Below are 71,681 nucleotides of genomic sequence, written 5' to 3'. Positions count from 1 at the left end.
AGTGGGAAAACATTTCACATGGGCAACAGATGATTGTCTATTTGGGACCTCTACCATAAAGCCATTGGCTTACTGGCTTATTCAGCTGCAGCATGACTTTACCTATCAGAGGAAGGTGTAATTTACTTGCCAAGGCTCTTTTGAGAAATTCTGCTGGGCTGGCGCCCTCGTGTGCAGAAATGGCAGAGTACACCATATGGTTTTTACTGAACAACATGCCACTAGACTTAGAGCAGACCACTGATGCCTCTCTTCAAGGTGCTGAACTGTGCAAGGTGATCCGTGCTGTACAAGTGGATTGCATGGACCCCATCCTCAAGAGAACTTTGTCTGCACTCTACATTTGTTGTGAGCTCACGGTGAAGACGTGCTATGCAAAGTGGTCTGGGGGGTGATCATCTCGGGGGGATGAGCAGTGTGGCAAGAAGCAGTGGATGATGTGGCTCAGGAAGGACATTTGGGAGTTATGAAGATGAAGGAACTGCTGCGTAGTTATGCTTGGTGGTCAGGGCTGCACTCAGACACTGAGCATCATGTGAAGGCAGGCTCAGCCTGCACAGTGCATAGAACTACTGCTGTTCCAGCCCCTTTGAAACCGAAAGTCGTAGACAGACCATGGCAGGGAAGTGCAGTGGTATTGCTGGTCCCTCAGCTGCACTGCATGGCTACCTGCTGGTGACTGTTACAGATTATTACTCACATTACCCCTTTGCATTCAGTTTCACAAGGCACCTCGCAGGAGCTCATTTCGTGCCTAACCACTTTCTTTGCCATGTTTGGCCTACCAGGGAGGCTTGTTTCGGGAAACGGGACACCTTTTGTATCAAGAGAGTTTGAAGGCTTTCTGAGGCGTATCGGTGCAGCACATTATCAGTCTGCTATGTGCCATCCCCAAGGAAATGGGACAGTGGAGAGACTGTTTAGGACTCTGAAGAAGTGTGTAGCTCGCATACTGGAGGAACTTCGAGATGCACTCTTTCCTATTGTACTGAGTCATGCTTATATGATATTTGAGGTCACCTCATGAAAGTACTGGAGAAACCCCATTCTGTCAGCTCTTCAGCCAACCTTGGAGGATCAACTTGTCTATGCTGATGGCAAAGCTTCATCCCACCCCTTCGCCATCCTCAAAGCCAACTGATATGACGAGAAAATGTGAGTTACAACAAGCATATCCATGCGAGACTCCATGTGCCCTATCATGCACAAGCAGCGTCTATTAGGCCAGGGTCTGGGAGCGCTTTCGATACTCACGGCATGATCTTGGATATGTTGTTCACAGCAAGGTGCATCCACCCACTGAGCTGAATCAGAGGTATAACCTACGGCCCTGGGCTCACCTGGTGCCTCCAGCAAGGTACTACTGAACTTTGGGGGAAAAGAGAAGGAAATTGTGCTGACTGCTGTGTGTGTTGCCTTCCTGCTTATTGTTTCTGGCTCCATGTTCCTGTTGAAGCCCTGAGCCCCGGCAGACGCGCCTCACGGAACTGAAGCCCCAAGACCCCCTGCCCGCTGGGCAGAAGCCCCTATACCACCTTCCCACTGCAGGGCAGAAGCCCCAAGCTCCCCACACACACACACACACTCTGTCTGGTAGGTGGAGAATGGGGGGAAGGCATGGGTGGCTCCGCAAGTTGTACTTTAATTGTAAAAGAGCCGAATGCGCAGTTTGGCCACCCCTGGACTAGATCTTTGCCCTGCTGCTGTTGGCTTTAATCTCCCCTCCCCCATGAATGTACTCTTTTGGTTGCTTCATTGAGGGAGTGGCTACATTCAGTGATATGCATCAGACTGTAGCCTGGGAAGGGCTTTGGGATCCACTGGACTGCAGCAAGTACCCTAATAAAATCCATAGTCACCCAGACAACCACTGAATGTCACCCCTTAGCTTCTAGAACTTCATAACAACAATGGGAATATTACTCAGCTCTTCCTGTTCTAAAAGCACTGGCCTCAATTACCTAAGCTAAAGGAGAATCTTTGCTAACTACACCCAGAATAGGGCATGCTTGAGCAGCCTGCATTTGGTCCAGCAAAGGGCAGTAGCAACACATAGCCAGTAGCCTGCTAAGCACAATATCTACACAGAGGGTTAATACTGTGCATGTAACCCCATGCAACAGAGCTTTCGTTAATACGGGAGCCAGCTCTTCGTGCTGCTGATAACATGAACTTCAAGCGCTCACCGCTGTCATTCACACCAGCCGCAACTGATGAATCAGTCGGTCTCTTCTGCCAAATGTCCAGTCCAGTAATCTCCAATAAACCCACCCAGTGAGGACTTTGACTGGTGTCTGGGTCACAGACTGAGATGAAGACACAGCAGCAGAGCAGCCAAAGTTAACATTCATTATGAAATACACTCTACAAATAGCACTGCTGGCAAAGCCAGAGCCAGTGCCCCTCCGAAATTCTGAGTGAGAGTCACAAATGATGTCTGCTGTGGAAATGCTGAGGGGGCTCCCTGTCTTCGGACCCCTGACCTTCTGTCAAGCTGAACAAACAGCCCAAGGTGGCCATTTTTGTTTGAACAATAAGTGAGATTGGCCTAGGCCTGTTGTTGGGTAGCAGGTCTAGCGCTGCCTGATGCAGGTTTACCACAGATCAGGGTTAGGTCACGCCAGGGAAGGCCTTACTGAGGTGTAACACTCACAGAGGGGGTGTTTTTAGGGTTGCCAGGTGTCCGGTTTTCAACCGGAACACCCAGTCGAAAAGGGACCCTGGCGGCTCCGGTCAGCACTGCTGACCAGCCTGCTAAAAGTCCGGTCAGCAGTGCAGTGGAGCTAAGGCGGGCTCCCTGCCTACCATGGCTCCACGTGGCTCCCAGAAGCAGCAGCATAGGGGCAACCAGAGGGCTCCGTGCGCTGCCCCAGGCCCAAACACCAGCTCCACAGCTCCCATTGGCTGGGAACCTCAGCCAATGGGAGCTGTTGGGGCAGTGCCTGGGGACAGGGTGGAGTGCAGAGTTGCCTGGCCATGCCTCTGCATAGGAGCTGGAGCGGGGACATGCCACTGCTTCCAAGAGCTGCCTGAGGTAAGCACCGCCTGGAGCCTGCACCCCTGACCCTCTCCCACCCTCTAAACCCCTTGGCCCCAGCCCAGAGCACCCTCCTGCACCCCAAACCCAGCTGCACTGCAGAATCTGCACCCCTAGCCGCAGCCCTCACTCCCCCATGCCTCAACTCCCTCTGTCCCAGCCCTGATCCCCCTCCAAACCCCTCAGCCCCAGCCCGGAGCACCCTTCTGCACCCCAAACCCCTCATTCCCAGAGGGAGTCCCCCCCATGCCCCAACACCCTGCCCCAGCCCTGATCCCCCTCCTGCCCTCCGAACCCCTTGGTGCCACCCTGGAGCACCCTCCTGCACCCCAAATCCCTCATCCCCAACCCCACACCAGAGACTGCACCCCCAGCCAAAGCCCCCCCACACTCCATCCTCTACCCCCACCCGGAGCCCCTTCCTGAACCCCACATTTCTGGCCCCATCCCGGAACCTGCACCCCCAGCCCAGAGCCCTCATCCCTTCTCGCATCCCAACCCCTGCCTCAGCCCACACCGCCTCCCGCGTCCCAACCTCCTGAGACAGCCTGGTGAAAATGAACAAGTGAGTGAGGGTGGGGAGAGTGAGCGACATGGGGGGGGGGTGGAAATGGAGTGCATGGGGGCGGGGCCTCAGAGAAGGGGCAGGGCAGGGGCAGGGCAAGTGTGTTTGGTTTTGTGCAAGTAGAAAGTTGGTAACCCTAGGTGTTTTCCAGCCCAGAAGAAGCTGCCCCTACAGTCGATCAGTCACTCAGAAGTGAACAGGAAGCTCAGAGAGTGGGAACACTCTTATGGCCTGAGCCAAAAGCCACTCAGACCCTAATAGAGAGGCGCTCCCCACAGTGTATATACAAATAAACTTTCACTGCATGCATGTAATGAACCACACTTACAAAAGGAGAGAGGGCTTTGTCCAGGCTGGGATGCCGCTAAAAGAGTTCATGGATGACAACCTAGCTTACACAGTTAGGGTCATTAATAGTAAACACCACAATCAAGCTGGCTTCATGTCAACAGCAGCTTGACAAAGCTGTTTGTATCTAGCCATCACCACCACACCATCTCACTGTTACTGATGGATTTTATCCTTTCCACCCCCTCTGATGTAGGGAAATATTATCCCCACTTCGCAGTGAAATGCACAGTGTCACTCGGAGAGTCTGTGACTGGGACAGGCATTCAAGCCAGGCCTCCTGTATCCTAGTCTATGTAAGGGCCAGCAGGGCTTGAACCTGGGCTTGCAGTACTGTTAGATAGCAACACCGCCGCACTGACACCCAGAAGCAGCAGCAACCAGCTCGCCCTCTACTATCCATGACCCAATGTGGACACAGACCATGGGCCATCCCACCTCAAGAGGTCTGGCAGGCAGTAGCCTCATGGCTTTCTAGAACATAAGAACGGCCATACTGGGTCAGAGCAATGGTCCATCTAGCCCAGTATCCTGTCTACTGACAGTGGCCAGGTGATTCAGAGGGAATGAACAGAACAGGTAATCATCAAGTGGCCCACTCCCGATCGCCCATTCCCAGCATCTGGCAAACAGAGGCTGAGGATACCCAGAGCATGGGGTTGCATCCCTGCCCATCCGGCTAATAGCCATTGATGGACCTAGCCTCCATGAACTTATCTAGTTCTTTTTTGGACCCTGTTATAGGTTTGCTGTTCACAACATCCCCTGGCAATGAGTTCTACAGGTTGTCCATGTGTTGTGTGAAGAAATACTTCCTTTTGTTTTAAACCTGCTGCCTATTAATATATTGGGTGACCCCTAGTTCTTGTGTTAGGAGAAGGAGTAAATAACACTTCGTTATTCACTTTCTCCACACCAGTCAAGATTTTATAGACCTCTAATATATTCCCTCTTAGTCGTCTCTTTTCCAAGCTGAAAAGTCCTAGTCTTTTTAATCTCTCCTCATACGGAAGCCGTTCCATTCCTTAAGAATTTTTTATGCCCTTCTCTGTACCTTTTCCGATTCTGATATCTCTTTTTTGAGCTGGGACGACCAAATCTGCACGCAGACGCCTCTGCAGACATCAGACACAATTGCTAGGTAGGTTCCAGTCTTTCACGTGCAATTTTTCTCCTCCAGCTCCAAAACCACAGGCATTTCCTGACCTGAAGAAAATCTTTCTGCCACTAGAGGCCAGCATCTCTCCTACTCACAAAGTCAGTAGATTACACATTCATCTCAAAAAGAAAAGGAGTACTTGTGGCACCTTAGAGACTAACCAATTTATTAGAGCATAAGCTTTCGTGAGCTACAGCTCACTTAGTGAGCTGTAGCTCATGAAAGCTTATGCTCTAATAAATTGGTTAGTCTCTAAGGTGCCACAAGTACTCCTTTTCTTTTTGCGAATACAGACTAACACGGCTGTTACTCTGAAACATTCATCTCAGTCAGCAATAGCAAAACCAGGACACCCCTGACACTCGTGATGGGCATGTACCTCATTCAGAGAATAAAGTGCCCCAGAATTCTGATGGGGGAATTCCCAGGGGACTGTTCAGACATTCTTTGTGAGACTGTGCCTTCAGACACTACTTGCTGCTGAAATATACACCCTACCCATCTATTAGGAAGGAAAAGTTAATTTAAAATGTGGTTGCTATAACCGCTTCTCCCAGCCCCTTTGACTGTGTGTTCTTTCTTCCACAAAGCTCTGCAAGGGAGTGCTGGAGATAGGATTAAAGCAGAAGGACTGTCACCCCTTGAGCCATCAGAGGATGAAAAACCCTGTCCCATAAAGCTCCAGTGAAGATAAATAGCCTAAAGCTACAAAAAGGGCATGAGTTGGACAAGGTTTAGGGGTGATTGACCTGGGGGTGTAGGACTTCCACAATGCGGCAAGCTGCCCCATAGCTCTGATTGCAAGGTGAACTGCAAGGGATTTTTTAAACACTGGAGGGTGGGTTTTTTTAAGTGTATGATTTATAAGCTAACCCCATTGATATTGCTCCGACCACCTTTGCAAGGGTTACTGTGCCACCATGCAGAAGGGGAGCAGAAGCTCTATATGCCACTGAGGCCCTCAGAATAGGGGCATAAGCTTTGCATGCTCTCTGCAGAGAGGGAAATTCACCCAGGCTATTAAATTCCATTACTGTACAGTGACGCTCTGATGGCATTTCTTACAGCTGTGTGAAAGCGGTGTCACCTGTGAAGAGTCCTCATTTAATTCCAGGCCATTTTGCAGCCCAGAAATTGTCATTTGTGTGAAATGTTTGTGCCCTGTGGCCATTCTCCTGGTGAAAATGTTTGGGATGTTGAAAGTATGTACCTCTTTTTCCATGCAAGTTGATTTCCTCTACCACCACCCCTACAAAATATGGTAAGGATCAATTTTCAGTGAAAATGAAGTCATTTTCACTCCAAAGCCACCCTGTTGTTTGAACAAAGAGCTGTGACCTGGCTTGGGTTATATATGTGTTTTGATTTATTTGGGGGGGGGGGGCGGGGTGTTGTAGGAAATGCTGAGCATCCACCCTCTGGAAATTGGGCCCCTTTGTGCTGAGTTTGGGTGCGGGAGGGGGTTCCAAGCTGAGGCAGGGGCGTGGGAGGAAGTGCAGGGTGGGAGCTCCAGGTGGCTCTTACCTCAGGCAGCTCTTGAGAAGCAGTGTCAAATCCCTCCAGCTCCTAGGTGGAGGGGCCATGGGCCTTTGTGTGCTGCCCCCACACACAGGCACTGCCCCAGCAGCTCCCATTGGCCACGGTTCCTGGCCAATGGGAGCTGGCGCTCAGGGCGGGGTCAGATCACAGTGCCCCAGGGCCACCCCCAAGCTGGAGGGACATGCTGGCTGCTTCCTGGGAGCTGCGCGGAGCTGGGCAGGGAGTCTGCCAGCCCTGCTGTGTTGCCAACCAGACTTTTAATGGCCCGGTCAGCAGTGCAGACCGGTGCTGCCAGGATCCCTTTTCAACCAGGTGTTCTGGTCAAAAACTGGACACTCTTCAACCTCACCCTTGACAGCCAGCTAAGCACACTGCAAAGTTCCCTTCAGGCCTGGCTAGAGAATTGTCTTTTGTTTCCTTCTAGTCTTCATAGGGTTATGGCCCTGCTTGCATTGAAATCAATGAAAGCTTTGCCATTGACTTCAGTGGCCGGCTGTCACAGATGAACTGTTCCTTTAAGGGGAGTTGGGCTCAGTCCCACCTGTGCAGTCATCGGTGACCCAGGTGATGGATTTGGGCCAGTGTTTGGGTCAGGTGACCAAGTGTCAGATGATAGCAGCCTGGGCTTCCTATAAGAGGAGCCAGCTGTCTCAGGAAGAAGAAAGGGGGGGTGATTTTCTGACCCCTGCGTGAGGTCACTCTGGAAACTGAAGAAAAGTCTATTAGAGAGGGGAATGAATACAAAGCAATGGAGGAGAAAAAAGTAGAAGTAGAATCTGATGCTATTTGCAAAAAAGCAAGGAATAAACCCGGATGCTATAATTGTAAGCTCCCTAGGCAAAGAAATAAAAGTAGGTGATGTTAACATAGGCACTGACTCGGTGCGTGCTCTGGGGCGGGAGCACTCACAGGGGAAAAACGATGGGTGCTGAGCAAGCACTGGAAGCCCCCTGATCAGCTCCCTCCACTCTCCCTAGCACCTTCCGCCTGCTGGCGGGCCCCGCGAATCAATGCCTCCTAAGGCCTACCGCTCGCTGCAAACAGCTGTTTCCCAGCATGCAGGAGGGTGGGAGCATGGGGGGAGGAGCGAGGACAAGGCAGGCTCTAGGGAGGGGGTAGGAAGAGGTGGGGCGGGGTGGAGCAGGGGCAAGGTGGAGTCTTGGGAGACGGGGGGGCTGGGTCAGAGCCAGGGGTAAAGCATCCCCTAGCACTTTGGAAAGTCGGTGCCTGTGGATATTAACCCTGGGAAAGTAGCTGACTGGCTTTTAAAAAAAACATATTGTAAGAGTCAGGAAGCTGTGAAATGGTGGGGATCTTTTAGTTGATTGTAAAAATAAAGAGCAAGCTGACAACCTGCTAAAACCAAATTGCTAAGGAAAGATAAAAGAAGTCGCCAGCTACCAAAGTATTTGACTGAACTAAAGGGGGTAATAGATGGAGTGCCATCAGAACTGACTAATGACGAGATAACCAAAAGCACAGGAAAACATATGTGACTAATTAGAAAACAAGGAGAAAGTAAGCCATCAACAGCTGTACTGATTACATTTAAGGGAGGGACTCTACTTGCAAAAGTAACAGTAGGGTTTCAGAAATTCAGAACCAAGCTATCTATCCCCCGCTTCCCTACGGACATGTAGCAACTGTGTGTAAAGGGAAAACAAGATGTGGTAAATGTGGGGGAGGCATTCCTGTGAAAATTGTACAGAAGGGACAGAGGTGAAATGCAGTAACTGCAGTGGTAATGACAGTCCAGCCTACAGAGGGTGTATTGCAGCAAGGCAAGCTATAGAGATACAAAACACTAAAAACTGTTAACATAACTTAGCCCTGGTCTACACTAGGACTTTAGGTCGAATTTAGCAGCGTTAAATCGATGTAAACCTGCACCCGTCCACACAATGAAGCCTTTTATTTCGACTTAAAGGGCTCTTAAAATCGATTTCCTTACTCCACCCCTGACAAGTGGATTAGCGCTTAAATCGACCTTGCCGGCTCGAATTTGGGATACTGTGGACACAATTCGATGGTATTGGCCTCCGGGAGCTAACCCAGAGTGCTCCATTGTGACCGCTCTGGACAGCACTCTCAACTCAGATGCACTGGCTAGGTAGACAGGAAAAGAACAGCGAACTTTTGAATCTTATTTCCTGTTTGGCCAGCGTGGCAAGCTGCAGGTGACCATGCAGAGCTCATCAGCACAGGTGACCATGATGGAGTCCCAGAATCGCAAAAGAGCTCCAGCATGGACCGAACGGGAGGTACGGGATCTGATCGCTGTTTGGGGAGAGGAATCCGTGCTATCAGAACTCCGTTCCAGTTTTCGAAATGCCAAAACCTTTGTCAAAATCTCCCAGGGCATGAAGGACAGAGGCCATAACAGGGACCCGAAGCAGTGCCGCGTGAAACTGAAAGAGCTGAGGCAAGCCTACCAGAAAACCAGAGAGGCGAACGGCCGCTCCGGGTCAGAGCCCCAAACATGCCGCTTCTATGATGAGCTGCATGCCATTTTAGGGGGTTCAGCCACCACTACCCCAGCCGTATTGTTTGACTCCTTCAATGGAGATGGAGGCAATACGGAAGCAGGTTTTGGGGACGAAGAAGAAGAAGATGATGATGATGAGGTTGTAGATAGCTCACAGCAAGCAAGCGGAGAAACCGGTTTTCCCGACAGCCAGGAACTGTTTCTCACCCTGGACCTGGAGCCAGTACCCCCCGAACCCACCCAAGGCTGCCTCCTGGACCCAGCAGGCGGAGAAGGGACCTCTGGTGAGTATACCTTTTAAAATACTATACATGGTTTAAAAGCAAGCATGTGAAAGGATTACTTTGCCCTGGCATTCGCGGTTCTCCTAGATGTACTCCTAAAGCCTTTGCAAAAGGTTTCTGGGGAGGGCAGCCTTATTGTGTCCTTCATGGTAGGACACTTTACCACTCCAGGCCAGTAACACGTACTCGGGAATCATTGTAGAACAAAGCATTGCAGTGTATGTTTGCTGGCATTCAAACAACCATCCGTTCTTTATCTCTCTGTGTTATCCTCAGGAGAGTGAGATATAATTCATGGTCACCTGGTTGAAATAGAGTGCTTTTCTTCAGGGGACACTCAGAGGAGCCCATTCCTGCTGGGCTGTTTGCCTGTGGCTAAACAGAAATGTTCCTCGCTGTTAGCCACAGGGAGGGGGGAAGGTTGAGGGGGTAGCCACACGGTGGGGGGAGGCAAAATGCAACCTTGTAACGAAAGCACATGTGCTATGTATGTAATGTTAACAGCAAGGATTACCCTGAAAGAGTGTAGCCACTGTTTTATAAAATGTGTCTTTTTAAATACCGCTGTCCCTTTTTTTTTTCTCCACCAGCTGCATGTGTTTCAATGATCACAGGATCTTCTCCTTCCCAGAGGCTAGTGAAGCTTAGAAAGAAAAAAAAATGCACTCGCGATGAAATGTTCTCCGAGCTCATGCTGTCCTCCCACACTGACAGAGCACAGACGAATGCGTGGAGGCAAATAATGTCAGAGTGCAGGAAAGCACAAAATGACCGGGAGGAGAGGTGGCGGGCTGAAGAGAGTAAGCGGCGGGCTGAAGAGAGGGCTGAAGCTCAAATGTGGCGGCAGCGTGATGAGAGGAGGCAGGATTCAATGCTGAGGCTGCTGGAGGACCAAACCAGTATGCTCCAGTGTATGGTTGAGCTGCAGCAAAGGCAGCTGGAGCACAGACTGCCACTACAGCCCCAGTGTAACCAACCGCCCTCCTCCCCAAGTTCCATAGCCTCCACACCCAGACGCCCAAGAACGCGGTGGGGGGGCCTCCGGCCAACCAGCTACTCCACCACAGAGGATTGCCCAAAAAAAAAGAAGGCTGTCATTGAATAAATTTTAAAGTTGTAAACTTTTAAAGTGCTGTGTGGCATTTTCCTTCCCTCCTCCACCACCCCTCCTGGGCTACCTTGGTAGTCATCCCCCTATTTGTGTGATGAATGAATAAAGAATGCATGAATGTGAAGCAACAATGACTTTATTGCCTCTGCAAGCGGTGATTGAAGGGAGGAGGGGCGGGTGGTTAGCTTACAGGGAAGTAGAGTGAACCAAGGGGCGGGGGGTTTCATCAAGGAGAAACAAACAGAACTTTCACACTGTAGCCTGGCCAGTCATGAAACTGGTTTTCAAAGCTTCTCTGATGCGTACCACGCCCTCCTGTGCTCTTCTAACCGCCCTGGTGTCTGGCTGCACGTAACCAGCAGCCAGGCGATTTGCCTCAACCTCCCACCCCGCCATAAACGTCTCCCCCTTACTCTCACAGATATTGTGGAGCACACAGCAAGCAGTAATAACAGTGGGAATATTGGTTTCGCTGAGGTCTAAGCGAGTCAGTAAACTGCGCCAGCGCGCTTTTAAACGTCCAAATGCACATTCTACCACCATTCTGCACTTGCTCAGCCTGTAGTTGAACAGCTCCTGACCACTGTCCAGGCTGCCTGTGTACGGCTTCATGAGCCATGGCATTAAGGGGTAGGCTGGGTCCCCAAGGATACATATAGGCATTTCAACATCCCCAACAGTTATTTTCTGGTCTGGGAATAAAGTCCCTTCCTGCAGCTTTTGAAACAGACCAGAGTTCCTGAAGATGCGAGCGTCATGCACCTTTCCCGGCCATCCCACGTTGATGTTGGTGAAACGTCCCTTGTGAACCAGAGCTTGCAGCACTATCGAAAAGTACCCCTTGCGGTTTATGTACTCGGCGGCTTGGTGCTCCGGTGCCAAGATAGGGATATGGGTTCCGTCTATGGCCCCACCACAGTTAGGGAATCCCATTGCAGCAAAGCCATCCACTATGACCTGCACATTTCCCAGGGTCACTACCCTTGATATCAGCAGATCTTTGATTGCATGGGCTACTTGCATCACAGCAGCACCCACAGTAGATTTGCCCACTCCAAATTGATTCCCAACTGACCGGTAGCTGTCTGGCATTGCAAGCTTCCACAGGGCTATCGCCACTCGCTTCTCAACTGTGAGGGCTGCTCTCATCTTGGTATTCATGCACCTCAGGGCAGGGGAAAGCAAGTCACAAAGTTCCATGAAAGTGCCCTTACGCATGCGAAAGTTTCGCAGCCACTGGGAATCGTCCCAGACCTGCAACACTATGCGGTCCCATCAGTCTGTGCTTGTTTCCCGAGCCCAGAATCGGCATTCCACAGCTTGAATCTGCCCCATTAGCACCATGATGCATGCATTGGCAGGGCCCATGCTTTCAGAGAAATCTGTGTCCATGTCCTGATCACTCACGTGACCGCGCTGACGTCGCCTCCTCGCCCGGTATCGCTTTGCCAGGTTCCGGTGCTGCATATACTGCTGGATAATGCATGTGGTGTTTAATGTGCTCCTAATTGCCAAAGTGAGCTGAGCAGCCTCCATGCTTGCCTTGGTATGGCGTCCGCACAGAAAAAAGGCGCGGAACAATTGTCTGCCGTTGCTCTGACGGAGGGAGGGGCGACTGATGACACGGCTTACAGGGTTGGCTTCAGGGAGCTAAAATCAACAAAGGGGGTGTCTTTACGTCAAGGAGTATTTCAGGCAGGACTTCACGGAGGGTTCCAATAAGAAATGGTGCACCTAAGTTATTGTTCTTATTGGAACAAGGAGGTTAGCCTGGCCTCTGATTGATACATGGCTAGATTTACCTCTCTGCACCTTCTCTGTGAGTGACTGCAGTGTGACCTAGAGGAATGAGTCCCCTAGACAGGGGAGGGGGGAAGCAAATGAGTACAAAACAAATCTGGTCTATTTCTTGTTTTGATCCACTCCATCTATCTTTTACATCTTTGGCTGGCAGCAGATGGTGCAGAAGGACTGCATGCCATCCACATCTCATGGCTGCTCGGCAGAAGATGGTACAGTACGACTGCTAGCCATCCTCATCTCTTGCCTGCCTGGCAGAAGATGGTACAATACGACTGCTAGCCATCCTCATCTCTTGCCTGCCTGGCAGAAGATGGTACAATACGACTGCTAGCAATCCTCATCTCTTGCCTGCCTGGCAGAAGATGGTACAGTACGACTGCTAGCAATCCGTATCGCCTGCCTGCTCACCATAAGACGGTTCAATAGGACTGACTGCAGGACTAAAGAGAATGACCTGGTCAAGTCACTCTAAATTTAGTCCCTGCACCCATGTCTGCCCAGGCGCTCCCAGCCGACGTGGCCAGGAGCACCTCGGACATGACGATGACGGCTACCAGTCATACTGTACCGTCTGCTGCCACAAGGCAAGGGGTTGCTGCTACTGTGTAGCAAAGCTGTACCGCGTCTGCCAGCACCCAGGAGACAAAGGGTGACGGTTACCTGAGCGGGCTCCATGCTTGCCGTGGTATGGCGTCTGCACAGGTAACTCAGGAAAAAAGGCGCGAAACGATTGTCTGCCCTTGCTTTCACGGAGGGAGGGAGGGAACGGGGGCCTGACAATATGTACCCAGAACCACCCGCGACAATGTTTTAGCCCCATCAGGCATTGGGATCTCAACCCAGAATTCCAATGGGCAGAGGAGACTGCGGGAACTGTGGGATAGCTATCCACAGTGCAATGCTCCGGAAGTCGACTCTAGCCTCAGTACTGTGGAAGCACTCCGCCGAGTTAATGCACTTAATGCATTTTCTGTGGGGACACACACACTCGAATATATAAAACTGATTTCTAAAAAACCGACTTCTATAAATTCGATCTTATTCCGTAGTGTAGACATACCCTTAGGAGGAAGCTGTAAGGAGATTCTCAAAGCATCAGGAGGAGCAGGAACAGACAATCAGCACAGGAAAAGGGGAACTGCAGACACTCATTCTATAAAGAATACGACACACTGCAGAAGGAATAGACAATGTACTAGTACTGGGAAAAAAATATTTGTTGCATTTATGATCAAAGTGATAAGTTATCCATCAACCACTGGGGAAAAAACAGAAAAATTGAAAATTATAGCAAGGGCAGGAGAAAAATACTTGTGTTCACAATGATGGACTGTATTCATTCAATTCTGAATGAGGCTAATGGTGAAATATGACTAGTACAGGGATCTCAATCTTTTGTTGGAAGGTGCACAGTTTGATAGCACATGGTCAGGAACTAAAAGAAAATATCCTGGAAATGAAAACTAAACCAGATGTTATATGTAGCCAGGACACACAGCTGGCTGAAAAACTTGCTTTTAAAATTCCAGGGTATATTGCCTTTAGGCAAGACCAAAAACTAGGAAGAGGAGGAGGTGTTTGTACTTTCACAAGGGAAAGATTGTTCTCGACTACTATGTAGTCTAAAGAAGTAAGCCAAGAATATAATGCTGTTGAGATCTCAGTGCAGAAGAGAAATGTTCAAGGATTTATAATATCTAATACCCATGTGGGCAATTAGAAAGTTCAGAGTTACAAGAAATAGTGACAGTAGCAGTCCTGTTACTGGATACAATTAACTTAGGCTTGAATAGAGACTGGGAGTGGATGGGTCATTACACAAAGTAAAACTATTTCCCCATGTTTATTCCCCTCCCACCGCTGTTCCTCAGACGTTTGTCAACTGCTGGAAATGGCCCACCTTGATTATCACTACAAAAGGTCGTCCCCCGTCTCCCCCCTCCCCACCCCTCTGCACTCTCCTGCTGGTAATAGCTCACCTTACCTGATCACTCTCGTTACAGTGTGTATGGTAACACCCATTGTTTCATGTTCTCTGCGTATATAAAATCTCCCCACTGTATTTTCCACTGAATGCATCTGATGAAGTGAGCTGTAGCTCATGAAAGCTTATGCTCAAATAAATTTGTTAGTCTCTAAGGTGCCACAAGTCCTCCTTTTCTTTTTAAGAAATAGTGACGAATACTAAAAGACCATATATTATATGCAGTGACCAAAACACTCAAAATAAATTGTGGGGAAGACCACTGATAAAAATTCCCATGCTTTGAAAAGTTTATTGATGAAAACAATCTAGTGGTTTTAAATGATGGAACCCCAGCTAGATTTAATGCAGCACAGGGTAGGTTTTCCTGCTTGGACTGGGGAATTATAACAGCAGATATTGCTAGTAAATGCAGCTGGGAAATCTATAAGAAGAAGGAACAGGGAGTGATCATTTCCCCATACTTATTGCTTTTCAAGGGTAAGATAAGGTTGAGGGTAATGGAAAATTGCCCCCCTGGAATTTAAGAAAGCTAATCGGGAGCTATTTACTAGTAAATGCACTGAAATTGTAAATAATCATGTGTGAGTGATAACAGAGACCTTCAATGATGATGTAACAAAGGGGATAAGCAGCAGCTACTGTAGCCAGACCTAGAATACTGAAGTACCCCAAAGCTAAAAACTCACTTCCATGGTGGAATGAAGAGTGCAAAATGGCAGCTAAAGAAAGAAACAAAGTCTATAAAAATACAGTGAATAGTGATGATCTAATGAAGTATAGAAGTAAGGCAATAGCACAAAGAATTATTTAAAAAAAAATCAAAGAAAAAGAGTTGGAAGAAATAGTGTGGGTTGATAAAGATACCAAGGCATCAGAAATATCCAGGCAAATTGGAAGAATGAATGGTATTCAGACTAAAACTAGCCACATCTCAGGTCTTATTGGGACTGACAACATAGTTAGAAGCTCTGATAATGAGAAAGCAGAAGTTTTAGCAAAAACTTTCTGAAGGGTGAGTAATGATGAAAATCTAAGTGAAATTTTCCACCAGATTAAAAGACAATTCATTGAAGAAAGTCATGATATATTATGTAGTTGGGGTAAAGATGAAGATACTACACTGAATGAATGGTTTTGTATGTGGGAACTTGAGAAAGCTATAGATATCAGCAAGAGTACATCCCCAGATAAAGATAATAGATGTAAGATAATGTTGAAATTTCTCTCTGAAAGCAGTTTGAGGGTTCTCTTGCAATTATTTAACACTATATGGGGGAAAGGAGTTATACAGGTAGGGTGGAAACACAGTAGGAATTGCAATATGAAACCCAGGCAAATGATCCACAAACGTGGATGTCAATAGACCAATTACCCTTATGGCCTGTCTGGGTAAAATTATGGAGACAATGGTGAGTGAAAGATTGGTTGCCTATCTGGATAATAATGGCATTATAGACAAGGTGCAGAACGGTTTTAGGATCGTCACCTTGTTAAATTAGAAACTGAAATACAAAAGAGTATGAGACACAAAGGTTTCATGATAGCTGCTGTCCTAGATATTGAAAAGGTGTATGACCTGCTGTGGAGGGAGGGCTTATTGTACAAAGTAGGTGCACTAGGGATACAGGGAAGAATGTATGGGTGAAGTCAAGAATTTTTGAGTAAAAGGACCATGCCGGTCAGAGTTGAAAGTTATGATATAACTATATATATACACAGGCACTGACTTCCCCTCTGCCGTGTGGGTGCTTGACCTGCCCCTGGCCCTGCCCCTGCACCACCCTCGCCCTGCCCCAATTTCACCCCCTTCACCCAAGTCCTCACCTCTGCCCCACCTCTTTATCACCTCCTCCTCCGAGCGCACCGCGTCCCCACTTCTCCGCCTCCCTCCCGGAAAGTCCTAAGAGCTGCCAAACAGCTGTTAGGTGGTGGGCGGGATGCACTGGGAGGGGGCGGAGCGGGGATGCGGCGCACTTGGCGGGGAGCGCTTGGCTGATGGTGGGTGCAGAGCACCCGCTAATTTTTCCCATGGGTGCGCCAGTTGGCGCCTATGCACGTATCATAATATCAAATAAGGTTGGGCTGATACTTCCCTGTGGTGTACCATTTTTAATATTATACAGGGAAGTATCAGCCCAACCTTATTTGATATTATGATACGTGATCACCCAGAACAAATAAGTGCCCAGGTAGGTGTCAGTCTATTCGCAGATGATTGTGATCTGTGCTTTGATTGTGCTTTGTGGGTTAGCAGCAGGAATATTGAGATGGCACAAAAGATCATCAACAAAGCCTTATGAGAGACCTCTGAGGAAACGCCTGTGGGTTTCAGGGTCTCCTTTGCCAAAGTCAAAGTGTTGATCTTTAGAAAAAGGAAAGTGGCAAAGGAACATAAACTGTATCTGTATGGAAAACAGATTGAGTTAAGGTTCAAATCCTTAGGAATAATATTTGATTCTAAATTACTTTGGAAATATCATATAAACTGTGTTAAAGATAAATGTACAGGAATGATTAACCTGCTTAAAAGTCTTGCTGGAACTAACTGGGAGCAGATAAGAAAGCACTGCTGATGGTATATAGAGCCTTAATCAGACCAGTTATTGACTATGGCTGCCAAGCTTTTAGGTCAGCATCAAAATCAGAATTTACAAAATTAGATTTAATACAAGCCCAGGCACTACAAATTGCATGCAGTGCATTTATTATATGCACGCTACACAAAGTTTCTAGCAAAATGCCAGTTAGACTGCAAATGAAACTACTTGACCTTATCGTTCTGGGTCAAAGTTAACAGGAACCACAATGATGGAAGCACCAAACAAAGATGTGAAAATTGTCAGGTATTCGGTAGGTGAACAAAGCATGCAATATTAGAACTCCACATGCTATTCCAGTTAAAATATGGATGCAGAAGTTGAAAGACAAGGAAAACCTAATGAAGTCTAAACTTTTAATCATGGGAAAATTAGCTATGGATGGAAAGTCGCATGTTCAAATGTGGATTTAGATTTATTTTATAAACTTAAGGGTAAAAAAGAGACAGAAGTATACCGCTATACAGATGTAAAGTGCAGATGATTTTGTCAAATATATACAGGTGGGTCCAAAAAAGAAAAAACAGGAAAAGTAGAGATGGCATATTGTACACCAAAATTGGGAATGAGTACATCTAAAATAATATGACTATGTAGCTGTCATGACAGCCAAACTAGTAGCAATAATGCGAGCATTAAATTGGATCTGAGATGTGTGCCCAGCAGCAGCGGTCATTTTTTCTGATTCAGTCTCAGGTTTTATGGTATGTAGAAGTGATTTAATCAGTGAAGTTATATTTCAAATAACACAGTTAGTACAGATGGGGGTTAATGTAGCATTAGCCTGAATCCCAGCCCATACTGGGATAACAGGGAACAAAATGGCAGACAAAGCAGCTAAAAGCACTGTAAGAAGTGGAAGGAGTGACACAGGAATACCCTGGAGCAAACAGAAGTTCAAAAGCCTAGGACAGCAGAATTGAAAAGAGGAATGGGGAAAAAATTGGATTAATAAAGAGAGAGGAAAAAGATTTTTTGAATTGTGCCCTAGAGTTGAGGATAATGATATACTTCTGTGCCTGGACAGGGCTAATGGAGGGCTTTTGTTCAGAGTAGTAACTGGCCATTGTGGCTTAACCAAAACTCTTTTTCAAACAGACACAACGATGGACTATATGCACTCTGTAAGGGGGAAGAAACAATTGATCACCTTTGATGGGCATGTAAGGGCTTTGATAAAGAGAAGGAAAAGCTTGCTCAGGAATTGGAATGTCTTAAGGTAACAAACATTACATTGTTATTTAGTAAAAACCTCAGGGAAATGGAGTATTATTAAAAAGGCCGTGTAACATTACTGAAAGACACGAGGTAGAGCAAGAGAATATAAACTGAGTATTGAGGAATTAGAATTGGTGGCAGGTATGGACTATTCAGTCAACTCTGCTTCACCTTAAAAAAGAGAAAAAAGAAAGGCGGGGGCTAGGAAAGACTTAGGAGAAATCTTGTAGGAGCCCAGAGTGGGCCTGGCAAACAGGCGCCGACTTTCCAAAGTGCCGGAGGGTGCTCAAGCCCCAGCTCTGCCCCATGCCCTTCTCCCACTCCACCCCTTCCACTAAGGCCCCGCCCCGCCTCTTCCCGCCCCCACTCCACCCCCGCCCACCTCTTCCCACCCAGTTCCACCCCCTTCCTGAGCGCACCGCATCCTCAGCACCCACTACTTTTCCCCTGTGGGTGCTCCAGCCCCAGAGCACCCATGGAATCGGCACCTCTGGCCTGGCACCAGGGAGGCACCTGCCAGGGACCCAGATGGGCCCCTGGGTAAGCTGGAACAAGGGAAAAGTTCTCCCTACCAGCCAGAGGGAGAGGTCTAACTGGAGCCACCTGCAGTGAGGGGCAGGTGCAAAACCATTGAGGGACGGCTGAGCCTGGAGAAAAAGGGGTTGGAGCTTTGTCTTTAAGCTGGTGATGTTAGTAACTCAGGTCTTGGAAGGGCAGAGCAATGTGACCGTGGCAGTTCCCTTGGCAGAGAATGGGGAAAGTCAGGCAGCAGCAGGGTCTGACACCAGATATGGGGAGTCTCTGTTACAGGGGACTATTGTTGGGAGGAGGGGGCTGTTTGTTTTTATTTCATTCTGGGTTAGCCTGGGTATTTGGCCATGTTGTGCTATAATGATGGGGTAACAAGAGGGGCAGCATTCAGAGGCCTCTGGAGCCTATATTACACACTCCAAAGCCACCCTTCGACCTGGATCCTGCAGACGCTTAGCCAGGTGCTTACCTGCTTTGCTGGCTCAGGGCCCGAGTGGCTGTATTGTCAGGAGTGGCTAGTGCCAGCAAGCTCCCACTGACCTCCACTTGCTCAGTACTCTGGAAATCTGGGCCCTTCCAGGTGACCAAGAAGGGCGATAGTGGTCCCAGTCCATTTGGGGTAACAACACTGTTAGTGTCTGTAGGCTGCTGGGACCACCTCACCGGCTGATGCAGCAAACAGAGCTCCCAACAGCAGCCTGTCCCTTTGTGCACAGAGAGAGGGGTTTATTTCTCAAAACCCAAACCAGTCCAACACTGAGCAGGCAAAGCAGGTCCATTCCCCTGGGCAAGAGGGAGGAGGGGAATCTGACCCCTACCTGATTCCTGCAGGGAGCTGTGGAAACAAGGTGGTCGGGCCTCGATATACATGGTATATTTTTGCACAGTTTCAGTTATGCACGCTCAATAAATTGTGACCCTTTATTTTTGTACACAGTATGGATTCACTTTTAAACGGTGCAGTGCAGTCACCAAGATGTACAGATTAATGGCATAGTCAGGATGGGACACTTTGGGCCCTGACTTCAGATGGGTTGGAATGGTGGGGAAGGGGAGGCAGAAGGGATTGGGGCTGTCTCCTCTCACCTGCTCCAGTCGGCCTTCCAGGGGACAATGGACACTCGGCCCGGGGCCCCCGCGGCCCCAGGCACGCACCTGGGGATCGGGGTCGGTGTGCTGGGGCTCACCTGCCTCCGACCACCCGGCACTCTAGCTGGGGAGTGAGATCAGGGGCTCCACTCTGCCCACTCACCTGGTGCTCCAGCTGGGGAGTGAGACCAGGGGCTTGCCCCTCTGTGCCCGCCTGGCGCTCCAGCCGGGCAGCAGGGTCGGAGTGTGGGGGCTCGGCTGGCTCTGCCCACCTGGCACTCCAGCTGGGGAGTGGGGTTGGGGCTTGCCTGCTCCCTGGCTGGAATGTCGGGTGGGCAGAGCTGGGTAAGCCCCCGACCCCGCTTCCAGGCTGGAGTGCCGGGCAGGCAGGCGGAGCGGGTAAAGCGGGGCGAGCCCCCACGCCCCAACCCCGCTTCCGAGGTGGAGCACTGGTTGGGTGGAGTGGGGCAAGCCCCCATAGCCTGACTCCACTCCCCACGTGCATGCCTGGGACCTGAGGGCCCCTAGCCAGATTGTCCATCGCCCCCTGCAAGGCCAGCTGGATGGGGTGAGGAGAAGCAGCCCCAATTCCTCTGGCCTCCATGCTCCTCAACCTCCCCAGATGAACCCTCGGAGTTCTGACTTCAACAACATCAGCATTATCATCATGTCCAGTTCATCCTCAACACCAGTAAAGGTTAGTAGCAAGTTTAAATTTCATTAATTTTTTAAAATAAAACCTGAGTTGGATAAATTAGGGAGGTCATCTTGTGAGCCTGGAAGCTAAACCCTTATTTCCTATAGACCCTTGGTATCTTTATACGTGATTTCTATTTGCACGGTGTTTTTTCAAGAATGTAACCACCGTGTAAGTCGAGGTTCGACTGTACTTGTGGTCTTTTAGCCTGCAGATCAGCTGGGCCTCAGATAAGAGGCCACCGCTGAATGCCAGAGATTTCCATGCCCTCCCTTTCCAGAGCCTTCTCCACTTTGTGCCTATGTATTATAGATGCCCCCATGACTTAGCCTGCCTCGCAGGAACTGCATCCTGTTCTCCCTCCCCCGCCCCCCACCCCCCACTCTATGTATTAGACACTTAGACTGGACAACACAGTTGGTTAGACAGCACCCTGGGCTGCAAGTCAGGAGATCTGGATTCTAATCCTGGCTCTCCTGTGTGACTTAGCACAAATCACTTTACCTCTGTTTCTCAGGCCAAGGCCTGTCTCTTAATCACTGTGTGTGTACAGCACCTTGCACAACGGGACCCTGAACTTGGTTTGGGGACCAAGGTGCTCCTACCATACAATTCATAATATACTGGGGGGTACCCACCTGGGGTGCCAGCAGTTTGGGGGCCCGTTGTGCCCAGAAACACTGGAGGGTCGATGTAGAATGGCCCGACTGCTGAGATCGCAGGGCAGAGCAGGGGAAGATGAGATGAGGGATCCTTTGACTGAGGCAGCAAGTTTGTTTTTGCCCAGCCTGGGTGGCTGACTTGTTTCAGGGAGAGGCGAGAGTGGGGGAAGGGAGAGGAGGGTCCTCACTGTCTAGTTTGCAGCAACTACAATGATGCAGGACTCCTGAGTTCCCTTCCCCTAGGATACCTGCAGCCCTTGGGCTAGTGAGGGAGGTGTCTGGTGTTGGCAAGGACGAGTTAGAAATCCTGCATTTGCTGTTGTGGCTCCGATCACTGTTTGCTGATCAAACCCCTCGCCACCAACGCACTTGGGTTGACAACGTAGCAACGCTGGGTTGACAACGTAGCTGGTGCTGACAACGTAGCAGAGGCTCTGTCTGTCTGGTCATGTGGGTGCCAAGGGCAGGAAGTTGCTGAACTGTAGCCTGCCTTGGAAACAGATGTTCACTGAACTTTATGGGCAATAGGATTTCTGCCAAGTGGTGGGAGGACTGCCCTGCTGGAGCCACCCATGATCTCGTGGGCTGCAAGCACCGGCCTGCGGCGTGTACTCAGGTTCACGGGGGAGGAGGTCACTGTCCCAAGGGGGTTATTAAAGTTAATGAAATTATTTGCAAGGCACTGGAAGTGAATGTGGCCTCTTCCCTCCTTTCCCCACCTCGCCCCCTGGCCTGTCTCCCAAGATTTGTGAGAGTGTTGGGTCATCCTTCAGGATAGGTTGTAGATCCTTAATAATGCGTTGGAGGGGTTTTAGTTGGGGGCTGAAGGTGACGGCTAGTGGCGTTCTGTTATTTTCTTTGTTAGGCCTGTCCTGTAGTAGGTGACATCTGGGAACTCTTCTGGCTCTATCAATCTGTTTCTTCACTTCCGCAGGTGGGTATTGTAGTTGTAAGAATGCTTGATAGAGATCTTGTAGGTGTTTGTCTCTGTCTGAGGGGTTGGAGCAAATGCGGTTGTATTGCAGAGCTTGGCTGTAGACAATGGATCATGTGGTGTGGTCAGGGTGAAAGCTGGAGGCATGTAGGTAGGAATAGCGGTCAGTAGGTTTCCGGTATAGGGTGGTGTTTATGTGACCATTGTTTATTAGCACTGTAGTGTCCAAGAAGTGGATCTCTTGTGTGGACTGGACCAGGCTGAGGTTGATGGTGGGATGGAAATTGTTGAAATCATGGTGGAATTCCTCAAGTGCTTCTTTTCCATGGGTCCAGATGATGAAGATGTCATCAATATAGCGCATGTAGAGTAGGGGTGTTAGGGGACGAGAGCTGAGGAAGCGTTGTTCTAAGTCAGTCATAAAAATGGTGGCATACTGTGGGGCCATGCGGGTACCCATAGCAATGCTCAAAATGGCTATAGCCATATGCAGTCACCTGGAAGGGGCCAGACTTTCGAAAGAGCATCTAACAGTTCCCCTGGAGGTCAGCGGGAGCTGCTTGCCATTGGTCACTCCTGACAATAGAACCACGTGGGCTCTGAGCTGCCAAAGCACGTGCGTACATGCGGAGGATGGGTGTGGCTTTTAGTTACCGGATTCAAACTCGTTTTTATCTTTATTCTGTTTACACTGCATTTAATTTAATCTCCACTACAGTGGGCTTTACCTTCCAGTTGCCGCTGGCTGCTGTTGGGCAAGTGCAGTGATATGGCCAGAGACAATTTTCTAACTAAACCTTTGTGGCTTCTTAGACATCACCAGGCCAGATCGGACCGTTAGTCCATCCACTCCATTATTTCTTCTCTTGGAGTGGCCAACACCTGATGTTTCACAGGACTGTAAATCAGCCTCCTCAAGCACCTACTCACTTATGCAATGCTGGGGTGGGAAGGAAATTATCTCCTGATTCAGGAGGTGATTAGCTTTTGCCCTGAAGCATGAGGACTGGTTAACACGGGCGTTACAGTAGAACATTATAAAGGGATCAGTCAGCTTAAGCCCGTTGGCATCTAAATGTCCCTGGTTGCCTTTAAGTTTTAGTAAAACTGAACTAGTTGAAAGTAAATAATGTTTTCAGAAATGTTTGTCCTGTCTTCATCAGACTTTCTAATCCCATGAAAAAGCATTTCACATGTCTGGGTAATGCAAGTTGGAAGAAGATAAGTAGCTAACCCTTATAACTTTTGCAGGCGTAAGGGCACTTTCATGGAACTTTGTGACTTGCTTTCCCCTGCCCTGAAGCACAAGAATACCAAGATGCTTTGCTGTAACATCTAGTAAAAGAACATTAAATAGGATCAAACACAGTTGGGGCTAACTTTTCTCTCCAGGCTCCAGTCTAGAGCCAACATGTGGGTTTATAAACTCTTAGGGTGGGGATCCAAACACTGCACCCATACTTATTGGTGTGGCACAAATGCTTGCACTTTAATATCTGCCTGAATTGCAGGGAAATCAGTCAGCTGTCTGTCTAAAGGCTAACATTTGCACCCAGCAGTTCATTTATGCAGGTACAAGCGAAGCTGACACTCAACAGAGGGTGCTTTCAAATTGGGGATTATGCTGTGAGGACAATGGTGGGGAAAAGCTCCTAGAAATCTACATTATACAGTACATTATAGCACCTCTTCACTGTAGTCATAAGAGCTCCAGCATATGACAACAGAGGAAAAACTTCATTGGGTGCAGGTAAAGCTGAGAGTATAGATCAGTAACTGAAGGCACAAAATCCTCACAAGAAGAATGTATATATATTTATATAATCTTCAATGAATAGGGAAAAAAACCCAAAATTGAGAGTTAAGGTTCAACTGTCAGCACTTTTTGTCTGGGAATATCCTTCATTTTTAAAAACATTTGAAGTGGTTCTGACTGCTCTGGAGGGATGGCCTTGTAATTACAGCCCTGTTGAGGGGACTCAGGAGATCTGTGCTGAATTCCCAGCTTTGTCATAGATGCCCTGTGAGGCCTCTTGCAAATCATGTGATCTTTCTGTGCCTCAGTTTCCCTGTGTAGACAAGGGGGTTAGTAATACTTCCTTTGCCTATTGCAACTATAAACTGCTTGAGGCAGGGGCTGTCTTATTATGTGCAGGTCCCTGTGTTTTTTACTTAAGGTGGCATTCAGTACTGATATTACATCTTTCATCCAAAGACCTCAGTGTGCTTTTCAAAGGCGGGTTAGTTGTTATCCCTCTTATTACACAATTGATGCACTTGGATGCTGTGGTGACGTGTGCCCTAGAAAGATGGGCAGGTAGGCAGAACAACCTGAGGCAGAGAAAGGTAGAGGCCTCCATATTAAAATGTGCTTCTTAATTTTGGGCTGTTCACTGTGAGACACCTGGCACCTGATCTTTCTTAGAGGTGCTGAGTCCCTGCAGCTGCTTTAGGAGTCAGGTGGAGCCTGAGGCATCTCAGGATGAGACACCCCAAAATGAGTGGGCACTTTTAATAACAATACTGACCTGCGGCTTCATAAGGCGCTTTGGAGACCCACCAATGAAAAGTGCTAGACCAGAGCTGGACATTATTATGGTTGTCCTATTTTGAAAATGTGGGCCCAAGTGACTGGCTGAAGGTCATGGAGTCAGTGGCAGAGTTGGGGAAGGATCACAGGTCTCCTGTCTCCCAGCCCCCTGCTGTACCTGTTAAAAGTTGCTACAAGGAGAAGGGAGAAAAATTGTTCTTAACCTCTGCGGATAGGACAAGAAACAATGGGTTTAAATTGCAGAAAGGGCGGTTTAGGTTGGACATTAGGAAAAACTTCTTAACTGTCAGAGTGGTTAAGCTCTGGAATAAATTGCCTAGGGAGGTTGTGGAATCTTCATCATTGGAGATTTTTAAGAACAAGTTAGACAACCACCTGTCAAGGATAGTCTAGGTCAGGAGTGGGCAAACTACGGCCCGCAGGCCAGATCTGGGCCGCAAGCCGTACCACGCAGCTTGTCCCTGCTCTGACACTCTGGCTGGGGCGCTGGGTCAGGGTCGCACCACGTGGTTCGGCTCTGCTCCAGCACTCTGGTGGGGGCGTAGGGTCAGGGGCCCAGTACACGGCTCCCAGAAGCCACGGCATGGCCCTGCTCCAACTCCTACGCACTCCAATGGGAGCTGCAGGGGTGGTGCCTGCAGATGGGGCAGCGTGCAGAGCCATCTGGCCACGCCTCAACATAGGAGCCAGAGAAGGGACATGCCACTGCTTTTGGGAGCTGCTTGATGTAAGCACCGCTCGGAGCCTGCACCCCGTGAGCCTCTCCCCATGCCCCAACCCTCTGCCCCAGCCCTGACCCCCCTCCCGCCCTCTGAACCCCTCAGTCCCAGTCCAGAGCACCCTCCTACACCCCAAACTCCTCATCCCCATCCCACCGCAGAGCCTGCATGCCCTCCCACACTCCAACCCCAATTCTGTGAGCATTCATGGCCTGCCATACAATTTCTATTCCCCAATGTGGCCCTCAGGTCAAAAAGTTTGCCCACCCCTGGTCTAGGTAGTACTTAGTCCTGCCATGAGTGCAGGGGACTGGACTAGATGAGCTCTCAAGGTCTCAAGGCTCTTCCGGTCATACAATTCTATGATTTCTGGGGGCTTCCAAGCTGAATGCCAAGGGGGTTCCACTAAATCTTAGTTAAAGCCATTTCAGTTTCCTTTAGAAATCTAGATGCTTACAGCCAGACTCTGCCCTCAGATATGGGCATGCAACTCCTGCTGAAGTTGAGGGCAGGACTTGGCTCATAGCAAGGGAAGAGAACCAGAGATCTCCTGTGCCCAGTACCTGCAGGCACACTTCAGACTCAGAAGCACAGTCAGCGCACAGTGCTGGGAGCCTCCAGGATTTCATTTGCTTTTGGACAGACTGTTCCAGGAGCCAGTGACCTGTTTGGCTGAAGAAGCTGTTCTGTACTGCTGCTATGTATATGGCCCTGTTACCAAAGCATCTGAGCACCTGACAATCTTTAATGCATTTTCTCTCATAACACCGTAGGAAGCAGGGCAGTGCTATTAACCCCTTTGTACAGAGGGTGAGCTGGAGCCCAGAGAGACTGTGACCTGCCCAAGCTCACACAGGATGCCTGTGGCAAAACCAGGAGTACAGCTCAGGTCCCAGGCTAGCACCCTAACCACTGGGCCATCCTTCCTCTCTAAGGAGTCACTGTATACTGTTCTTGGTTACACCTGATACACCGCAGCAGTCACTCTGCTGTTGGAGGCTCTTAGAATCATAGAAGATTAGGGTTGGAAGACACCTCAGGAGGTCATCTAGTCCAACCCCCTGCTGAAAGCAGGACCAACACCAACTAAATCATCCCAGCCAAGGCTTTGTCAGCCTTAAAAACCTCTAAGGATGGAGATTCCACCACCTCCCTAGATAACCCATTCCAGTGCTTCACCACGCTCCTAGTGAAATAGTGTTTCCTAATATTCAACCTAGACCTCCCCCACTGCAACTTGAGACCATTACTCCTCATTCTGTCATCCAGTACCACTGAGAACGGTCTAGATCCATCCTCTTTGGAACCCCCCTTCAGGTAGTTGTAGGCTGCTATCAAATCCCCCCTCACTCTTCTCTTCTGCAGACTAAATGACCCCAGTTCCCTCAGCCTCTCCTCGTAAGTCATGTGCCCCAGCTCCCTGATCATTTTCATTGCCCTCCGCTGGACTCTCTCCAATTTGTCCACATCCCCTTCTGTAGTGGGGAGACAAAAACTGGATGCAACACTCCAAACATGGCCTCACCAGTGCCGAATAGAGGGGAATAATCACTTCCCTCAATCTGCTGGCAATGCTCCTACTAATGCAGCCCAATATGCCGTTGGCCTTGGCAACAAGGGCACACTGCTGACTCATATCCAGCTTCTCACCCACTGTAATCCCCAGGGTCCTTTTCTGCAGAACTGCTGCTTAGCCAGTCAGTCCCCAGACTGTAGCAGTTAATGGGGACCGACTGGCTAAGCAGTCTTTCCTACACTGGCAGGGAGATGGGCTGGTGGTTGATCTTCCAGGTCATTTTAGAGGTGATTTAAATGCAATCCTTTCTCTGCATCGGAGCCCTGTCCAGTTGGGCTAATGCCAATCAGGCACCTGGTTTAGAGACAGGTAAGAAGTAGCCCCAAAGAGTTGGATCATTTGCCAGCCAGATTTCCCCTTGGCTCATGTGACCTGTACGTGGTGCAATGGTAGAAGGGTTTTAAGCAGTATTTGTTGAGGACACGCCGCATGGCTCTCTCCTGCCTCCATTGTTCCAAACTCACGCCCACACAACCTTTATGTCCACGGATTCTTATCTATTGACTTGGTCCATCCTGGCCACGGTTTGGGGGACTCTGTTGGGTTTCAGAACAATCAAAGGGCCTCGCTGCCTCTCCCCTCATCCAGTGAGAATCAGTCTGGCTCCTTCACCCACTCTTGAGAGCTCGGAGGCTCCTGTTCTGCAGGCACTGCTGATGCCCTCCACTTCCCCCTGTCTGGTGCTGTAATGCCCTTCCAGATGCGCTGTAAGGGCTGCGCCCAGCTGCAGCATTACTCTCGGGAGGGCATTAATCTCCTCCTTGCGATACAGGGACCACACAGCCCCACGGAGATGGGGTGAGCATCCCAGAAGGGTCTCAGTACGGGGCACGTCTGTACACAGCAACAACCTTTCTCTGGAAGACCCCCTGGCAGGCTGCTGATACTCAGGCTGGCTGAAGCTAACTAACAGATTTACTCACAGACCCTGAGGGTCAGAAGGGCCGTGGTGAGCACTGCAAATACTGTGTGATAATTCAGCACAGGAGGCAGCAAGCATTGGTAGCTAGACCTGGAAACCCCTAGCCTTCAAACCCCCAGCCAGAGAGGTCTTACTGTTCTTTCCGTCTTCCACGGGATACGCCGTTGGGTTACGTATGGGCTGGTCATGGCTTTACCCAGCTGATCTGCCTCCCTCCCTTGGCAGGTCTCAGCTAGCCTGGCTCCTCTGCTCTCAGCAGTGCTGGGTTGGCCTGCTCCTGCTACAGTGGCCCCACCAGGTTGGCTTTTCTTGGCTCAGCTCTGGGGACGCTCGGTTTCTCTGCTGCAGTAAAAGGAAGCACCTTTCTGTCTGCACCTAGAGATGGAGGTCTCCGCAGTGGTGGGGCTGGAGGCCCAGAGTCTGACTTAAGCCTGTCCAAGCAAGCAGCATTAACGTGGTTGCAGATACCTGCTTGGATGTCCACTAGCTAGGAAGGGGAGAGTGGTGTGAACAGCTGCCCCTTTCCATTCCAGCCCTGCCTCCTAAAACCCTAGGAGTCTGATCCCCACAGGGCTCATGTGGAGTAGCGCCTGAGCGACCAAAGGAATCGGGAGAGGAATGGACAATGAGAGACTTTCATAGCATGCACCTCATCTTACTGGAGATGAGTTTCTCTCCCACTGGGCGGGAGAAACATCTCCTCTCCCATTTGCCTTTACGCAGACCACACCCTGTCCTGATGCACAGTGTTTCTGTGGCAGCCACAGCTATAAGGAAAGAGTGTATTTGTAGCTGCTTTTTAATGCAATTTTAAAGCTGTAAATGAGGGAGGAGAGCCAGCACCATGTGACCAAGCAACTCCCAGGGCAACCAGCAAGGGATCCGCTGACCATAGTCTGCTCTAGTGTATCCCAGTGGGAGGGAGAGGAATTTGAGTACATACCTGGTAATCACACACAGTTAAGAGGTATGATCTGCAGAGATAAGATAACCATCATGGAGAACAGTTATGTGCCTCCCACAGGCTTGGGGGTAATGGTGAAGGGTGAATGATGAATCCAAACACAGCCATATGATGGGGGAAATGATCTGGTATTACTTTGCTTTTTGCAAATTGGGATGTGAGGATGTAGTTAAAGAGCACGAGTCCAGGGGGCATAGTTAACATGACCCATTCAACCTTAATGTTGTCCCTGCCTGTTGCATGAATGCTGTGTTTTGCCATTGTGATGACGAAGGAGTTTAAAGTCCAATTGCCTAAAGAACTCAAAAGGAATGGTGTTTGTGGCTCATGAATAGGGCCCTACTAAATTCACCGCCGTGAAAAATGCATCACGGACCATGAAATCTGGTCTCCCCACCGTGAAATCTGGTCTTTTGTGTGCAAAAGTATAGTATACAGATTTCATGGGGGAGACCAGCGTTTCTCAAATTGGGGGTCCTGACCCAAAAGGGAGTTGCAGGGGGGTTACAAGGTTATACTGGGGGGGTCACGGTATTGCCACCCTTACTTCTGCGCTGCCTTCAGAGCTGGGCGGCCAAAGAATGGCGGCTGTTGGCCAGGCGCCCAGCTCTGAAGACAGCAGCGCAGAAGTAAGGGTGGCCATACCATACCAGGCCATCCTTACTTCTGCACTGCTGCTGGCGGCAGCGCTGCCTTCAGAGCTGGGCTCCCGCCCAGCAGCCGCCGCTCTCCAGCTGCCCAGCTCTGCAGGCAGCGCCACCGCCAGGAGCACTGCAAAAGTAAGGGTAGCTGTACCACAACACCCCCTGCAATAAGCTTGCAAATCCCCCCCCCCCCACACACACACACACACATACAACTCCTTTTTGGGTCAGGACCCCTACAATTACAACACAATGAAATTTCAGATTGAAATAGCTGAAATCATGAAATTTACTATTTTTAAAATCCTATGACTGTGAAATTGACCAAAATGGACCATGAATTTGGTAGGGTCCTACTCATGAAGCAAGATCATAAATAACAAGAAGTTTGAAAAAGTTCAGGGTGATGCGGATATAAGGACTAGAGATCTGTCACCCATCAGCTGAGTGATGTGGATTGCTTTGCAAAGCCAACAAATGTGCTACGGTTGTAGAGCTACTGACTGCAAACCCATGTAATGAGAACCTCATGCAACTTCCTGCTGCCAGACCTTGGCTCCTAGTGCTTTAAATGGGAAGGGAGGGGGCCACGCACCTTGTCCTTGTATCAGGTAATGTCAGTGCAGTAACACCGCCCGGCACAGCATGCATGCTTTGTAGGTTCTAAGCCAGGCCCTCATCTGGAATGCACTTCAGTCCGGTTTCTGTACTTGTAGGTGCCTGGCTCAACGAGACTCCTCAGCAAATTCTAGCTTGCCCATCGGATGACCAACCTGCCCCTAGGCTGGGGAGGAGCTGCAGCTTCTCCTCTGGAGGGATGTTGCTGTTGGCTCCTTTTTGGTGCCATGGGAACATGGTGTAATTTCTCCCCTAGAAGCAAACTGAAAGGATACAAAAGTGCAAGGAAAACCTTTTCCTACGACCAAGCCAAAGAGGTCAGTTCCTCAGCTGGGGTAAACTTGGGCTGCCCCTTTGTCTTCTCCGGAGTTATACTGCTCTACACCAACTGCAGATCTGGCCTAGTTGCTCTGAACACTTTTGTTAGAGGTCACTGAATGCATTTTGCCTAATTTCAAACCCACTCAAGTGCTAACCTATCACTGCTTCCATTTATCTAGCCTCATGACAGCAGTATGTAGGCCCCTTCACAACCATCCACTGGATTTATCAGCGCAGCTCCCCTGATGTATCATCTCTGATTTACAGAGGAGAAACTGAGGCACAAGGTAGCTTAAGTGACATGCCCAAGGTCACACATGAAGTCTGCGGCTGAGCCAAGAACTCAGTTCTCCTGAGACTGTCTGGTGAACCACTAGCCCATCCTGCTACCCCAGCTCTTGTTCCCTTGCTCTCAGCCATCATCCAACCCATGCTGAGGTTTGTGTTCCACTCTGTAGTTACACTGGGATTAGATTAGATCATCAGTAGAGGGGCCTGGTCCTCCAGCCCTTCCTGGGGTGAAAACGCCCACTGAAGTCAAGGGAACTATTCACCTGAGTACGAGCTGCAGGATCAGGCCTGGATGTCTTTATATCAATAGCACAGCATTGTCACAGTTCAGGGCACCTGCAGCTGTATTCCCACTCTGTGCTCCACCACGGGCAGCAACGCTCAGGCTTCCATTTCCCCAGACATCACCTCAGCTGGGCAGAGACATACATCAATCCCCTTCCTTACCAGGATGTTTCCAGGCTGCATGGTTCCCTGTCCACACTGTGAATTCCCCAGCAGAACAGACTGCCTAACCAGGCCTGCTTTGCTGTCTCCTCAGAAGCTATACACAGCCCTATTGCCCACAGTTAAAAGTTCCTGCACAGCTTTTCCTAAGCAAACACATTTACTCTTAAGGTAAAAGCATCACAGAGAAACCATAGTAACAACCCTAAGAGCACCTCCGTCCATTCTAGTAAGTACACCAGAGCTCACCCCAACTCCAACAAGGGCTGTGGCAGGTGAACAGTCCTTCAAACCCTACACAGAGATTCTCCTGTGGTTACAAGCACCCCCATGAATCTGTGAGTCCCTTTATACAGCATGGGCCACTGATCTTGTCCTCACATAACAGGTGAGCAGCAGATAAAGGTCCCCACCTCAAGGTGTAGCTTCAAAAGGTTGAGTTTGTGCATAACTGGAGGGGGTCCGTTTGCATACATCTCCTCCTAGAGACATACTGGGAGACCCACTTAACTTTAAAAATTCATTCTTGTCTGGCACATTGTTTCAAAGTGTCCTTTGAAGTGCAAAGCATTTCCCAGCATTTACATTAGTCATGTCTCCCTGCAAGAGACGTTACATACAATCCCACAATAATACATAAGCACTTTCATTTTTAATACAACGAACTCCCATGATACTTAACATAATTCAGTTGAGGTGTTTGCCAGGAGCTGGGAATGGGCAACTGGGGATGGATCACTTGATGATTACCTGTTCTGTTCATTCCCTTTGGGGCACCTGGCATTGGCCACTGTTGGAAGACAGGCTATAGGGCTAGATGGACCTTTGGTCTGACCCAGTATGGCCGTTCTTATAGTCATCCATATCTGTCACAATTATACCTTAAGGACACCAGATACATTGCAGCTAGTTGCAAATGTACCCGGAACAGAACCTCAGTGCAGTTACAGAGCACAAGACAAACGATGCACGTATCTGTTTGGTACTTTGCACTGCATGCACTTTGCTCTGTAGCAGAGCCTGGGTCCCCTCCCCCAGGCTGGTGCAGGAGCCTTCTCCCCTGCAGTGCCTGCCATCTGGAACAGCCATCCTGCATTCCCCCACCTCCTCCATTCAATCTGAAAGCATCCCTTTGCCCATGCCTTTGAATTTCTCTCACCTTGAGTTATTTGCATTTGATCTCTGTAAAGCATGGTGTGACGAAGTGGTGATTTTCCCTTGTTATGTTGTACTGTATGTGAGCCTCTGTCAGTCTTACTGTTTTGCATGAATGCTGTGTGTGCCTCAGTTTCCCAGTGTATTGCACCAACGTCTAGGTGGTGGGAATAAGGGTGTGTGACTTTTGCAGGGGTTGCTCCAGTTGCCTGCAGGGATGCTATGGCTGCCCCTTTGTAACCTGAGACCCAGGAGGGGGATGTGACCAGGTGACTCTTGGCTCGGGGAGCGAGACAAAGACCGGAGGAGGAGCAATGGGCAGGGCAGGGGCCAGGCAGCTGGAAGCGAGTCAGTCTTGGCTGGCTTGGGGCGCAACAGAAGGACCAGAGCCCTGGCTCTGGGCTCCCTTCCCCCCAAGATGGACTTGGCTGAAAGTCACTGATTTCTGTGCTACAAAGTTCTATTCTACGCTGTGTTCCTGTCAACTAATAAACCTTCTTTACCGGCAGGCTGAGAGTCACGTCTGACTGCGGAGGTGGGGTGCAGGGCCCTCTGGCTTCCCCAGGAGCCCCGCCCAGGCGGACTCGCTGCCAGAAGTGCATGGTGTGGAAAGGGATGCTGAATGCTCCGAGGTCAGACCCAGGAAGGTTGAAGCTGTGTAAGCTTCTTTCCCTGGAGACAGTATGCTCAGAGAGTCCTGACTGGCTTCATAGGGAGAAGTTCCAGAGCATCGCCCCAGTAACTCCAAGACACATAGTGACAAATGGGCTGCTTGGGAAATGTTTTATGCAAAATAACTACCTGATTCTGAAAATATCCACTACTAGGCTGTACCATGAGTAGTCCCATTGGTTAAACACAGTAATAAGAATAGTTAGTATCTTCAGGATCAGTTTGTATTATTTTATCTGTGTATTAATTTTGGAAAGAAGCCACTTACAGGGATATAGCCAAGCCCAAGTGTTCAAAACTCCTGTGATTGGCCCCCCTGCAAACATGAGGTTGGCTTAAAAATTGTGAGAGTAACAAATAAGTACTGGCAGGTTTCAGAGTAGCAACCGTGTTAGTCTGTATTCACAAAAAGAAAATGAGTACTTGTGGCACCTTAGAGACTATTTGAGCATAAGCTTTCGTGAGCTACAGCTCACTTCATCAGATGCATCTAGCTCACGAAAGCTTATGCTCAAATAAATTTGTTAGTCTCTAAGGTGCCACAAGTACTCCTTTTCTTTTTGCAAATAAGTACTGGGTTTGTTGTCTTTGCCTTGTGGTGTCTGAGTCTTTAGAGGTCATATTTTCAAGCTTTTCACAAGGGCCAGAGACTTTGTTGAAAAAAACCCAAAGCTGAGATTCTCTCCTATTCACCTGATTCCAGGAGCTGTGGGTTTGAGAAAAGAACCAAATATTGTGAGATGATAAAACCCTGAGAGTTGCAAACACTGATCCAAAGGGGCAGAGGAAAGTCAGCTGTGTCAAAACGGCTGGCCCAGACACAGGAGACAAAGCGCAATCCCTGCCCTATGCAGTGCAATGGGAGGCGGAGGAGGGAGCAGCAATATCCCTGCTAGCAGATAATCAATGTCTAGGATCTCGGAGCAGCTCCCACGGCTCAGACATGCCTAACAACGCGCCATGCTGTGTATTAGCCCAGGCCAGAACACTCTGATGAGAACCCACGCAGGGAATAAAGCAGGCACAAGAAGCTCCTGCATCTCTGCCCATCACTGATTCAACTGCGTTAAATATTTACATTTGCAATTGCAACTGCTTTGAATCCTTTATGGGAGGACAGGCAGAGGCCGCTGCAAAGGGCGATTCGGTTTCACTGGTCACAGAAGTCGCTGGCTGGGGAATCTGGGCTGGCCTTGGACTCGGGGTGTTCGCTGGGCGCAGAGCAATTCACAAACCGCTGTGCGGCTCGCCCCACCGTGCGCAGCGCTCGGGCTTGGGGTGCGTGGAGGCTGCCTACTGGGCTGGGTCCCAAACCACTGGGCCACCGCGCCTCTCGCCGGCCCAAGGACTGCTCCCGGCCGGCCGACGCTTAACTAGGACGGGGGCCAGCGCTGAGGCTGGCTCTCTAGCGCAGTGGGCAGGGAGGGCACCCCGGGGAGGCGGGGGACCCAGGCTCCAGTCCGCACAGCCCGTGGGCAGCCCGGCTGGGTCACGCCCTGGCTGCAGTCAGGGGAGCGGCACCAGGGCAGAGCAGGGAGCTCGCGGCGAGCAGACACGCCGTCTCCCCTCCCGCTGCAGGTGCGGCGTCTCTGCCCCCTGGCGCGGGAGGGGTTAACCCGCAGCCTGTCCGGCTCGGGCGTTCACAGGAGGGGCGAGAGCAGCCGCCCCGGGCCCTGATTGGCGGAGCCCGGATCAGACAAGGAGCTGGGCTGCGGATTGGCCGCGGCGCGGTCAGGCGCTGTAGGTTGTTGCAGAGGGCGCCGTGCGCGCGCGCTGCGGGAGGCGCTGAATGACCGACAGTAACCTCAGCTGCTGCGCTCGGTCGGCCGGGCCCGGCCCGTGGCACAGGGCGGCCGCGTGCCAGCCCCGCCCCGGCTCGCCAGCCAGTGCACTGCCACCCCCTGGCCCCTCGCAGCTCCGTGCTCTGCTTGTGGGCGAGGGGCTGCAGGAGGGGAGCGTGCCAGGCGCCGCTGCAGTGGAGGGCAGGGACGGAGAGGGCACGATGGGGGGTGGGGGGGATAAACAGGCCTGGCTCCGCCCACTCGTGGTTCTGAGGTGCACGGCGTGCTGGCACTTGCACGGGAGCCTGGTGAAAGCTGCCCACAGCCGAACTGCAGCCTAATCTGGGGGGAGCGGACGCGAGACCCTGTGTCACCACTAAAGCCTTTGGCTGGGATTCCCAAAAGGGCTGGGAGGAATCAGGCACCCAAATCCCATTGACTGCTAATAGGATTTGGTTCCCTAAGCCCCTTTAAAACAACCCAGCCTTTCTCTCTGTGCAGAAACTGCTGCCACACTCCTATCTCCAAAAGCATTGTGGATCCATCCCAGATACCTACAGCTCCTGCCGCACTGGAGCTGGGTTGCCCCCTCCCAGTGAAATAAATGCAAGAGCCATATGGAGGCAGCACTGGGAGCCACCAGGGCCTGTACTAATGGGCGATGGTTGCATGGGATCAGTGGTGGGCCTCTGCTGGGAAAGGAGAGTATCAGCCATTATGGGCTACCTGGCCCCGTCACAGTATTAATTGTTCCCCTTTTCCCACTCGATGGTCTCTTAGTGCATGAGTCTGTGGCTTCAGCCCACTTCCTAGGGGACAGGTGTCCACATTGCAATGAGCACCAGCCAAAGCAAGTGCCATGGGCAGTGGAGGCTGACCTGCCCTGTTACCCGCTGGAGGAAGTGCCTGTGGGGCAGGCATGTCCCAGGCTGCCAGTTCTGCTGACAGGTGTTTTCCCTCGAATCCAGCGCCTTCCAGTGCTCATGCTGTTGAGATGTGCCTCTGACTCCATCCATTCTCTTCCCGGAGCCTTCTCATTTGTCCCCTAGGCTGGTCCATTTTGGCTCCTCCCCTTTCCTTTGGGGGCAGCCAATCTCATATCTGAGTGGACCCCACTGGAGATCAGACTAGGCCACTATTGTCCACTGCTGGTTCCTTCTTGTTGTTCCTCTGACCCCAGTCCTGTCCTTGCACTGTCGATTTGCCCCCAGTAATCAGCTTACCCTGGCTTCTTCATGGCAGTTCCCCTCTCCTGATGGGGTGGCCATTGGCACTTCTGTGGTGGGAGCCCCCCTGCCTTCCACCAAGGTCTAACAGGTCAGTATCCCCAATCGCCATAAAAGTGGCAAAAATGCAACATGTCTACTCGGCCCAGATTTATGGGGAGGAGGCCAGATTCTGCCCTCACTGTGATGTGCTAGCCGTGTGGCACCAGGGTAGGGTGACACAATGCAAATTCCTCCAGCCCCAGTGAAATCTGTGCAGTTACTGTGGTGCATCCTGTACTCACTGAGGTAGATTCTCAGTTGAAGACTGAATTTCCACTGTGGATTCCTTGGCAGTTCCATTGCATTTTGCCCAGTACTAATGTACATGGCAAACCCATTAACCTCACTGCTTGGATTACATTGGTGCTGGTTTTCATAGCCTGGGCCCTGACGGAAGGACATCAGGGCAGAACCTTTAACAAGCATGGGTGTGTTTGCTAGCAACTTCTTTCAAATGTGGCTGTGTTCTGCAGCTTAAATATTCCTTTCCTGGTGGGAGGAAATCAGGGGGGGAAGATTTCAGAGTTACAACCGGCTGCTAGGCACACGGGAATTGAGGGCCCTAAATCGCATTTGTACCTTTGAAAATCTCCCCCTGTAGCTACATTTTAAAGCTCTAGCAGTATTAATGCAGGAATCAACTTGAGGGAAGAGGGTGAGCTGCTGATTTGGTGCTGTGGGGAGGGGTTCTATTGTTTGGAAAAGGAATTTGGAAAGGGAATTTAATAACCTTAACCCAGAGGGAGAGCCGGCAATCTGAGTTCAATATGTTGATGAATCCATGCAGGGTGGTCGTTATTACCAAATGGGTAATCCGAGGCTTTGAAATTTGCCATCACAGACTCTTGTTTCATCTCAAGTGGAAGAGAATGCACTCAGTGTCCTGTTCTGACACAGGTATATGCTGCAAAGCCTGGACAAAAGGAGCATCAGATTATCAGGCAGGCGTTGCCATGTCTCTTCCACTTCAAAGCTTGTTTGGGGACTGGCATGCATAGCCCCATGGCTGAAGAACAGAAGCTGTCTGATAGCTCAGAACAGCCTTGTGGCACATGGGCCTGGTTGTCATGTACAAGGGGGAGAACAATGAGAACCTCAGAAATGAGATGAAACTGCTCCCTTCCCCTGCATGCACACAGTCTATACCAGTGGCCCGCCTGCAGAGCCAGATTTTTCAGAAGAGCTCAACATGTTTGAAAATCTGACAGCAATCAGGAGCATTGAGCTCTTGATGAGCCAGATTTCCCAATGCGTATCTAGAAGCCACATCCGGTGATTAACAGTGGCCACGAGAACAGCAGCAGAGATCCCTTCTAGAGAAGCCAAACAGTGCTGTCTAATGATGGTCCAGCCCGCCTACAGCTTCTGAGACAACTGAAGTGATGGGGGAGTAGGGAAGTCTATAGACCTGTATTAAATGGGTCCATCCCTGCCCTGACCAGTTTCTGCCCAGCTGCAGGAGGAGAGGGGTCAGGACCACTCTCCAGTGATGGGTTTCATTATGCAAGGCACTGCATTTTCCAGTGATGCTCTGTCATAGAAGAAAAATTCCTCCTCTCTCCCCTGCAACATGAGGTAACTGAAGTCCTGTGTCATGGTTAGCTGTGCCCAGAGCTAAGCTGCTGGCATTATGTGTTTTGCTGCATGCATAGTGGTCAGCTGCTGCAGTGTTTTGGTGAGAGGCTCTGGGTGGAATTTAAACTGAAGTAACCCCTAGCAGAAGGGATGGCTAGTGTCCCACTTCCAGGGGTGTGGCTGCACAGTACGTGGTTGGGAGTGAGCGCCCTCAAAACCAGCTCATTCACCAGATTTAAAAAGACAGGTTCCCTTCCCCCCCTCACTTCCCATAGGAGGGGATATCTGGAGGAACAGCAGTCTCTGAAGGCTCCAGCCTGCCAAGCCCTTTGTAGTCAGGCAGTCAAGTTTTAAAGTAAACTTTTATTATGAACAAATACCAGTTCAGTACAACCAGCCGTCTGATTCCAAATTAGTAGAAATTATTTCCAAAAGTTTTTCAGTAGACAAAACATGGAGATCTTAGAATGCAGAAACTGACTTGGGAAAGTTGTATCCCACTCACATTTCAATAGCAACAGAGCTTAGACAATGCACAAATTCAACCTTCCAATCCTTCACTACTTATCCAACACTCGCACGTCCCGTCTCCAGGATACCAGAGGGGCTGGGAACACTGTTTGAAATCCAGTCATTTACTACCACTGCCACCACTAGTGGGTATATTGGGCCTTCCACACCCTGATCTCTCAGTGCTTTAGAAGTATTAATTACACCTCACAACACCCCTGTGAGGTAGGGTGCTATCCCTATTTTACAGGGAGGGAAACTGAGGCATGGAGAAGTTAACTGATTGACCCTAGATCTCACAGTGAGCCAGTGGCAAAGCTAGGAATCGAGCTCAGGAGGCCTGCTGCTCTAGCCACTAGACATGCTGGTGCTTTGTCTACGTCCACCTCTCACTCTGACTCACTTTAACTAAACTCACAGAGAACACACTTGGATACAAACATGCCACCAAAGAAAGAAATATAAAGCAAACAAGGTTACCTTTAAAATGATGTATCTAACAAATTCTAACTCAATACATTCAAAATCACCTGCACCCACAATTTGATGACGGCAATTAAATAATTAAATTTCCATAATTCATCATAGAAAGAAAAAAACATCCTGCAAATAGCTGTCAATACTCCTATGTGTATTAAAGACTTAAGGCACCCAGAGACGTATGCCACTCTACCGACAAAGTGACTGGGCAAACACCGGCGCTGTTTGGTTACTTCCACTCCGCTTCCCCACGCTGTCAGGATTTTTGGCTCTGATCAATACTCTTGGGATCTAGAGGCAATGCCCGAATCAACCCCTTGCTTTTCTCCTGAGACGATGGTGGATGCCATACCATGTTGTGTCATGTATCTGAATGGTAGGTTGCATCACACATGTCCGGATCATGAGGTGAGGGAAGAACTATTAGGAGAGGCCAAATTCACCCACGGTGTAGACTCCAGCCAATGGGGTTTGGACCAGGGATGGATCTGGCCCAGGATTATGACATGCAGGTGTCTTTGTATCCAGTTGGATAAAACTATCCACAGCCACCCTCTGGGCAGTTATAAATCTCAGCTCTGGGGAATCCTCACCCAGCCATCCACCTCCCGAGGTTTAGAGCCCAGGAATTAAAAGCTTCCCAACTGGCTTATCTGCTGATGGCCCGCTCCTGAGCCTGTTCATCTCGTTAGACCAGTCAGAGGGCAGGCGGCTCCACTGGGCTGCAAAGCTGGACAGTTCTGGTCACGGTAATGCACAGGAACAAGGCCAGGGACGACCTCTTGGCTGACAGCAAGAGCTTTGCGACCGCAGCAGGACATCAGCAGTGCTGTGGTCACCTTGGCGTGGGAAGGCTGGAGCCTGCTCTTCAGGATACACAGCACAGCTGGGGCAGGGAAAGGAGCATCTCAGCGTCATTCCTCCACCCCAGCACAGCCTTCCCCAGCTCTACCCCAGGATCCAGCAGCCTGGACACCTCGTGAGCTTTCACCCAGCACCGCAGCACTATCTGGTGAGTGGCTGATGGGAATGGGGCCTCGCCCTGCCAAGCCTGTCTGCGGCATCTGCAAGTGCTATGGGGTGAAACACACAAGGGTTTTAACCCTCCCCCCCCCATTAGCCTCTGCTGTTAGTGCTGCCAAGGAGTGAAAACAGGCACCTTCTGTGCCCAGGCACTGTGCAGCGGACCCCCCTCGCCGGAGGGAAGGCCCTGTCTGCAGGGGATGAATTACTTACAGCCCAGCAGCCAGCACCCTGCTCTAGCACCGTGTGTCTGGGGGAGTTATGGGAACGGCCGCCAGCAGCAGCGGCTGCATCAGCACTTCCCACGGCACCGTGTGCATCAGGCAGCCATTGTCCCCAGGGCAACTCTGATTTGCTTTGGGAGAGGCTGGGGAGCTGGTCATGAGCCCCCTAACAGGCTTTCCTGCCCCCAGCACAGTGGGGCAATTCAGTCCCATCTCCAGCCTGGATCTGCCCAGTAGATGTGGCTCCACCCCCTGACTTCAGAGGGGCTATGCTGGGAAGGGGGTCACACAGAGCACTGGGCTGGATCCTGTAACTTTCTCAGGCTTTAAACCTCTCAGTGTCCCCTGCTTTGGTGTCGGTTTCTATCAGGTACTTGTTAATTGGCTTCAGGAAGCCCATCTGCAGACACAAGGCTCCCCTGGGTCTCTGACATAGCATCATCCCCGCTTTCTAGCTGGTCACTCACAGGATCAATTCACTTAGATGTGGCCACATCAGCTGCCCCTTTGTCTCCCCCTTTCAACTGTGTTCAGTAAGAAGAATCCATATGACACAGATACACACTAGGATCTCCTCCATAGAAATGGGACCTCATTCCTCTGACACACAAAGCAGCTTAAACACAGAGCGGGCTTTGTGTCACTTCCTTCTGGTTTCTCCTGCTGTCGTTCTTCAGGAAGAGTCTCTTCCTGGGAAATACTGCCCATGGCTCCACTCCATCCCATCCCAAGCCAGTGTATTTCAATGGCATCAAGCCCCTCGTCTCCCGAGATGTCTTTGACTGCTCCTTTCCCACGCAGGCAGCTAGGAGCCCAGCCTGAGTTGTTCCAAAGCAATTCTAGCACAGAGGCTCTGCAGGGTGGTCAAAGGAGCCATTGTGACACTCCAGCAAGGTGAGAAGGCAGCGGACGCATGCCGCCATGTTCTGCAGCTGATGCTACCCCCTCCAGAAGAGGCTTTCAGGGGTCTCCTCTCCCCATCCCCAGCATCACCTTTCCTTGGTGTACAGGAGCCAAAGGAGGCCCAGCACCAAGGAGACAACATTGTGCTCTCTCGTTGATAGCAAGGAAGGGGACAGGGCTGCTACTCCTTCTGGGAAAGACCTTTGCTGCTGTTGTCATAGAGCGACACTCATTCATATCCTGAGTCAGCAGCCCTGGGAGGGCAGGAGAACCAGAGGCAGGAAAGGGGGATTTCTAGGGAAAAAGAGTCCCCGACTTTAGCTCAACTCTTCAGCCAGCTGGTACAGACCCCCCTCCACTCCCTCTGTTCAGCCAGCGGCACAATCTGCCCTGGACGGGCTTTCGACCAGCTCCCTGCCAAGGAGAGTCAGAGACAAGGACAGAATGAAGCATGGAGGAGTTAGAGGGAAAGGGAGAGATCCTGCCAGAGAGAGAAAAGGAAGAACAAAAGAAGAGAGGGAGGGAGCTGCCGAGCATTAGAGAGACAAAAGTTATAGGTCTTAAATACATCATTTAAAATACACTGTGCAGGAGGGGGTTAAAATCATCATCATCATCATCTGAAGCAACCTGGTAGCATTATTCAATGGTTAGTAAATAGAACATAAAACCCTGTGACCAGCTCGCTTGGGGTGAGTGAAGAGGTTGTGGGGGGTCGACACAGGTCCTCAGCCACTCTTGTGGCTCCCATCGCCAGTCCGAGTTTTCCGAGCCAGGATGGTCTCCTTGGAGACCTTCTTGCGATCGCTGGCCAGCCCCAGGAGGCACATGAGATCGATGAAGGCCGTGGTGAAGTTGTAGTGCCAGCCGAACTCGCTGGTGGAGTAATCGTAGGGGAAGGTGTGGTGGTAATTGTGGAAGCCTTCGCCTGGAACGGAAGAGCAGGGACAAGACACTGTAAATACACCTGAACCTGGGTTTGAAACGGTCACGCTCTAGAACCCCCGTCCCCAGGCTCGGGCACCATGTCCCCAGAATGGGCCACCTGTGCCGAATGCAGACTGTGCTCCCCTTGGGGCAGGGACAGCCCCCGTCCTCCTCCACTTGCAGCCCATTGACTTTGCTGGGAGCTGCTCAGGCTCTGCGTGCCGAGGCCGTGTCTACATGGAGGGTTTCTAGAAAGTCTCCCAGCGTTGGTCTATCCCTGGCCCAGCTCCACCAGTGGAAGTGCCAGCGTGGGGTGAGCCTGAGCCCTGCCACCACTGGGCCATCGACCCTGCTCTGAGCAGGGTGCAACAAGGCAGTGGTGGAAGCTCTGGCCACGTGCGCACTCCCCCATCGACAGGCTGGTGACGATGCACCGGTGAGAGGCCAAGGCGGGGAGAATGTCAGAAAATACCAGCCCTGTCAATGGGACCCGTCTACAAATGGCCAGTCACAAAGGGACAACACTAGGAACCAGGCACACAGCACCCTGAGAGAGCAGAGAAAGGTGGGGGGGAGTAGAGGCTGAGCAGCCCCTGGTGGCTGGCTGTCCTGCTGCTCTCCCCTCTTCCAACATTTGGTGTACAAGTTACACCAGCTTGGACTCCCTCTACTCCACTTGCCCATGTGTAACATCGCCCAGCAGCCCCGTCTCCTCTGCACTGAGTCCAACATCAGAGGAGGACCAGGATGGCGCTAAGGTTAGTACAGGGCATGTGAGGAGGCCACAGCAGGCTGGAGGGGAGAACAAGTGATGGCTGGTTAATCTCAGCACAGGTCTGGCCAGAGCTCGGTTGGCTGTTTACCTGACCCTCATGATGCGGTCAAATTGGGTGAGAAAACTCAGGATATCTCCGCCACTTCTGCTTGTGCCTGGGCCTCCCCTTATTAAAGCCTTTAAAATGGGCCCCCTCAGAGAGCCTAGTGAGGCTTGTACGGGGTTCTGATTCCTCTTCAGTCTCCCAGAAAGAAGCTGTCTAGCTTTGGCTGAGCTCCTGACAAAATCTAAAGTGAGTCCAGGCACTTATTAGAGGCTCCGTCCATCCATCTTCCATCCCCAGAGTCTGAGAAGCTCAGATCGAGATGGGAACCGTGCAGCTCTGAGTCTTGCTAATGAAAGTTTGGGGCCAGATCCCCAGTTCAGGTAAATCAGTGGAGTGCTGCCAAAGTCCACAGAGCTACAATACACGAGCTGAGAATCTGGCTCAGGAAAGCAGTACAAAGCTCATGGTGATTCTGGGCTCATTTTTCCCAGATCCTCAGTACCTCTGAAAATCAGGACTTGGCTGTCTCAAGCCTCTAGCACTCAGAAACCCCTGGGCACTTCTGGCTGCACGTGTCCAGCTATTTCAGAAGCATCATTTCCCAGAGGTGAAGAGAGAGTGCGGGGTGCAATTGTCATCATAACAAACAGGCGGTGAGACCTTCAGGCAAAGCAAATAAATCTCATTGCTGAGATAAGGTGCTACATGCAACAAACTGGAGAAGATAACCCCACTGCCCTATGTACCTATTGACTAGAGCATGAGACACTCCAGTAAACGTGCAGGTCTGCAGGTGCATGGGCGAGATCACCCAGCTGGAGTCTACATGCTTCTGGCTTTCCCGTATGCGAATGCAGAAACATCGGGGTGTTAACCCCAGTGGCCTGCCTAAATTCATAGGTCAGATCCTGATGTAAATCAGGATAGCTGTATGGACTTCAAAGCAATGCAGGATTTACACCAGCTGAGGATCTGGTCCATTTTATATTATGTACCTAAAATCTCCCCCATCCCAGTTTTATAAATGGACGTTATTCCTCTTCCCTTCTCTCCCAGACTCTCGTGCCCTGTTGCTATGCACTACTGAACAGCTGCTGTGTTCCTCCCCAGACACAGCTGTGTTTTAGTGGCGGGTGCAGTGATCTCTGCCTGTCTCACTCACAGTCAGTTTGTGGAGCGGTTTGGAATTAAAGGGCGCCACCAACGTACCTAAGGCTCCAAACGTGACCAAGCGGTTCTCCCGGGGGTTGATGTTTCGATCGTAGGGCCGGTTGCCAAACATATGTGCAGCGCTGTTCACGAGCCAGGTGGCGTTGAGCACCAGCACGTAGCGCAGGATGGCGGGGAGGAAGAAGCTGTTGCGAAGAGATTCCCCCCAGAAGCACCAGGGCACTAGCGTGGGGAACAGGAAGCACATGACCACCACAGAAAGCTTGTAAAACCTGCCAGGAAAGATAAATGGGGAGAGAGAGTTAGTGGGTGGGTGCATCCCATGGAGGGGCGTTGAGGGACGAGGGCAGTTCAGGTCATCTACCAGGGCTGAGTCTCCGGGGCGGGGGAGAGGTGCTAGTTTTAACTATCCAAAGAAAATAGTGCAGAACCAGCCCACCTCTGCTGGTTTTCCCCCTGGAGAAAAAGGAAAACAAGGGTAGTGACAAAGTGGGCACAGAAGAATAAAGGGGATCGGCTGGGCACACAGTAAGAGCCACACACCCGCTGGCAGGGGGTAAGAAGGACTCAGCAGATGATCTGGGAACGGAATACAGGTGCTATGAAGCAGAGCTGCCAGGCTTCCTGGGGCTCCATTTATCATTATTGCTGCCAGGTCACATTTGTACTGGGGGAGCGTGACAGCTGCCATCTTGGCTGACACACCTGGGATTAAACCAGGGACCTCCAGCTCTCAGGGCATACGCTGCTGCAGCTGGAGCTTTGGCTCCCTCCCTGGGAGCAGCAGACTCCTCTCCTCTCTCTGTCAGGGGAGCTTGTCACTCACACTGGGGGAGGCCTGGTGCTCGGCTGCCCTAGGGAACCGGGCTGTGTGTGCGCGGAAGGAGGGAAACCCAATCCCAGCAAGTGAGAGATTGCACAGGGGGAGAAACCAGATGGTGGAGTTTAAGTGCAGCTGGGGGGGGGGGGAAGAGGAGGAGAAGAGGGAATCTTGTGCCTCTTCCATTTCCATGTGGGAGCAGGGGTTGGGCAAGAGGCAGGCCCTGAGATACAAGCAGAAGCCTCTCCTCTCACCCACCTACCTAGGAACTGTTGTTCCTCAGACTGCCACTGCTAAAGCTGCAGCAGCAGCGGGACACGTTCTATACAAGAGAGATTCAGCCGGTTGGCACTGGGCCCTCTGTGCCAGCAACTTTCCCAGCGAGGCTGGAGCCCTGCCTTTTCTGACCCCATTTCCTCCTCTCCCACAAACAAATGAAAACATGTAATATATCCCACTGCTGTGCTGGACAGAACTTCTTCCTCATGGATTTCTGCCCAGGTTCCCAAACAATGGCCCCAATACTCCATACACTTACACCTGAGCCATCCCAAGAGGGTTAGTTTTGCTCTGGAGCAGGGGTAGTCAATTATTTTTTGTCAAGGTCCAAATGTCTTGGTCAAGGTCTAGTCAAGGTCCAGACTCCAGAGAAAATATAAAAATAATGATAAGTAAATAAAAGATTTTGAGGTACATTCAAATGTGTCTGGTGGTCCAGATTTGGCCCACAGTCTACCTATTGACTACCCCTGCAAGAGATTCCTGTAGCTGGATGCCATGCCTTTGGTTCCCCAGTAATACATTGGTCACAACACCTGCCCTTCACTTTGCATCACAATCACCCTATTTTCTTCCCCTACCTCGGCCGCACCCGGCTCACCTCCTCTGGCACATAACCACTTTGTCGGCCTTCAAGTCAGCCAGATCCAGCTTCTGGCCCTTCTCGATGACGTCGGGGTGTTTGCGCACCAGCAGCCAGCCAACGTGGGAAAAGAAGAAGCCCCGTGTGGCGTTATGAGGGTCCGCGTCGGTCTCAGAGAACTTGTGGTGGACGCGGTGATCTCGGGCCCACTCGTAGATGTCGTTCTGGAATGAACATGGCTGGATGACTCACCGGGTCAGCAAGGATTAGAGCTAGGGCTCTATATACACAATGTAGTTGGGTGTCTAAAGAAGCAAAATGGCACCTAGTGGAATTTACCAAAATGCTTTAACTGGTTTAGGTGCCTAAATCTCATTGACTTTAAGTCCATATTTATGGGTTTTATTAGATTTTCATTTTGAAAAAAATTGGCCATTTTTTCAAAACCAGAAATTTTTGCTCAGAACATTTACATTTTCCTCAAAAGCTTCTATTGTTTGTTAATTCACTTTTTTTAACTTGATCATTTGCAGGATTTGGTTTGCCCGGTCTCTGCTGCTTTGCCAATACTGATGTGTCAGCTTAGCTCCAGGGTGAGATTCCCCCCCAAAAAATTGGATGTTCTCAAAAAATTAAAAATTTTCCATTTTGAAATAATAATAATAATAATAATAATAGTTTTCCCAACATTTCCCCCCCTCAAAAAAATCATTTAAAGAAAGTTCTGTTGACTTTTTTTAAACCCAAAATATCAGTCCATTGCAAAACCCTGTGGGAACAAACCCAGATTTCAAAGTGTTGAAATGTGCATGATTTTATGTAAAAAGTTCATTTTGACCAGCTGTAAATGTGACCAGTTCACATTTACATGATCCCTCTTATGCAGAGATCTTACAGCACTTTTGAAAAGCTGGGTAAATATCATTTGGTCCTATAGCTGGGAAACTGAAGCACTATACAGGCACATTTATGGCACTGTGACAGGGTGATAAACCCCACACTGGTTATGGTTAACCATGGCTTAACAGGAGCCTGAGCCCCATTAGGCAAGTGGGTGGCACTTGGAGGGGTATTACACACTGATGATCACACCCATTTGGGAAGGAACTGAGTCTTCCTAGAGGGGGCATAGGACAGTAAGAAAAGAAGACCTGGGGGAGACGCAGGAGATAGGTAGCTGGGAGCTTCCTAGACTAAATGCAGAAGGAAGTTTGGAGCCAGAATTGGAAGGTCCAGAGCTCCGAGGAAGCCTGGGGCCAGAGGTGGGTTACCCTGAGCCAGGGAAGCCCACAAGGTGTTTGGACACATCTAAGGAGCTGCAGGGAATGACTCTGCAGCACTCAGACGTCTCTGGAAGACACCGGCCTGGAGCGAGCTGCAGTGGCTGTCCCTGCCATGAGAGCAGGGCCCAGACCTCAGAGGAGAAACCCTGGGAGATGTGGCTCGTTACAAACAGTCCAGGAAGGGGCTGGCAAGAAGGGCTGAGGAAGACTAATGGGGGGGAAGGGTTCTGGGAGGCAGCAGCAAGGTGTGTGACAGAACAGACCTTGGCTGCTCGTCCTCAGGTCCCTGGACTGGGACCTGTGAAGAGGGCGGGCCTGGGTTCTCCACACCACCTTCCCAGTGGCTGGGGTGAACCCCTCACATGAGGCGATAAGGACAAATCAGAGCCTGGAGAGAGGCTGTAAGAGCCACTGGGCCCACGGGCTGGAAACCTCACAGAGGCCTTGAAACTATTTGTTGCACTTTGTTATCCTGGAAGGGGAGCAGCATAAAGTGACCTGGCCAGAGGGCTGAATGAAATGAAGAGGCCGGCCACTGCATGGCTGGAGGGCCCATCAGCTGAGGGCGCTAAACAGGAAAGCACTGCCATGCCCAGCCTTGAGGAGGGCACTGGTGGTGAGAGTCAGCTCCTCTATGGGCACCTGTCGCTTAAGTATCAGAGCTCCTCCATCTCATAAGCACAGGGGATTTCTCCTCAGCACCCTTCGGGGTAGGAAGCATCACTCTCAGCCCCATTTTACAGGTGGGAAGGGTGAGGCCTGGAGAGACTAAGGACCAGATTTGTAACGGTATTTAGTGGCTGCAAAACCTAAGTGATTTAGAAGCCTAAACAACATTTGAAATGAGGTTTAAGCTCCTAAATCAGTTAGGCATCACAACTCCTGTGTACCTTTAAAAATCTGGGCCAAAACCTGAATCCAGGTCTCCTGCGTCCCCGTCTAGCGCCTTAACCACAAGGCCATCCTTCTTGCAGTGAGGATGTGATTTACCTATGGGTCACGCAACATATTAGTGATGGGGTGGATACGAGTGCCAGGCCTTAATTCTCAGTTCCAACCACTGGGCCCCGTCCTGTGCCATGCCAAGTATCCTCAGCTCCCCCAGAAGTCAGCTGGAGCTTGGGGCAGTCAGCACCTTGCGAGAATAGGTGCTCGAGGTGGCAGCAGAGCCTCGCTCCCCATACAAGCAATAGTGGAATGTGTACCATGCCAGTGCTAGAAATGGACCTTGGGAGGGGCAGTGCACAGCTGGGGTAGGTTCTCCTGTTCCCACCTCTAACCCCAAACTCAGTAGTGATGGGTGAACCTCTGACTGTTCTTTAAGTACCCATCACCCTGGTTGCCTCTGACGGCTGCTAGCTGGCACGTGTACCATCAGAGCAGTCCTAAAGAGCTTCACTTGTGATCCCACTGTGTTTGCTAGTGGCTCTGAGCAGCAAGGGGCAAGGCCAAGGAGGTGACTATCCATTTTCCAGAGATGGGGAAGGTTCTGGAGAGTGGGAGATACAGCAAGTCTGCCTGCAAGGAACTGCCAGACCAGAGTAGACCCAAGTCTAACATTCTGTCTGACAGTGGCCAGCACCAGCTGCTTCAGAGGAAGGTGTAAAAACCACACAGAAGCAGATGTGGGAAGATCTCCCCCCATTAAGGCTCGTCCTGGTCTCCACTCCACTCCAATAGTTAGAGCCTGGCTTACACCCTTAAGCGGGAGGTCTGCCAGAAGGTTGGTTGTCATTAATTATGATGGTAATTCCGGATATTTTTGTTATCTGTATAAATGTCCAATCCCTTTTGGAATCTTGATAAGTTCTCTGCCTCAATGACTTCCTGTGGCAGTGAGTTCCACAGCCTAATTACATGCTGGGTGAAAGTATTTCTTTTTAGCAACTTTCTAAGCAAGATGAAAGTTAGGCCCATAAGTCAGCACTTTCTAATTCTACCAAGTCCTTCATGGGAATCAGACATGACTGTCAAGAGGAGAAGAGCCCCTGGAGGGAGAGTGAAATCCACCTAGTTTGGAGTGATTTCCTATTGGTGTATTTTCTTAGCCATTCTCCCACTCCAAATACCCCTCACCCATCGCAGCAGCGGTGTTTACTCAGTGAGTCTCCCCCTCATGCGAAAGGTGAAGATCTCTGATAACTTTGGAGATACAGCTGTCAGAGGGGAATGGTACAGAAGAAGGGAATGTGACTGCAACCTACTTCCCGTTGTATGTGTGGTTGCAGTTTAGGACTCATTGCTTCCCTCTATGGACAGGCAAGCTGACAACCAGTGAGAGGGGTTCCTACCTGAAAAGCCATGGAGTTGGCAATGGCCAGAAAGATCCTGAGGGGCAAGCTGGCTTTGTAGGACCGATGGCTCCAGAGACGATGCGCTCCCGCTGTGACCCCCAGAGCACTCAGCAGGAAACACAGGAACCCTGGACATAAGAAAAGGTGGGAGAGACAATGAGTCAGCTAAGTTAGAGCAAGTCGTCCAGTTGGAAAGTTTCCATTGATCCAACACAAGAGCAGAACTCTCTTCTGAAGAGGCACAGGCAAAAGAGACACTTGTGCTTGGATACCAGGATGATGGACACTCAATAATGAGTAAACCTGCTGCTTCCAGTACAGCCCTGTGGCAACAACGCTAACAGATCTTTCTCTTCTGGCATTTCCCCTGATAGTCTGGATCAATTCTCCTCTTCCTAGTTAATTTCATCGCATTTCTCCTAGTTAGACTTCTTTGGCATTTATACCCTTCCATGGTAGATGACTTGAGCCTGGATAGCTATCCTGCATAGTTACCGAGGGGCCCTGCTATAGGTTTAAGCCCTTAAGATTTAAGATATAAGGTTTCCCTATAGATACGCTTATTCCCCACCCCCCCAACACACTACAATGTTAAACATCACACTGACTGGCAGGTGTTTTTAGATGTTACAAAAAAAGCAAATACAGGGTCATCTTCTCTCCCCCAGCCTTTTGAATACCCAAGCAGGAGCAGGCTGGGGAAAGTGGCTGTCCCATCAGATCCTAGACCATGCCTTCAGCTCCACCATTGACTGGAGGCTGCTCAGCTTCCCCCTTCCCACCCCTCAGTTCTCTTCTCTGCTTAGCCTCTAGATTCATCGCCAAGTCGTATGCAGGCCACAAGCGATTGGTGGTGGATTGAAAGAGTGCCAAGTTGGCTTTGTTTGCTCCCCCATCGTGTTGTCATGAGTCATTCAGGTGGAGTTCCAAAGCCTGTTTGGATAAAAAGCATGTGCTCGTCTCTCTTCCAAGCCCATGACACCCTGTCCCCGTGTGCATAGGTCTATCCCCATATACTGTCCGGAGGACAGAGTTTACAATGGATTATAGTGACTGGTCCTAGAGCTAAGGCCCCGTGGCACTTTCCCAACAGTGCCACAAGGGGTCAAATATCAGAGGAGAACTGGGAGCCTGGATATGCGCCTGAAAAGCAAAACGTGCTCAGAAAGAAGGGCCAAAAGCTCAGGCACAACGACTGAAGAAACCGTAACATTCTCCCCCACATCCCTGTAATCTCAGGCAGCTGAGAATGGGGGATGCTCCCATAGTGCTTGCCAGTCAATCCTTGTTCAGTGCAAAATCCACCTCCTAATATCCCCTGGGAAAACACCTTCCATGGTTCAACTGCACTGATTTCAGCCTGTGCATACAAGCAGGAATCACAGGTAAACTTGGCAATACCTCTGGTGCCCACTGAGTGGCCTTTAACCCACCCCACCTAGAATCCCAGTAATGTGGATTCTGACAGTGTCTGCCAGGAGAAACAAGGACAAGTGTGAGTTATCCTCCAGGTATCTTTTTAAATACAAAGCCTTTGGTTGTTTGTCACCATAGTTTCCAGGAGTGCCCATTTGTTTTCCTCACAGATCCTTAGTTCAAACTGATCCATGCTTACTCTCCAGTAATCGCCGGCCACTTTTTCGAAGCTCCTGATAGGGCTTTCTTTCCATCCTCAGGGCCACACCTCTCCTCAGGCCCTCCTGTCCAGCCTCAGCTACTGCACCATCCTTCTCTGGCGTCTCAAGCACATTGTGCCCCCCCCACACATTGTAAAAGGTGCAATTGCTAGAGTCATCATTCCTCTCTTCCAATCCCCCCGCTGGTTCCCCAGCCACTATTATATCAAACAAGCTTCTGGCCACCACAACCAATGCTCTCCGTAACTCTACCTATCCCTACATATCCTCCCTTGTCAAACTTCCTCTCCCCAAGGAGGCTCTGAAATCTGCCAGGGGCAGAGGAGTCACCGGGTGAGCGACTGATTCCCAGGGCAGGTGAAAGTGATGTGAGGAGGATGGAGGTTGCGTGGGGAAGGGGGCAAGGAACAGAAAGGTGGAGAACAAAGCACTTGACTCTGCACCATGGAAGTCAATGGCAAAGCTCTCACCGACATCAACAGCGGGAAGAGGACACAAGAGTAGGAGCAATGTTGATAGAGACGGCTCTGGGCTACAGAGTTCTGAGCTGGCCTGCCCCACAGCTCTGCAGGAGCAAGAGGGGGCTTGGGCCTGGAGCTTTGGATCAGGTCCAGCTTTGGTTTAGTGACAGGAGAGCATCAAAAGGTTTGGAGCGTGGTTTTGCTTCAGAAAAAAAAAAAAAAAAAAACCACACGTAAATGTTTGCAGGTCTGCAAAGCTGGGTCAGGAGCCCTTGAGGGAATGAGTCTCCTATTTCTGGCAGGAAAGGCAGCTCTCAGTATTTCCACATGGCTGATCCTGCTGGAACCAGGGAGATGCAGGAAAAGGAAGAGTGGGAAGGTTCAATAAGTCACATACAGCATCACAGGTTCGGGTGAGGACCACAGTGCTCCCTAGACATAAGGTGCTATGGAAACATGTTACAAACCTCAGCTCATGAAACCTCTGTGTGACTTTATACCCATTGTACAGACAAGCTGAGGCACAGGCAGGCAAAGTGACTTGCCCAAGGTCACACAGCTTGTCCATGGCAGTGCTGTGACTAGAACCCAGGAGTCCAGCTTGCGCTCTAACCACTACAGGCCATATGCTTTCTACAAGAGAACAAGTAGTTGAAGGGTGCAGCAGGGCAACATACAGGGGACAGATTCAGAGCACCCCTAGCTGGGTCCCTGGAGAATTAAACTGGAGAATCTTTAGCCAACTTTAATAGCATAAAAAACAACACTGAGTTAGGAACTAGATGCCCTATTTATAGCCCTGAGCCTGGGCCAAGAGACACTGCACTGGGCCACTGCTTTCAGTCTTGGTCATGTTGTTTCTTGGCTAAGGTACTGTAAAAGGCCACCAGAGGGGCTCAGGAACTTCAGCTATCCCTTTGCTAGACAAATGCCAAGCAGTGATTGGCTTATAGCAACTCCTACGGGAGAGCTAACTGATAGGGGAGTAGTGGACAAATACAGGGGAGGCACAGAAGCAAAGGGAGACAGGGCACTGGAAAGAATTTAGTTAGAACAAGAGAGTAGGTTTTATTGCAGCGGGGAGTGGGTTAGAAAACAGGGCTGGGTGCCCAAAACTCCCCTTCTGATCCCAGCTCTGCCACTGACTCACTGCACAGCCTTGGGCATGGCCCTTGGACTGAAATGTTAGTAAGTAGCCTCTGATTTTGGAAGCCCAGCATGAGACAGCCATCAGCTTTGCAAAATGTTGAGCACCTACAGCTCCGATTGATTTCAGTTGCAGCTGAGACCCTGGTTTATACCAGTCAAAACTGTGAGACTGTAACCTTGGGCTCCCCTGCCTGGTGGTTGTGCCTGACTGCTGTAGCTAATCTTAGACTCTGTGGGGCAGGGACCATCTTTTTGTTCTTACAGGTCACCCAATACTCAATGGCTGCTTTGAAAGTGGTGGCTTTACCCTCTCTGCAAGCCAGATTCAGATTTCAGTTATACCTGGGGACCATGAACAACCATTGGAATAACTCATCTAGGGACACGGTGAATTCCCCATCATCTGAAGTCTTCAGCTCAAGACTGGATGCCTCAAAGATACACTACAGATCAAACAGAATCTGGGGTAGGATTTCTGGCCTGTGTTACACAGTGGGGTGGACAAGATGATCCAAATGGCTTGAAGAAAAAAAAAAAAAAGCAGCTATGAATCTAGAAACTGCATTGACTTCAATGGCGTTGATGGAAAATTCTGTTCTTCCACTCTGCACAACTTGGGGATGAAATACTCCCTTATCTCTGGGGCTTGAAGACGAAGAGAAGTCTGACTCCTCTAGGGAACAGGCTCCCAGGAGCAGCAATAAATGTACCACATATACACCATTTCCAAAGTCCAAGGTTTAGAAGGAGTAATTACAGATACAGTTGGATAACAACTCTGTCCAGAAATATCCTGCCTCCTCTGAGCTGGAGGAGAGGCACATTAAAGTCTGCAGAGGATACTAAATTAGGAAGTGTTGCCAACAGCTTTGAGGAAAGAGTAACAAGGGAGCGTCTGTAGAGAGGTTAGATAATATGGGCCAGATCCCTGGGTGGAGTATAGCTGGTTTGTACTGTGCCACTGGGGTTCTTTGGCTGCCAGCACTGCTTAACTGGCCCAGGGAGGCATCACCATAGTGCAAGGACAATCCCACAGCACTGCAGAGCAAATGCCCCACGTGTTCCCCCTGCTGGCACTGCAGGAAATGGAGGGCATTGTTAAAACACCCCTTCACCAGGCTGATCTATGTATAGCCCTTTTATGGCCATTACAGGCCAGTGTAATCAAAGCAACCCCCAGGCTGCTCCACCACAGCTCAAGGAGGACAGCATGCCCAGAATGGCCCCAGGCACAGGGCAGTGAGGGTAGGTGCTTTCATCCACTTTTGCATATCACCCTCCCCGACTTCTCTTCTGTGCGTTTTGGCTTCAACAGAGGGCCACAGTCAGGACATAAGAGTCCAGAGTCAGCCTTGTCAAATGCAGGTAGTGCCTCTGGCGAAAGAGAATCCCTGGCTGGACAGTAATGATAGCGGAGATGCACAGAAAGCAGCAATGCTGAAAGAGACCAAAGGAATCTCACAGATGCTACAGTGGAGGGACATTGCCTGACCAGCAATACTATGTAGTCCTGGGGAACTCTGGGCCAGAAAGAGATTGTGTGATAGGACACTGGCAGGAACTGAGAAGGGCAAACATCAGGAAAGGGCTGGAGAGCTTGAAAGGCAATGAGAATTTAGTATGTAGAAGCTGGCAAGATGGAAATTAAAGGGGATAGAACCAGAGAGTCTACAGGACTCTGAGGGATGTGAACATCAAGCCGACAGAGGAGTGGTTTAGGATAGTAGAACTAGAATAGGATATTGGTCCCAGACTCCGCAGCTTACAGTAGTGGTCGAGCATAGCCTCTTTGGAGCTACAACTGTAGTACATATTCTGACTAAGGGATGCTTATCTGTCCCAGGTGGTAGGGCATATTGAGCAGCAGGTGTTAGCAGTGACCACAATCTTTGCACTGCTAAACTGAAATTAAAATCCAGAAAGAACAACTTGAAACAGAAAACAGCAAAGAAAAGCAACAGTACAGAACTGAGAACACAAGTGTGTGGCAAGGAAGAGATCCGAGGCACTGCCAGAGGAAGGTGAGACACAGATTGGGGGGCACTGGAGCAAAATGGCATGAGAACAGAGGGGGCAGTTATGCTTAAGGATGCATCAGAAGTGCTCTTAGGTGGGGAAGGGCAAGAAGGACAGATAACATTTAACTCCCACACAGACCCCAGCTCATCCCATTTCTGGACCACGTGGTTGTCCCATTTCCCTGGAAGAAGCTCACCAAGCCAACCCCCTTCCTTCTCACCCCACCCGGACTTAGTTCTGAGGGCATCTGGCTGCCATGCTGAATGCTGAGGTGCAGGCCCATCTCTAGGGTGCAGCCAGATTCTCCATTGGAGGTGGTCTCTGAGGCTCCCAGAACTCTGGGTGTGAGGCTAGAGCTGGGGCTTTCCGAACAGATAATGCTGCACCAGAGAGCAGCAGGGCCCGAAAAACAAGGCTTTCTGCTGACCAAAACAGTGTCAAGGGCCTTGAAAGCTTCCCCCAAGGACATGCTGATGCTGCATATTTCCCCCCACAGTGAGGCCAGCCCCTGGGACAGCATGTGCAGTTCCCAGATTATCGGGGATGCAGGGGAAGACACTGTCCTTGGAGCATGTCAGTTTCACAGGGTAAAACCCAACAGGATTCTTTTGTAAAGGGACCATTGTGTGCATGGCAGCATTCTGAGTGATGCTGGCTTCACACTGGTGCCTTCGCCACCACTTTTCGGCAGATTGAACTATGCCTGTGGCAACCCCATCAGCCACTGCCTGCTACAGTCATGGGAGCAGAGAATCAAACCAGCAGGTCTTGGAAATCCAAGAGGTAGCAATTAAGCCTCCTGCCTCCATCCTGCTTCTAGAAAGAGCTCTCTTCCCAACTCTGGCCCCAGCCTCTAGCCAGGTCCAGAGGCCCAAGCATCCCAGAAGGTAACCTCTGAGAGTAGACCATCCCAAGCCTGGCAGTGGCATGGAAGGACAGCAAGGGAGATCCCAGCCAGATCTCACAAGGGGCTGTCCAGCGGCCTGGTTTGCCAGATAGTTCCAGCCAGATGCTCCCTAGGTAACAATCTAAACTGGAGGGCCTGACTCCGCTTTCTTACCCAGTAGTGTAAATTGGGCATGAATGAGACCCCCCCCTTCCCCTCCCCCCCCTTTTAGTTTAAAATGCTCCATTTCTGTAATAGTCAGAGGCTGGGATTGGAGAAGCAGTCAGAACTTCAGGCACGTTTCTCCACACATCATCTGGACTAACGAAACTGCTCAAGTCTTCAAAATGGGTCAGAAAAAAGTTTTGTGAAAGACAGCGTCTCTGGTGAGAGCTGGCACCTCCCATCCTGATCCCAGGTGCAGCTCAGCCATGCATTTCAGAAGAAGAGTTTGGTTCTAACCTTGGCCAGGGGGTCTGAGCAGGGAGAGAGTATCTGACCACAGCGGGTTCGCCCTAGTCATCTCTCATCCATTGCAGCCTTGACTGGAACTGGCTGCGTGTGAAACGGCCTAATGAAGTTGTACAACTTGGCCTGAGAGTCTAACTTCATGTTTCAATTTTTATCTGTGTGTTTGGGGAAGTGATACAAGAATTAGCTCCAGCTTTAACTCATTCCTGTGCCTTCACTCACAGGAGACACCTAGCTCTGCAAGCCTGACCTCTTGTGCTCCTGGAAGACCTTGGGACAGTTTCTGCAATCTCTACTCTATTACCCTCAGGCGCTGGCCTCATCCCCTTTGGGTGATCCTATTTTTCTGCCCCCTGCAGTTTCACACTCATACAGGGAAGATGGGAGAGTCCCCTCCACTTACCCCATGCCAAAGTGACGGGCTTTGCTGCACGTATCAGCCACAACCCGTACAAGGCCCCTAAATGCAGCAGGCTCATGAGGATGATGTTCCTCCAGACGTATCTCCTGGCAGGCTTGGGGCCCTTCTTCTCACAATAGCTCTCATCAAAGATATCGTCCGTCATGCCCCGGCCTCCTCCCAAGTCCTCTTGGTTGGACAGGGCCTTCTCCATACCTGCTCCCCCATTCCTCATCACCCTGGTGGTGGCAGTGAAGGAGGGGAGATCCTTGGAGAGCTGGAGGGGACATTAAAAACAAACAACATTGTGATGGTTACAATCTGGTCCCCACCACAAGGATCAAAAGGGGCTGGCTCTGGGCTGCTGATCCACCATCACACCCATCTCCTAATGGGGCAGGGCATTAGGAGCAGGTCTCCCCAGGCCAGGGCTGGCTGTCTCACTCAGACACGGCCTCTCCATCAGAGCCCCACCCCCTCCTGCATCATATCCTGAGAAGGGGTGTGCGGGGAAGAGAAGGTCATTAAAGCAGCCTCTGAGTGGTAGCAGGATTCGATCTGGGGTTCTCCGGCCAGGCCCAGCAGCACTTAGCCAATGGCACGTTGTTCTTCTCTGGTGCAACCCACCCCTCACCCCAGGGTCAGTGCGAGTCCTAGACACCACTTCATCCCTAGGCACCACTCAGGATCTGTGGTGCCCTGCACAAGGGTTGATCTCAGCCCTGGGGCTTTGAGGGGCATGGAGAGTGGAAGCGAAGGTGTTTAAAAGACGCACATCAGCAGACATCCCCTTGAGGCTGGTGTTCGAGCAGCTGCAGGGTCATTTGTAGGGCTCAGGGAATCACTCTCATTTGGCTTTTTCAATGGGTGTTTTACATCGATCACTCACGGGTCCCTAAGAGCTTGGGCTGGGCTCGTTTCTTTCAGCCACCGATAAATTACATTGTGCAAACCAGCAACAAGGGGAAAGGAGATTCACACTTTGTTCCCAGGGCTTCTCCTAATACCAATCCTTTCCCTTCCACAGCCCCTTCCATGGAGGATCTCAGGGCAGTTCAGACATTACTGGATTAAGCCTCACAACCCATTTGTGGTGCCTTTTCACGTCTCTGCCTTACTTTCCTTCTCTGTCCAGTGGGGAGAGAGATACTGGCCAAACTGTGTTAAGTGCTTTGAGATCTCTGGGTGAGGAGTGACAGGGATAAGGATAGTGTTGAATGCTCCTAGCTAAAACCCTGAAGTTGGCACCTCATGACTACCGGTCAGTATCATTATCCCCCACATTCAGAGATGGGGAAGTCGAGGCACAGAGAGAAGTAACTTGCCCGAGGTCACCAGTGAGTCAGTGGCACAGTTTAGAATAGATCTTAGAAGTCTTGACTCCCAGTTCCCCGGATGCAAGCATGACACAACATTCATTTGTCACACGTCCTACCCCTCTGTACTAGCAGGAGTGCCAGGTCACACATGCATAATGAAAGGATCATGCATGAGTGACCTCACAAGGCAGGATCCTTTCATTAAATCTGGAGTAACTGATCCTCCTCTCAACCAGGTGTGGTTGCTTCATGTCTGCGCACCGGGTTCCCATCTCAGGTTTGAATCTGGGCATGATGGGCTTGATTTTCAGAGGGGCCAACCACTTGTTAGAGCATCTGACCCCTAAGAATCAGCCCAAATGGGCCTGGGCTGTCCTATGCCTTGCTCAGCCATTTCCACCTGTGCAAACTGGGTGTACAGACATTACCCAATTGGAATGGCAGAATCAGGCCTGATATTTCTGGACACGCTGAGGAAGCCTATACAAGCAGCTCTGCCTCTCCAAAGTCTATTTGGTATCTTTGGTGACAGGGCATTAGAAGCTGGCTCACACACACATTCTTCCTGATGGCCTAGTTTCTTGAGGGAGGCATTAAAAGCAAACCATACTGTTTATGTGGCAACCCAACACCTCCCTTTCCCAGGGGCAGAATCCACAGCCTCAGCAATACCTCCCCACAGTGACTGTTATAGAGGCCGAGAAATTCCCCTTGGAGGATCCCCAGGCACCCTACAGGTTCTCTTACAGCCATTTCCATTTAAAAGGAATAGCCTGGGCAAATCCATGCTGCCAGACAGCTTTACTTCTGGAGAGCTGGCTTATTTGCATTCAGCTTGGGAGCCCTGTCTCCCCACAACTCTCTTCTAGTCAATATCACTTTAAGAAGGTCCCTCACCAAAGGCTCTTAAGCAAAGTAAACTCTCATGGGGTAAGAGGGAAGGTTCTCTCCTATCTTTTAACCAGTTACCAATCCATGAAACAAAGGATACGAATAAATGGTCAGTTTTCAGAATGGAGAGAGGTAAATAGTGATGTCCCCCAGTGGTCTGTACTGGGACCAGTTCTATTCAACATATTCATAAATGATCTGGAAAAAGGGGTAAACAGTGAGGTGGCAAAATTTGCCCATGATATACAACTATTCAATATAGTCAAGTCCCAGGCAGATTGCGAAGAGCTACAAAAGGATCTCACAAAACTTGGTGATTGGGCAAAAAAAATGGCAGATGAAACTGAATGTTGATAAATGCAAAGTAATGCACATTGGAAAACATAATCCCAACTATACATATAAATGATGGGGTCCAAATTAGCTGTTGCCACTCAAGGAAGAGATCTTGGAGTCATTGTGGATAGTTCTCTGAAAACATCTGCTCAATCTGCAGAAGCAGTCAAAAAAGCAACCAGAATGTTGAGAATCATTAAGGAAGGATAGATAATAAGACAGAAAATATCAGGCCAAAAAGTTTGCCCGCCCCTGCCCTAGCCTATGTTTGTCAGAAGCTGGGAATGGGCGACAGGGGATGACTCCCTTGATGATTACCTGTTCTGTTCATTCCTTCTGGGGCACCTAGCATTGGCCACTGTCGTAAGACTGGGCTAGATGGACCTTTGGTCTGAGCCAGTATGGCCTTTATGTTCATAGTAATGATACATCCAAAGGTTTTGGGGACAGACCTAAAGTGCCTGAGAAATGCATTATAATCCAGATATTAGGCAGGTTAGGGTTCTGCCCAGCCCAAACGTCAGATATACCCATCTGACCTCCTACCAGGTCAGATTACTTCCTTGGCTGAATGATAGTTGGGCAAGGAGGCTCAGGGCTTGTCTACATCCGGAAAATTACCAGCATAGCTATGTCTGTATAATTACACCGGTAAAACTCCACACATTGGCCCCATAGGAAATTCTGACATCAATATAATTATAGCAGCACAGCTATGCTGGTCATCTTTCCTGCGTAGGCCTTCGATAGGCCATATGGCCCACAGACAGCTCTGAAATCCAGCTGGGAGATAGGACACGGGGGCTCACTTGGCTGGAGACCAATGGGGTGGGGAGGAGAGAGAGCGGAGTTATATCCTGGCCTAAGGGCTACGCTGTCTCCTCTTGCCTCTGCCCTGAGAGAACGATGGGGATTGAACAGAGCTGCTTTGGGGTCCAGAGGTGGGGAAGTGGCTAGATCATTTACAAGAGTGCCCCCTCATTCATGAATGACTCTGTAGCTCCCATGATTCCCCAATGTTTACCCCCACTCACTGCCAACATTAAGCACTTAGTAGGTGAGCCTGGTATACAGCCAGCATAGACAGCCTACTAGAGTTTATGTGCCCTATAGAGCTGGACTCACGGCCAGATCCCAATCACAGAATCTCAGGCCAGCATATGGCAGTACCCCACGAGCAACCTAGCGCAGGGTCATTCACAACTTTGAGAAAAAGTGAGAAGGCAGGAGATGCGTCAGTTAAATCTAGTCCCTAAATAAATATTAAAAAAGGAAACGAAAACATCAGCCCTGGCATGCATTTCTGCTGGAGAGAGAGCAGGGCTCTCCATAGCCTCGCACCTCCTGTCGTCCTTTACACCCCTGAAAAGGGGCGGGAACCCCCTGCCATTCTGAGCTGGTTGCATTTCACTCCCCCTGTGCACAGATGTGGCTGTAGACATGAGGCGTTAAATGGGGAAAATCAGCTGAATCTACCTAGAACGGAAACTGCCCGGAGAACATTCATTTTTAAAAGGCTAATTTACCCCCACTCCCGGTTATTATTAAGAGCCGAGGATGACTGAACACTAGACATTTGCAACCTCTCATTTACTTTTGCCTTGTTCACAGCATAGTCAATTTCACTTTGGTTTCTAGTCAATTTCACCTTGCGTGTCCTAGGCTAGCACAGTGCCGCAATGTTTGGGTTACAAACACTGCAGGAGAACGTCGGTTTCAAAACAGGAAAAGATTTCTGTTGGGAGTTTCAATAAAAAACATAGGCCATCTGCACAAGAGACTCGCATGGAACCATTTCTCTGGCTCTCGGAAGGCTTTGTTAAAAAGAAAAAACTCCCCGCAAAACCAGCAGTTTATGATTCACTCCTCTCTCCACACGCGGTCACCCCCTTCCTCAAGGAGATTTCGGAGGCATACTTAGCCATTTAAGATCTTGCTCCACCTATGTGGGCTCAGTCGTTCTCAGAATCGCACCAAATTGCGATTTTTAAAAGTGAAAGTAACACAAAAGCAAGGAGATTTTAACCCCCCCCCCCCTTCCCGCCGAATTTACCAGTTCTAGTTAACTAAACCCCCTGTGAAAAAAGAAAAGCTTCGAGCTGGCGGCATGAGAGGGTCTAGTCAGGCCGGTCTCGAGAAGTTACTACCCAGGGCTCTCTTTTGGCGAGCTCACCTCCTCCTGGAGTACGCCGGCAGGCATCTGGGGACTGCGCGCGTGTGTGGAGAGCTGTAGGTCTAGCTGCCGCCGGCGGCCTCCTCTGCGGAGATCGGCTGTGGCCCCCTCGGGGAGAGCTGCGGGCAGGTCCGCTCGGCGCTCCAGGGAACGCGCCGCCTGGGCTGGTGCCCGTGGTAACGTGACCCCGGGAGAAGGATCGCGCAGCGCCGCAGGGAGCCCTCGCAGCGCGTCAGCAGCGCCCCCCCTCCGTGGCTGAGCAGGCTGCCGCGGCCAGGGCTGAGGTAGGGGAGCTCTCCGGGGCCCTGCGCTTGCTGCTGTCGGTTCTTGGCTCGGGCAGCCCAGTGCCAGGTGAGGAGGACGATGCTGTGGAAGAGGATGGGGGAATCGCTAATGATGCCTTTAGACTTGCCCAGGGGATCCTATTGGCTGGCGGAAATTTGGTGCCACCTAAGGCTGCCCTCGCCATTGGCTGTCAGCAATCTGCTGTTCGCTTTGCTGTTGGACTGGAGCGCTCTGCCCTAGGCGCAGCTGCGCTGCCATCTCAGCCATGCGCCCCGCGCAGGCTGGGAGCCGGGGCCCTGCCCGAGGGGGAGGAGAAACGCGCAGCTGCCAGCCTCAGCTGAGCAAGAAGGCGATGACCTAGAGTTACCTTGCGGTGGAAAGTGGGTCAGGAGGTCCCGCCTGCGCTGGGACTAGAACTGAGCCCTCTGCATTCCTCTGCTTGTGGCTGGTCAGGAGGAGGCTGCTGGGGGGGGGGGGGTGAGTGGCTCCTCCAAAGGGGCTTCCCTGGGGGGATTCCCAGGAAACAGCTGCCAGTGAAATGCCATGAGTTTCCTGGGGGGTGATTTTCATGCTAACCCTGCCACGGAGCTGGGCTCACAGTATCTCCCACCGCCCTTCTTCCAGCACCTGGACAGCATCCTTCAGCTGCCTTCCCTGGCAAAGTCCAGCCAGGGGGGACCCGCTTTGCATCCTCTCTGATGCGCCATCCTTTCTAGCTGGTTTGAACGGAGCTGCCTCCAGCTAACAGGGCCGCTGCTAAAGGCTTCCTGTGCCCCTGAAGGGCCTACCTGGGGAGCAATGGACACAACCTAGTGCAAGGGCGGCTGGAGGCGTGGGGCTAGCTCAGACATGGGCGATGGGTGGGCATGTAACTGGAAGCCTTGGGTCTCTACGTGCCGCTGATCAGGGTGCAAAGCTGGCTAGGATATTTGGAGCCAAATTTTCCAGACAATCCATCTGCATTTAGTCACCTGGATACCAGTATCGCTGCCTTTCCCAAACCACGAGTCATGTCCCCAAATCGCAAGATTGGCTCTAAAATCATGAGAGATTTTTAAACGGTATATTCGAGTTTCTTTGCATCCGTCTCTGGTGTTTGAGCCTTGGGGGTCCCATTTCTAAGCTTTCCTCAGCAATCACGAGGGCTGGACATGTTCTTTTAAAGAGGAAGGCTGGGATTCTTTTGAAATCACCTGACTCCAGGAGCTAGGGCTTTAGGGAAAAGCCCAAACATCATGATATTTGCAATGGAACCACAAGCGTTGGCAATCATGAGATGTTCAAAGCCTGCTCCGCACATAGGAGCTCCCACTCATCAGGTTTCTCAGCTGCTGTCAGCAGGCGCTGTGGGGCCAGGAATAGAGCGAGGCAGAAAGGGAGTTGGGAAGCAGTCTGCTGAAAATGCCAACTTTGCCTCAACAAGCAAAACAAAAAAATACCTGAAAGTTCTTTTGCCTGAAAACTGGAAATTCTCATTTTTTCAACAACAAATCAAAGTGTTCCATGAAAAAGAGACACGTTTTTATGAAAAGTTTTGTTTAATCCAGAAAGACAGTTTCCAGGGAAAACTGTCAACCAGTCCTAGTATAAATAACAATGCACTGCTTTTATCTAGCAGGTGTCATCCCTAGATCTCAAAGTCCTTTACACAAGAGGTCAGTATCATTATCCCCATTTTACAGGTGGGGAATCTGAGCCACAGTCACCCAGCAGCAGAGTTGGGAGTACAACCCAGGTCTCCAGAGTCCTAGTAGTAGGACACACTGTCTCCCTTGACAGGTTTCAGAGTAATAGCCGTGTTAGTCTGTATTCGCAAAAAGAAAAGGAGTACTAGTGGCACCTTAGAGACTAACCAATTTATTTGAGCATAAGCTTTCGTGAGCTACATGCATCCGATGAAGTGAGCTGTAGCTCACGAAAGCTTATGCTCAAATAAATTGGTTAGTCTCTAAGGTGCCACAAGTCCTCCTTTTCTTTTTGTCTCCCTTGAGCTCACTTCACTGTCCTGCCAACAGGGCCTCATTCACCATTGCCCTGCATGTTGTATACTCATTCGTGGCTGCCCTGAGCTGCCGGGCAGGCGCAGCTCCCGCAGGCAGAATAGCCCTGGGCAGGGGGCCCGGCAGTTCTGTGTCCACTATGCAACCACCTCCAAACTCCTTCCAGCACAGGGGCATTCTGGGAGCAGTCTGGGGTGGGAGGGTCGTTGGGAGTGAGCGGCCTTGCACCCCGGTGATTCTGCACCCCTGCAACATTGGCCCATAGAGGCCATTGCAACAGGGGCTCAAATTAGTGTCACTTTTTGGGGTGCAACCCTCAGCATCCCCCAGAATGGGGTGCAGCCACGTCCCCTGCGCCAGCGGCCCAGAATGGTGGAATTCATCACCCTGACATGAGTGACAACACAAGTACAGGGTGACAGGTTTCAGAGTAACAGCCGTGTTAGTCTGTATTCGCAAAAAGAAAAGGAGTACTTGTGGCACCTTAGAGACTAACCAATTTATTTGAGCATGAGCTTTCGTGAGCTACAGCTGTGCCACAAGTAAGGTGCCACAAGTACTCCTTTTCTTTTTACAAGTACAGGGTGATGGTCAATTGGGCCCGCCCGTGATCTGTCTCTGCCGGGTCTGATCTCTGCTCAAACTCAAGGGTGTTGGTTCCTAGAAAGACAAAACCAGATTCTCTTCCCATGTCCTCCCAAGAGGAGCTGTACTGAACCCTTTGGGGGAAAGTGACAGGAAAATAACAATATTATTATGAGAATAACATGGCAGAATAACGTGAGGGGGAAAGGAGTCCAGGAGAGCTGGCTCTATTTTAAAGAATCCTTATTGAGGTTACAGGGACAAACCATCCCGATGTATAGAAAGAAGAGTAAATATGGCAGGCGACCAGCTTGGTTTAACAGTGAAATCCTTGCTGATCTTAAACACAAAAAAAGAGGCTTACAAGAAGTGGAAGATTGGACAAATGACCAGGGATGAGTATATAAATATTGCTCGGGCATGTAGGAATGGAATCAAGAAGGCTAAATCACACCTGGAGTTGCAGCTAGCGAGGGATGTTAAGAGTAAAATGAAGGGTTTCTTCAAGTATGTTGGCAATAAGAAGAAAGCCAAGGAAAGTGTGGGCCTCTTACTAAATGAGGGAGGCAACGTAGTGACAGAGGATGTGGAAAAAGCTAATGTACTCAATGCTTTTTTTGCCTCTGTCTTCACGAACAAGGTCAGCTCCCAGACTACTGCACTGGGCAGCACAGCATGGGGAGGAGGTGGCCAGCCCTCTGTGAAGGAAGAAGTGGTACGGAACTATTTAGAAAAACTGGATGTGCACAAGTCCATGGGGCTGGATGCATTGCATCCGAGAGTGCTAAAGGAATTGGCGGATGTGATTGCAGAGCCATTGGCCGTTATCTTTGAAAACTCATGGCGATCGGGGGAAGTCCCGGAAGATTGGAAAAAGGCTAATGTAGTGCCCATCTTTAAAAAAGGGAAGAAGGATGATCCTGGGAACTACAGGCCGGTCAGCCTCACCTCAGTCCCCAGAAAAATCATGGAGCATGTCCTCAGGGAATCAATTCTGAAGCACTTAGACGAGAGGAAAGTGATCAGGAACAGTCAGCATGGATTCACCAAGGGAAGGTCATGCCTGACTAATCTAATTGCCTTCTATGATGAGATAACTGGTTCTGTGGATGAAGGGAAAGCAGTGGACGTGTTATTCCTCGACTTTAGCAAAGCTTTTGACACGATCTCCCACAGTATTCTTGTCAGCAAGTTAAAAGAAATATGGGCTGGATGGATGCACTACAAGGCGGGTAGAAAGTTGGCTAGATTGTCGGGCTCAACGGGTAGTGATCAATGGCACCATGTCTAGTTGGCAGCCGGTATCTAGCGGAGTGCCCCAATGGTCGGTCCTGGGGCCAGTTTTTTTCAATATCTTCATTAATGATTTGGAGGATGGTGTGGATTGCACCCTCAGCAAGTTTGCAGATGACACTAAACTGGGAGGAGTGCTAGGGATAGGATACAGAGGGACCTAGACAAATTGGAGGATTGAGCCAAAAGAAATCTGATGAGGTTCAACAAGGAGAAGTGCAGAGTCCTGCACGTAGGACGGAAGAATCCAATGCACCGCTACAGACTAGGGACCGAATGGCTAGGCAGCAGTTCTGCAGAGAAGGACCTAGGGGTGACAGTGGATGAGAAGCTGGATATGAGTCAACAGTGTGCCCTTGTTGCCAAGAAGACCAATGGCATTTTGGGGTGTATAAGTAGGGGCACTGCCAGCAGATCGAGGGACGTGATCGTTGCCCTCTATTCGACATTGGTGAGGCCTCATCTGGAATACTGTGTCCAGTTTTGGACCCCACACTACAAGAAGGATGTGGAGAAATTGGAGAGAGTCCAGCGAAGGGCAACAAAAATGATTAGGGGACTGGAACACATGAGTTGTTTGAAAAAACAAAAATCTCTGCAGAAAATTTTCAACATTTTTTGTTTGTATGTTTCTGCTGAAAATGCACCCTGGTTTTCACCATGCCCAGAAGCCATCTTGAGGGATAAAAGGTTGTCTTAAAAATAAAATAAAAAGTTTACTTAAGCAAAGTACGCTGTCGTGGGATAAGAGGGAAGGTCCTCTCATCGATTGGTAACTGGTTAAAAGATAGTGTAAGGGGACTATTGCCCCCTTACTAACATTCAGTGGGGGTGTTTTAGTTGCTAGCTCCCAGTACTAAAAAGGGGAAGGGTCTATGGGAAACCAGGACCCTGAGACTGATAGTCCCCAGGAACAATGGGGAGAGGCCAATGCTCCACGTCAGCCTGAATGACAGGGCGGGCAGGCTAATCAGGGAGGCAGGAGGCCAGGGAGGTCCCGTCCTCCCTGTGAGCTGGATTTGCCTGGGTCAGACAGAGTGGGGCTGAGCTAAGGAGAAAGCAGGGGCCCAGGCTAAGCTGAGGAGAAGAGCTGTGCCAGATCCAGAGGGAGCAGAAAAGCAGCCCAGAGAGAGCAGACCCTGTCCTGGGAGCAGAGCTGCAGCCCCAAAGCCAGAGGCACAGCCCAGAGACAGCAGACTTGCCCTGGGAGCAGAGCTGCAGCAACCAGAGCCAGAGGGGCCAGAAAAGCAGCCCACGAAGCAGGTCAGTGCTCGGAGCAGAGTCACAGAAGCAGCCAGCAGAGCAGACCTGTCCTGGGAGCAGAGCTGTAGCAACCAGAGCCAGAGGAGCCAGAGAAGCAGCCCAGGGAGCTGGAGGCAGAGCAGCAGCAGCAGCGCAGAGACAGAGTGGTGGAGCTGGGGCTGGAGCAGTCCGGAGCTGGGTGCGGTGAGCAGCTGGGGAGAGCGAGGGGGGCCCTGGGCAGTGGGCCCAGCATAGGGAGACGCCTCAGCTAAGAAGCTCTGCAGGCCAGGCTTGGATCTTAACCCCGACGGCGGGGGCGACACCAGGAAGAAGGGTCCTACCACTTAGAGCCCGAGAGCGTGTGGCCACCACCAGAGCAAGTGTCCAACCCGCAGCATCCCTGCAGCACGGCCAGGGCCTGAGAAGAAGGCCTGGGACTTACAAGGAACAGACTGTGAACTGCCCGGACATTCCAGAGACACTGCTTGTGATGTTCCCTGCCACAGAGCGGGTTGATGTGTTGCCTTTAACCTTTCCCATTTTTCCTTATTCTTTTTAAAATTAATTGTTGATTAAATAACTTACATTTGCTTTAAATTGTATGTAATGGTCCTTGGGTCAGAGAAGTGCCCAGTGCAGAGAGAGTACCCCGGAGTGGGGACACCCTAGCCCCTGTCTCAGGTGACCACAGCAGGGTTGGGGATTGAGCTCCCACAGGAATCCTGGGCCCAGCCTTGTTGGGGTTACGAGGACTCTGCCAGACAGGGGAGTAGAAGGGGAGTCCTCAAGGGCAGGGAGGCCACTGGGTAAAGGAAGTGGGAGCGAGGACTCGGATCTTTTTGCTAGCCCACTTCACCGGGGTAGTGCAGAAGCCAGGAAAGTTCCCCACAATAGCGGGACTATTCCCCCGCTTACAATAGGAAACAAAGGATACGAATAAATGGTCAGTTTTCAGAATGGAGAGAGGTAAATAGTGGTGTCCCCCAGAGGTCTGTACTGGGACCTGTCCTATTTAACATATTCATAAATGATCTGGAAAAAGGGGTAAACAGTGAGGTGGCAAAATTTGCACATGATATACAACTATTCAATAAAGTTAAGTCCCAGGCAGATTGCAAAGAGCTGCAAAAGGATCTCACAAAACTTGGTGATTGGGCAAAAAAAATGGCAGATGAAATTCACTGTTGATCAATGCAAACTAATGCATATTGGAAAACATAACCCCAAGTAGACATATAAAATGATGGGGTCCAAATTAGCTGTTGCCACTCAAGAAAGAGATCTTGGAGTCATTGTGGATAGTTCTCTGCAAATATCCACTCAGTGTGCAGCGGCAGTCAAAGTGAACAGAATGTTGGGAATCTTTAAGCAAGGGATAGATAATAAGACAGAAAATATCACATTGCCTCTATATAAATCCATGATATGCCCACATCTTGAATACTGCATGCAGATGTGGTCGCCTCATCTCAAAAAAGATATATTGGAATTGGAAACGGTTCAGAAAAGGGCAACAAAAATGATTAGGGGCATGGGATGGCTACCATATGAGGAGAGATTAATAAGACTGGGACTTTGCAGCTTGGAAAAGAGATGACTAAGGGGGGATATGATAGAAGTCTATAAAATCATGACTGGTGTGGAGAAAGTAAATAAGGAAGTGTTATTTACTCCTTCTCGTAACACAAGAACTAGGGGTCATCAAATGAAATTAATAGGCGGCAGGTTTAAAACAAACAAAAGAAAGTATCTCTTCACACAACACACAGTCAACCTGTGGAACACTTTGCCAGAGGATGTTGTGAAGACCAAGACTATAACAAGGTTTAAAAAAGAACTAGATAAATTCATGGAGGATAGCTCCGTCAATGGTAATTAGCCGGGATGGCGGCCCTAGCTTCTGTTTGCCAGAAGCTAGGAATGGGAGTCAGGGAATGGATCACTTGATGATTACCTGTTCTGTTCATTCCCTTTGGGGCACCTGGCATTGGCCACTGTTGGAAGACAGTACACTGGGCTAGACGGACCATTGACCTGACACAGTATGGCCGTTCTTGTGTTTTTATGTTATGTTCAGTCTTCATGGGCCAGTCAATCCAGCCAGTTGCAATGGTGGTTTCTCCCAAGAAACAGCTGCCAGTGAAATGCCATGAGTTTCCTGGGGGGTGATTTTCATGCTAACCCTGCCAGGGAGCTGGGCTCTCAGTATCTCCCACCGCCCTTCTTCCAATGCCTGGGCAGCATCCTTCAGCTACCTTCCCTGGCAAAGCTCAGCCAGGGGGGACCCGCTTTGCATCCTCTCTGATGCGCCATCCTTTCTAGCTGGTTTGAACAGAGCTGCCTCCAGCTAACAGGACCGCTGCTAAAGGCTTCCTGTGCCCCTGAAGGGCCTACCTGGGGAGCAATGGACACAACCTAGTGCAAGGGCGGCTGGAGGCGTGGGGCTAGCTCAGACATGGGCGATGGGTGGGCATGTAACTGGAAGCCTTGGGTCTCTACGTGCCGCTGATCAGGGTGCAAAGCTGGCTAGGATATTTGGAGCCAAATTTTCCAGACAATCCATCTGCATTTAGTCACCTGGATACCAGTATCGCTGCCTTTCCCAAACCACGAGTCATGTCCCCAAATCGCAAGATTGGCTCTAAAATCATGAGAGGTTTTTAAACGGTATATTCGAGTTTCTTTGCATCTGTCTCTGGTGTTTGAGCCTTGGGGGTCCCATTTCTAAGCTTTCCTCAGCAATCACGAGGGTTGGGCATGTTCTTTTAAAGAGGAAGGCTGGGATTCTTTTGAAATCACCTGACTCCAGGAGCTAGGGCTTTAGGGGAAAGCCCAAACATCATGACATTTGCAATGGAACCACAAGCGTTGGCAATCATGAGATGTTCAAAGCCTGCTCCGCACCTAGGAGCTCCCACTCATCAGGTTTCTCAGCTGCTGTCAACAGGCGCTGTGGGGCCAGGAATAGAGCGAGGCAGAAAGGGAGTTGGGAAGCAGTCTGCTGAAAATGCCAACTTTGCCTCAACAAGCAAAACAAAAAAATACCTGAAAGTTCTTTTGCCTGAAAACTGGAAATTCTCATTTTTTCAGCAACAAATCTAAATGCTTCCACTACAAAATCACCCAGGGATCAGGCAGGCATTCTTACTGTTTCCTACACAGCTCGCAAAAAGGTATTGGTCATCTTTCAAGGTCAGTCCACTACCCAAGCTCCACCCTCTTCGATGCCAAAAGGAGACACCGTTCACAGCAGATAGTGCAGATCTTCACGATATGATCCACCCTCTTCTGTGGTATGTGCTTTGATCAGCTGTGAAATAATTCTCTTCCACTTTATTGAGCATCACTGTGCTTCAGAGTTAACACCACAATGTGATAAGTGGGGCAGTTTGTTCTCTCAGAGCTTTGTTGCAGGCTGTCTGCAGCCATTATTGTGTTAATCACTTAACCCTCAAAACGTGACATGAATGCATTCCCACAATAGTCTGCAGTGTTGTTGTAGTCCTGTTGGCCCCAGGATGTTAGCGAGACCAAGCTGGTGAGGTGAGATCTTTCATTGGCCCTACTTCTGTTGGTGAGAGAAGCTCAAAAGCGTGTCTTTCTCACCAACAGAAATTGATCCAACAAAAGATATTACCTCTCCCACCTTGTTTCTCCACAACTGTAAGGACTGTGTAAAGGAGCAGACTCACCCGGCGGCGCCTCCTGCTGGTCATTGGGGAATTAGCTCTTTCCAGTGCGGAGCACCCTCTGCAGGCTGCACAGCTCTGGCCCCCATGTCCCTCACAGACCCCACTGCCCCTTTCTCTGGGTTCTGCCCCCTGACAGCACCCCCACACTCTACCTCTGGGTCTCCCCTTCCTGGGGAACCCCCAACCCACTATCCCCACCTTGCCTCAGTCTGGGCTACTGCCAGTCATCACCAAGCCCTTGACCCAGTTTGGCCATTCTTGTGTTCTTATGTTATGTTCAGTCTTCATGGGCCAGTCAATCCACTCAGTTGCAATGGTGGTTTCTCTGATGTGGATACTTACTCATTAAGACAAGGGTGGGCAAACTATGGCCCAGGGGCCGCATCTGGCCCTTCAGACATTTTAATCTGGCCCTTGAGTTCCAGCCGGGGAGCAGGGTCGGGAGCTTGCTCCGCTCCACACATGCCATGGCTCTGCATGGCTCCCGGAAGCAGAGGCATGTCCCCCTTCCGACTCCTATGTGTAGGGGCACAGGAGGCTTTGCACACTGCCCCTGCCCTAAGCGCGGCCCCCGCAGCTCCCATTGGCTGGGAACCATGGCCAATGGGAGCTGCAGGGGCTGTGCCTGCGGACAGGGCAGCGCGCAGAGCCATCTGGCCGCACCATCGAGTAGGAGCTGGAGCGGGGACATGCCGCTGCTTCCGGGAGCTGCTTGAGGTAAGAGCTGCCTGGAGCCTGCACCAACCTCCTGCCTCCTCCAGCGCCCCAACCCCCTGCCCCAGCCCTGATCCCCCTCCCGCCCTCCAAATCCCTTGGTTGCAGCCCGGAGCACCATCCTGCACCCTCAAACCCTCAGCCGCACCCCAGGGCCCACACCCCTAGCCGGAGCCCTCACCCCCCCACACACCCCAACCCCCTGCACAAGCCCGGAGCCCCCTCTTGCACCCTGAACTCACCATTTCTGGCCCCACCCCAGAGCCTGCACCCCCAGCCAGAGCCCTCACCCCATCCCACACCGCAACCCCCAATTTTGTGAGCATTTATGGCCCGCCATACAATTTCCATACCCAGATGTAGCCCTCGGGCCAAAAAGTTTGCCCACCCCTGCACTAAGAGATGTGCCAAGACCCACTGAATCATTTCATCCAACCCTCCAAACAGCCATCCTACTGCATCTATCTATCGCAGGTGAGGAAACTGAGGCACAGAGAGGTGAAGTGATTTGCCCAAGGCTGCACAGTCAGTGACAGAACTGGCCTCAGAACCCAGAAGTTCCTGGCTCCCTGTCTGATGTTTCATGCACTACTCAATACTGTCACTCAATAAAATGTCCATTCCACGAGCAATAGATACCTATGCACACACCATGAATGTATCTCCAGGGACATAGATGCACATCCACTAGTATGGCCAGCCCACCCATTCACACATCATGAGCCAGATCCCACAATATCATGAGCTTATTAAACACAATACAATGCTGGGGGCTTTTCATGGGCTTTCTGGGTTTTGAGTCTTTGGGGTGGACTCGGGTCCCATTTTCCAGATTTTCTCTGCCGCCGTGAGGGCTAGAAACTGACTTTTTAATGAGAGCCGAGATTCTCCGGGATCTCCTGACTCCAGGGCCTGGGCCTTTAAGAGAAACACCAAATATCATGAGATTTCCTATCAAATCGCAGGAGTTGGCAACACAGCTTTTGCCACTCTCTCCCGTACTTCCCCACTAGACAGAACAAACAGCTGCCCTATTAATGCCCTGAGACCCATAGATCCACTGGGCTCCCACGAGCTAGCTTCTCTCTGGCAGCGTGGCAGCACTGGAGTTGTGTTACCAGGGCTTCCCCAGCGGACACCGTCCCCAGGGACCCCCCTTAATGGAAGCTCCCCGAGGAGAGGCTGCCTGTGAGGGGCTTTGCAGGGCCGGTGCGGGGGGCAGGAGCTGGTTCCCGTCTCCCCCAGCCTCCCCACTCCTCTG

General features: G+C 50.4%; 1 protein-coding gene across 1 annotated transcript; it reads right to left on the bottom strand.

Annotated features, from left to right (window-relative positions):
• Positions 1–37,933: 37,933 nt before the first annotated feature.
• On the bottom strand, positions 37,934–61,105 carry LOC311524361 (acyl-CoA desaturase-like). Its single transcript, XM_084635396.1, is given in 7 exon segments — positions 37,934–41,618; positions 43,648–43,880; positions 45,309–45,514; positions 48,865–48,995; positions 55,894–56,167; positions 60,610–60,937; positions 60,939–61,105. Coding segments are annotated over 7 exon segments (1,512 nt in total). The 5' UTR covers positions 61,079–61,105; the 3' UTR covers positions 37,934–41,418.
• Positions 61,106–71,681: the final 10,576 nt, after the last annotated feature.

The sequence above is a fragment of the Lepidochelys olivacea genome, assembly GCF_965140295.1.
Source record: "Lepidochelys olivacea isolate rLepOli2 genome assembly, chromosome: 7".
NCBI lineage: Eukaryota > Metazoa > Chordata > Testudines > Cheloniidae > Lepidochelys > Lepidochelys olivacea.
Note: the sequence above shows the minus strand (reverse complement) of the source record. Positions and strands in the feature narration are given on the sequence as shown.